General features: G+C 38.2%; 1 long non-coding RNA gene across 1 annotated transcript; it reads right to left on the bottom strand.

Moving 5' to 3' along the window:
- Positions 1-30098: 30098 nt before the first annotated feature.
- On the bottom strand, positions 30099-57071 carry LOC106628131 (uncharacterized). Its single transcript, XR_001331411.2, has 4 exons — positions 56910-57071; positions 46859-47014; positions 35348-35429; positions 30099-33428 (listed from the first exon to the last, which is right to left on the bottom strand). It is a non-coding gene; the product is annotated as an uncharacterized LOC106628131 (long non-coding RNA).
- Between the last annotated feature and the right edge of the window lie 15018 nt (positions 57072-72089).

Consider the following 72089-nt stretch of genomic DNA (forward strand, 5'->3'; position numbering starts at 1 on the left):
ACATTTGTTTCTGTTAAATAAACTCACTGCATTTACAGCTGGTCAATTATGTTTCTCTTGAAGCCTAAAGGTTCTCAGTACATAATTAAAGGCAAGGTGTGACAATTGACTCCAAATACATGAAAAGCTGACACACAAAGGAAAGGAGCAATTTGTTGTCTGTATCATCAGTGGATGAGGCTGAAAAATAATGGACTTAATTTACAGCAAAGTTAGGTGTTAGGAAGCAAATTCCAGTGCTAAGGATAGAGAGAACTAGGAAGATAATGGCATGGGAGATTGTAAAGACTCCATCTCTGGAGGTTTTTAGAACAAACATCAGACAGATGGATATAAGCATAGTTCAGTTTGCCTTAGAGCTGGGATTTAGAAGAGATGTCCTCTTGAGGTCTTTTTCATGTCTGTGATTCTATTATTTAAAGTCTGCTTCAAAGACTAATAGTACTTAATGTGTGTCAAATGGAATTACATTTCATTCAAATAGTTGTGAAATATTCAAATGAAACGTAAATTTTATTAAAACCTGGAAGGTGAAGTAAGTGCCCTAAATTCATCTCTCGAGTAGCTCTTTGACCTCATGTTTTTCCTTTTGGCTTATTCCTGCTATAGTGCTCAAGGAAGCTGTAACCTGATAACAAATACTTGGATAGCTGGCAATAATTCAAACTCATCCAGCTGTGTTCATGCTTGACCTGCCTTTTTTTAAGCAGCTTCATCTCATTTTTTACCAGTCATTAAGCTTATTGACTGGTGTTTAGAGACCAGTAAGTGACAAGCTTAAAGACAGTAAATCACACAGAAAGTCTGTGTACAGCTAAGATGTGTTGCTTGTTTATGGTAGCACACTTTTCTGTAACCCCTGGCCCCATCTCTGAACAGAGCATGTACTGATACCCACCATATTGCATCTGAAAGCTGGAATCTGAATAGATTGTGCCAAGTAATGATATATTAGGAAACAGGACATTTCCTAAATGAAGATTCACTGCTACTTGTTTACTGGTCCCAAGTCAGACATAATCCATTTCCTCCAGTTTCCACTTTCCAGGCAGTAAAATGCATTTCCTCCAGTTTCAGCTGTAGCAGTCATGAGTGACTTGTAAGCTGAAGTCAACAACAGGGGGGCAAGCTTCTTCACCATTAGACAATACTGTAATCAATAGGAATCATTTGCCCTCTTAAAAATAAGGAGACTTTTCTAAGGAAAAAAAAAAAAAAAGAAAAAAAAGATCTGTCCATAGAAAATTGCATAAGCTCTTTCCAGGTCAGTTAAGCACAGGGGGTTCTTCACCTTGTACTAGAACATAAAGAAGGTTTTCTCTGTCTAGATTTTCTATTCCATAGATAACCTCCTTTTTAGCTAATGCAGATTTATTTAATTTTAACTTTTAATACATTTCAGTGAAACAGACTGTCGCCAAAGAAAGAGTAATAAGACAACTCTTAAAAGTCTAAATACAAAAGAATTTTCAACTTGCTAATCAGGAAAAATAATCACCTAGGTTTAAAAGTGATAAATCCTGTCAAATTGAAATCACATGTTTACTATAACACGTCATACTATAGAATATTCAGAACTTCAGTATTATTGATTCTGTTTTTGTGAACAGCACAGACATCCATTAGCAGCAGTGAACTTGCAGTTCTGTGCATTATTATGAGTGAATTCATACCAGAAGAAAATCAGGAAATTCACAATAAAGGCCAGCATAACTTACACTATGAGTGGTGTTAAAGATGCCAGCCCATACACATCTAACTATAAACTTTGCAGAAGAAATGGGAGCATTCCAACTTCAGTTAAACTATTCAGAGATGTCAAGATTCAGAGCATTTTATTAACTCAAATAAGAAAAGTAGTTTAAGACAAAGTGGAATATCAGATTCAAAGAAAATATTGAAAGAAACATATTAGATGAGACATACCAGAAAGTCCCATTTTTTCAGCTGTACTATGTATCGTAGGAAAAATATATTATCAAAATACTGTGGAGAAAATAACAATTTGGAGAATAATTCAGTGCATAAGGACTTCTGGATTCTGTTTAACATTCTTCAAAAAAAGTCTGTACAGTTATTCAACTAGGGTTTGATTAAGATTAAAAAAACCCTGAAAGTTACCTTTTTTTAACTTTTAAAGAAGTTTGGCCACTTCTCTAGTCTAGAGTACCTCCTGTCTTAGTAGACACAAAACAATGCTTCCAGAGGGAAGTGCATTCCTCTTCTTAAATTCCTTTCTTAGGCACCACTAAAGAATGATTTGTCCCATCTTAGTTCTTTCCATGGTCCACTGAGGAAATCTAGAAAATTAACTTAACAAAGTTACCTATATACTACTAAAGGACAGCTTTCTCTAAAAGTCTTTCCATAGATACAGCCTTGTGAGATTCCACATCTACAGCATTGTAATTGTTTTGCAAGTAGTTAATAAATAATAATTAAGCTAAACCTCTGAAGTAAAAGACTGTAGCAGTCTTCTGGACTCAAGTTTATGACTGTCTTATTGCAGTGGGGTTTATTTATTTCGCTGGTACAGCTTTGCAAAGGCAATATGCAAACTAAGAGGCATGCTATGATGATCAAACATGACAGAAATTATGAACCTAAGTTAGTTCTACAGAAGTACAAAGAATTAAAGATATTAGAAAACAGGAGAATATAATCTCGTCTGGATGATACCATGGTACTGATTCTTGTGGTAGGGAGCCCTTCCTTGCTGAAGGACTTGCAACACCATGTGTACAGTAATATTTTTATTTGCTTTCAGAAATAACTGGAGACAAAATAATGTGGTATTGAGTTTCTCTGTATTAAAAGTCTGTAAAAATCTACTCTTTATTTGAAGTCTGTAAGAGCAACCCCATATGTGCCTTCATTTTGTGCTACATTTGTCCTTTCTGTTTTGCAGTGTACAAAGTCACCACTGGAACCCAGTGACAGACCTTGATTAACAGTGCTTAATCTATTTCCACAGAAAAATGGACCGAAGAAAGTATTCAAAAACAAGATAATAAAATGTTATCATTTCTTCAGTCTCATTTTATTAAATATGCTATCTTATGTGCAAAGTAACTCTATCCAGTTGGCATCTTCATGATGAGACAGAATGCATAAGGAAAAATTGGTTTCAAAACGTATGTTTACATATTCTATCTGCAATGGTAATCTTACTGACAGACATTTGTCACTGATCATTCTGTTGTGGTACAGTATAATTTGTACTCCTTTTCTCTTTGTTACTGGAAGTTAAATGGTAAAACAGATAACTGTAGAAAAGCTTGTAACACTTTTTTTTTTTTTTTAGCTACCATTCTCTAAGTCAGCTCCAAATGCAGGAATACCTCCCAATATCCATGAAGCCCTTTGTGACTGTTTTTTTTTGTTTTCTAGCACAAGAACAAAAATATTCAATTAATTCAAAAGGGGGCAAATTTCATACTCCTAAAAACATTCACTCTATAACAAGCCTTTAATTTTTCACCAGTGTCACAGAATGTTGTTGAAGGTTAAAGCTGAGCAAGTTTTAGATGGTAGTTAGATATTTATATGCCTAGCAGGTAAAGAAAAATCTAGTCTCAGAATATTTACTAACAATAATAGAATTTTTGAAAGGGAGATCAAAATTCACATTTCAGGACTTAAGGAAATCACAGACTTAGGGAATAGGTATGAGCCATTTAATGAAGCATTTTTCCCATGGTTTGCATCACACATCTTCCTGTGAGAAACTTTTTGCTAGCCCTCAAAGTCTGAATGATGGACCTAGACAACCTGTTTTAGCAAGAAGATTCCTGTGTTCTTATGTAAAACCCTGAGAAAGTGTCAATAATGGTCTCTGCTGTTCTCTACACTTGTGCATACTATGTTTATTCCTAGAAAGATGAAAGATGTGTTGGAGTAAAGAAAGAGCATTGGAAGTCTATAGCTAAATTGGTCAGAATGCAAAGGAGAAAAACAGTTCATGGGATAACTTACAACAAACCCAAAAGTCACATCCTATTTTCACTCACAATAGATAAGAAAACTCCTTGTTATCTCTGGTGGGTTGACCTTGTCTAGCTACCAAAGGCTCACCAAGTTTCTCAACTGGACTGTGGACTGGGGAGTAGAAAATAAAAGACTTACGGGATGAAGTAAGGATAAGGAGATCACTGTAATGGGCAAAACAGACTTGGACAAATTAATTTAGTTTATCAACAATTAGCAGTGAAGTAGGATAAGGAGGAATAAGACCAAATCTAAACGCACTTTCCCCTCCCATCCATCTCCTTTCTGGGCTCAGCTTCACTCAGATTTCTGTACTTCCTTTCCCCAAGCAGTGCAGATGAATGGCAAATGGGGGCTGTGGTTAGTTCATTACAGGTAGTCTGTGCTGCTTCTTCCTCCTTGCACTCTCCCCTACTGCAGTGTGGGGTCCCTGCTACAGGAAAGTCCTCCAGAGTAAGTCCTTCCCATGAGTTGTAGTTCTTTACAGACTGTTCCAGTGTGTGTCCCTTCCACAGGGTGCAGTATTTCAGGAATAAACTGCATCAGCACAGGTGCCCTATGGGGTCACAAATCCTGATGGCAAGCCTGCTTCAGAGGGGCTTTTTCTCTCCATGGACCACAGGTCCTGTCAGAAGCCTACTCCAGTGTGGGTTTCTCATGGGGTCCTCCACAGACTGCAGGTGGATCTCTGCTCCACCAGGGATCTCCATAGGCTGCAGGGGCACAGCTGCCTCACCATGGCCTGCACCACCGGCTGCTGGGGAATCTCTGTGCTGACCTTGGTGTCTGCAGGATTATTTCTCTTATATGTTCTCCAGCCTCTCTCTGGTTGCTGTTCTGAAGCAGTTTTTCCCCAGTTCTTATCTGTGTTATCCCAGAGGTGCTGCCACTGCTGCTGACGGGCTCAGCCTTGGCCAGTGTGCTTCGTCCTTCTTGGAGACAGTTGGCATTGGCTCTTTGTACATGGGAAAAACTTCTGGCAGCTTCTCCCACAAGTCACCCCTGTAGCCACCCTGCTACCAAAACCTTGCCACATAAAGCCAGATACTCCAGGATCTTTTAATATCCATAACCTTTATCTATTAAAACCATGTTATCATACAGCCTACATAACTGACACCATCTCAACTGCCACACATTGCCTGTTACACAAAGATTTAAAGGCTGCTTTTGATACATTTTAATCCTGATATGCTGTAAAAAACTTTCCAACATACTTTTTCTTCATCTGTGTAATATTAATTTAGGACTAACATAACACCATTCATTTAATTTAACTCCATGTACATACTCTATGTATGAAGAACTACATACTCCATGCATATGTATATATATATATATATCTTTGTTTCCATGTGATTTCATATATTATATATTATTAACTTGTATAATATATGCATTAAATATAGAATGCTTACTATATGTATTTTGTATTGTTCAATTTGTTATATAAAATATAATCAGAGTTTGGTGAGACAACTGGGAAGCTAATCTGTAGACATAGATCTGGAATGCCATCTGAAGCATTTGGTTCAGTATTCTCCAAATATTGAACCAGTTTTAATTGTGTATGTGTGGAATTTCTTCAGGATGTAACCAAAAGGCAGTGCATTAGTTGACTAGAAAATAAGCCTAGTGGCAATAGACAATCTATCTGTCTTCTTGAGCTGTACTCTCGATTTGAGCATTCTTCCAAGCTCTCTATTCATTTTTTTTCTTTGATTTTTTATAAGCTTATACAAGACAGATATTCTCCCTTTTCTCTCCCCACATATTTTTAAAATTCTCTAATTCCTTTTACTTCCTTAATTTCTCTATTTTAAAATTAGTTTATTTTCTTTGGTATCAATGCAAAATATGGTCTAAACTTGATCTTCAGTCGCTTCAGTTGTGTGCTTCATCACTGGCCTTCACATTCCCTTTTATCTTTTCTGCCCTGTTAAAATACTTTGTGGTTTTGGTTTCTATAGATCTCAAGGTGTTATAAAAAGTGAAGAGGCCTTGTTAGCCTATTTACAGAACTAAGGTAGGGTAAACCTAACATAGGTAAGTAAGGCCAGTATCTTGCTAAAGGCCAAATGGCAAAATAATAGTAGAAATTAGATTAGATTAGATTAGATTAGATTAGATTAGATTAGATTAGATTGTAATATCATAAAACTGGATTAGGTACCTGGGTAGATAATCCCAGATTAAAATTTTCTATCAGATGTTCATGTCAAATTAAATACATCCTTTTCTACTCTAAGGTAGCAAGTTATGAAAGCATTTCTCATTGAGATACAGTGGTATTATACTCAGAGAAGCAGGGAGTATTCTTGTGTTCAAGGCTAAAAATATTTTCCTTTCAAGATGCTGCCATGGAACACAATCAGGATCAAAACTCACTGTTGAGATCAGTAATAGAAAAGAGAGTACTTTCTTACAGTCAGAAGGACTTTTTTCTTCACTGCAATTGCAGTTGAGATAGGTGAACCAGTTCTGGCCTTCAGATATATTAAATTATGTTCAATTGATGGTGAAATCCAGTTTCCAGCTAATACTCCATTTAGCAGATGGCTTAAAGTGCACCTTAATCTGCATCGTGCCCCAAGTTTGACATTATTTGTGTAGGGCATTGCAGGTTGATAGTATTTTTTTTTCTACTGACAGGCACAGTTCTCTTCTCCATTAAAGCTTATGGATATTTATAACTCAAAGTGTTCTTGTAGTGGCTGGTAATATAGAACACTTCTCTGCAGTCTACTGTTTGACAGTTTCTACTTACTGAGATCTAACTGATGAGAACATCCATAGCTCTTTTGGTTACTAGATAGTTGTGCCAAGGTGATCCCAATTCCTGAACTGAAGGAAGCAAAGACACAAAAAGCTATTTTCTTAGCCAAATTCATGTCAGAGTCTTTCTAGCAGTAATATACACCACTTTATTGAGATAAATAGCAAATCAACTTTAAGTTCTTCAACACTTCTTCCTCTTTCTTCAAAATAAATGTAGACCTCCAACATCCCAGACTACAACACTTCCTGCATAGATATAAATCAAAGTACATTTTCTTCATGCTGAAGAACATGGAAACAGTATAAAACTCTAGTGCATTAAGAAGCAGGAAATTAGAATCAGAACAAGGGAATCATTGGAAGGATCTTTAAATTATACTAAAAGCAGGAGTATCATATCCTAAAATCCTTTATGAGAAGAGAATCCACAACTCCTCTGTGTAATCTCAGTGCTGTGCTAAACTACCATTTTCCAACGTTCCAGTGCTGAAAAATGTATCCATAATACCTTGCTTGAACCTCCCAACCCATAGTTTGTTACCTGTCAGCAAGTCCAGGTATAGAATGAATCATAGAATGGTTTGGGTTGCAAAAGATCTTAATGGTCAACTAATTCCAACCCCCCTGCTGTGGTCAGGGATGCCATCCTCTAGACCAGGTTGCTCAGGGACCCATCTGACCTGGCTTCAAGCACTGCCAGGAATGGGGCATCTACAAGTTCTCTGGGCAACTTGTTCCAATGCCTCACCACCTTCTGGGGAAAGAATTTCTTCCTAACATCTAATTTAAACCTGGCCTCTCTTAGTTTAAATCCATTACCCCTTGGCCTGTCACTATCTGCCCATATGAAAAGTCCTCCCTCCCTTCTTTCTTATAAACCCTCTTAAGGTACTGGGGGGCCACAGTAAGATCTCCCCAAAGTTCTCTTCTCTTCTACACATTGAAGAACAACTGCAGCTCTCTCAGCCTGGCTTCGTAAGAGAGATGTCCTTTCTGACAGACCCTTTCCATCTCCTCCACGTCAGCCCTGAATAGGAGGACCAAAAGCTGGATGCAATAGCTGAGATGTGGGAGCATGCAGTAGAAGTGAATAATAAGTTCCTTTGATCCTTTCTAGGATTCTCCTAACTTAACTCAGTATGTAGTTTGACTCCTATGTGAGAACACGCTGGGGCCTTAGATTCAGCCATGGATTTACTACACTTGCACAGCCACTTGGTCATCTTATAGCTGTATTGAATTATTCTGCTCTGGAAACAACTTTGAACTTCTCATGTATGAGCTGCATGGGCATCCTTTTGGCCCAGTTGTCCAGCATCTTAAGATCAATTGAAGCATTAATAGTTATTGTGTGAACCAAATTTAATATCTTCTATAGATTTACTGAGAATTCTTGTCTCATCATTGAGGTTGTTGACAAAGATACCAAACAGTTGTGGAGCCATTGTCACCCCACTAGGTCTTGTGCTCATTACCAGGTTCACTGGTCTTCACATGTCCGATTCCTACCCTCTGTACACAGAAGTCCAGCCAATATTAAGCCTATCTAAAAGTGCATTCGAACAACCCATTCTTTAACTTACAGCTTAGAGTGCTCTGAGAGATTTCCAAAGCTTCAGCAAAATTAAGGTGTGTTACATCCACTATTATGCCTTCACTCACATGGCTAGTTATTTTATTGCTGAAGACAATTGAGATAATAAGCATGATTAGACCTTAGGAAACCTTTGTTACTTACTTGCCATTCAATGTTTAACCCCAGACAGCAACTAAGCACCATGCAGTTGTTCACTCACTCTGCCCAGTGCAGGATGGAGAAGAGAATAAGAAGAGTAAAAATGAGAAAACCTGTGGGTTGAGATGAAGACAGTTTAATAACAATAAAAACAACACCGGTAATAGTAAGGAAAAGGAAAAAATGACAAAGAGAGAAAATAAAACCCAAGAAAGACAAGTCATGCAAGTGAAAATTGTTGCTCACCACGAACTGATCATTGCCTAGTCAGTCCCTGAGCAGGGGGCCCCTTATTAACCTCTCCCCCATCTTTATTTGCTGAACATGACACCATATGGTGTGGGATGTCCATTTGGTCAGTTGCAATCAGCTGTCCTGGCCATGTCTACTCTCAGCTTCTTGTGTACCCCCAGCTTCCTTACTGGTGGGGTGGGGAGAGCCAAAGAAAATACCTTGATGCTGTGCAAACGCTGCTCAGCCGTAACAAAAACATCCCTGTGTTATCAACACTGTTTTGGTCACAAATCCGAAACACAGCCCCAGACCAGCTACTCTGAAAAAAACCCAAACAAGCTCTGAGCCACAGCCAGCACAACTGTTTAGAAAAATCCTCTAAGAATCTGTTTCTAGGGACTGAGATGAATCTGAATAGCCTGTAACTCCCAGATGGTTCTTCTTACCATATATAATGCTTGGCATAATATTTTCATTTTTTTTTCATTTGTCAGGAACTTTTCCAGATTGCTCCAATTTCTTTGGCCACAGGTAAGTAGCAGCTCTACAGTCACCTCAGCTGGGTGCTTCAGCAGTTTCAGATGAATCTCATCCAGGTCCAGGGATTTTAGTACATCAGGATCCTTCAAGTAGCCCCTAGCCTGAAACGATTCTACTCTTGACTGCTCTTCTTCCCAGGCTTGACTGGCTTGATGCAGTGATCTGGTCTCAGGCTTTTCCTATAGGGATTGAAGTAGGGAGGTGGGGAAGATATCAAGTACTTTAGCTCTATCTATGTCATCCATCACTGGTCTGTCTCCTCCCTTTTGACAACGGTGCCACATTTCCTCTGAACTTTTTGCTCTGAACCTTTTTCTGTGAGCAAACTGACAGAATTTCTTCTTGTTACTCCTCATGTAACTATGCAATTTTAACTTCAGCTGAGCTTTGGCCTTTCATTTTTCCTCTGAGTAATGTTTCTCTCTCACGTCTATCCTTGTTTGCAATTTCTTGTATGCTCTCTAGGTTAGCTAGCATCAATTTGATAATCATTAAAAATCAATGGTTTCACATGTTATTATGTTGCTTTTTTATGCATTAGTTTTGTGCAGCCAGTGTTTGGTCAGTTTGTGTTCTCACAGCATATTTAATAAATAATAGGGGATTAACATTTATATATGTATGTACATATATATATTTATATATATTTATAAAGACAGACAGATGAAAACTCACTTGGTAAAGCTGACCAAGAGCCTACACCAAACCTGTGGCAGCAAGTCAAATTTTAAAGGCAGTCAAAATGCATACATTCATTCTCATCAGGAAGAAACCGATTTCTAATATTTTAGGTAGTTATTTTCAAATCAAAACATATTTATTGTGTCCCCAGGACTGTGAGTCCCCCAAAACCTCTATCTGTGGGAACCCACTGTTCAGAGTTGCATGGTTATCCAACAGCCATCATTTATGTTTCACATGCACATTACAGATATATGAACTTTATCTATATCTATATATATAACTGTATAGCTATATATATATATATATATATAAAACTATATAACTATACCTATGTTCTAGGTATTTTCTCTTGATTGTGGTTCCTGCATGCCTCTCTCCAGCTGAGCAACTTGTTTAGGTCTTTCTAGTTTTTTCATGACCCCTTACTTAAAAAATAGCACACAAAGAAGACACTTCACCTAAGGATCCCTGAACCCTGTAAATAGAAAACTCCAGTTTCATTCTATCTGCAACACTGTTCTTAGATTTTCTTACTATATCAAATAAGCTTTATTTTTTCTTTGTTTTATTTTACATTTTTTTTAATGTTTTTGTTTTTTGGGGTTTTTTTGTGAACATTTGTTTAAATATTTAATTTTCTTATGCTTTAGAAAAATGCATTTTCTATTTTAAAGTGACATATCATGTCTGGAAGATAATCTATCACTCACTATTTAAGAGTCTAAAGTTTGAAGATTGAAATGGATAGAAAATTCTTCAGTTACCCTGAGTTTTTTTCCATTTATTAGACTCTTATCTATAATATTTGTGACAACTAGATATACATTTTTTGTCTCTTCCCTTCAGTTAAAGACCAAAGTTAGGGAAGAATGAGAGAGTATTTTCCACATGTAACTTAAAGTAGCTCTGCCCCCTAAAATCATAGACTTCTTAAGGTTGTCTAAGGTCATTTAATGCAATTAAACTCCATATATTTATTATGTTTACATTTAATTTGTATTTGTAATTATGTAATAATTTGTAATATATAATTATATAGTAATTAACACATGAACAGGAAAAAAATGAAATTTTATTTTCCTTATGTATTTAAATACTAGCACAATAGGGAAAATAAAACCTGAGAAAAGGTGTTTTCTCCAGTTTATATCTGTGTCCCTCATTCACTGGGCATTTTAGCAAATTATCCCATTGCTTCTTTCCACTTCCCCGGGGAAGATGGAAGACACACTTATGAAGTCTCTGATGACATCTGTAGAACTACAATTCTTGGAAAGTTAGAAGAAGGTCAGACTGAAATGCCACAGGGCCATTACCTAAAAGATGGCAAACATAATGCTAAAATATGCAAGATCCCATTCTTGCATATTGTATGCATTTATATCTACATGCTTTTCTCCAGTATTATAAACACTATTTTAAAGCTTTTTTTTTTTTTCCACAGGTATGATGGAATGTTAATTATGTAGAATCTGTGAGGTTTTGTAATATTTTTAAGGCCTTAACTGTCTTTTAGATGCTTGAGAATTTAATAAAAAGAAATGTAAATCCTATAGTCTTACGGTAAAAAGAAAGACCAAGAATATACCTTTCCTGCTGACTTTAAAATACAAAAATGATATTTTTTTTAAATTTTGCTTTTGCACTGTCATTGTGATGTGATAGGTGCCAGAGTTGATGAACAGATGTTAATTACTGGTGTATGTCTCAGCAAAACTAAATGAAAATCAATGTTAATGTGTCTTCACGTAAACTTTTAATAATGTGAGGGGAGAGGGAGAGGGAGAAGGAGAAGGAGAAGGAGAAGGAGAAGGAGAAGGAGAAGGAGAAGGAGAAGGAGAAGGAGAAGGAGAAGGAGAAGGAGAAGGAGAAGGAGAAGGAGAAGGAGAAGGAGAAGGAGAAGGAGAAGGAGAAGGAAAATAATTTTCTCCTATCCTGTCTGTTTGTCAGTGGAAAATGCAGGATCACTTAGGACTACACCAGCAGATGAGAATTCCAGACATGAATCACTCAAACTCCAACTTACATGTTTTCTTTTACTTTCGTTTTGAAGGTTTAGGAATACAATTAACTTGTAAAAGTTAATGAATTTGTTTTGAAAAACTCACGTGGATGGACTACAACGCTAATGAAATATTTTAGAAAATAAAATAAGAACATGCTGATGCTGATTTTTCTCATATCACAAGCAATTTACAGAAAACACTGATCTTACCATGTCCATGGAACTTTACATTCCAGGTATTGAAGACCTGGCAATGTGAAAAGGAAAAGCAACACAGAAACGTTATCTCTTTGGAAAAAAGACCATTGAGGCATCAACTTGAAGTAGTTGAATACTGAGATCAGGCTGAAAAAGCAGCCTTTTGGAAGACTGAGGAGAGTGCATTTATTATTGTTGCAATTTTCATATATTGACAAAGGTACAGAGAAAATGAGGTCACAATAGACAAGAGGCACAAAACTGCTATTTCTTATGTATGAAAATGACTCTCAAAGGCCTTCTTAAACAAGAGTGGAAGATGGTGTACTTATTCATTGAGTATTGCTTTAGGATCCCAAGCTGGAAAAGACAAGTAACTGGGGAATCCACATAACCTTTCCAGAACAAGCTGGTGTTGCTCCCATGCATTTCACACTCCTCAAGAAAGAAGCCTAAGCTCAGTTAAACAGCCTTGGACTCCAGTGTCTTCAAAAAGAGATTCCTAAGGAGAGATATGGTGAAAGTCTTTAAGTTCTTGTTCACCTGCTCCATACAGCTCATGAAATAATCATCGTCTAGTTCTCATAACAAGGACCAGGAATAGACAATAAAAACACCAGCCAAAGCCTGTTGAGTAAACAGAAGATAATACCTTTCACTGAGAGCATATCTATGTTCTGGAAGTTATTTTTATAGTTTATTGTCTGTTGCATGCCAAAAATATCAAAGGGAAATCAGACCCATTTGGATGAAGGCTGCATAGAAGGCTGTTAAATGAAGAACTGTGTATGCAGTCTTAGCATCCCTGAGTTTTTCTCAGAAACTGGGGAAATGCTAGAAGAATGCTAGTAGAACTATATTTGCTCTCTTACAATGGATCCCTAAGCCTCCTTTACTGTCAAAAACCAAACAGATGAACCTTTGCTCTTACTCACTGCAGCTATTTTATATTAACTATCCTTTCTCTTTCTGCTTTTACCCTGCCTTTTGTGTACTTTTCTTTAGGGCATCAAGAGGAGGATGAAAATGCAGATCTCAGATCTCAGTGACTGCCGGCCATATTGCCTTTTGCATTTTTGAAATTTTTCCTGTTAGTTTTTATTGATAAACAGTTGTTATTAGATTGATTTGTTATGGTTCCTGCTTATGAAATTCAAATAACCACTTATTATTTGAAATTTTAGATTTGTTTCTGGATATTTTGAGAGGAAATATTATGTCACAAATAGCAAAATTAGAACTACTTTTTTTTGTCTTATAGTAATATGGCCATTCAGTTTGGCATTGGAATTACTGTCCACATATTGGACTTTTCATTTTTGAAGGTGAGTATCTGTTATTTCTTGGAAAAGTGAAAATAACAATTTTCACAATAGACAATTACTGTCCAAATCTCACATATTTATACTGAGGTGCTTGAAATATTTATGCCCATTGTGTTTAGTTGAAAAGTATTGAAATAAATTATTGTCAAAATGTGCTTGGATAAACTTTTGAGAACTGAATATCATCATCTTTGGACTACTTCTGGCCTGGTAGAAGGAGGAAGACATGCTATTGATAAATGCAACAATTTTACAAATGCTTTTCAAAGAATTTTTTTAAATATTCATAATATTTTATTGCACCAAATTTTGATTAAAAATATGGGACTTTTTTCATAATTATATGAGGCTTATTCTGCCAAGTTATTTATGCATTTCTAGTTCTCAAGAACCCTTATTGAGCTACAGTCAACATTACAGAGGAAAGTTTAACAATTCATCTTTAATGCTGGTGCTAAAAACACTTTTTAGAACGTACTTAATTTACTTAATTTTAAACGTGTGCAGTTCATGAAACTTCATCTGGCAAATTTTGAATCTTTTCTTCTCAGAAAGATGTTTTGAAGGGAAACCACAGACATATTTAAACAGGAAGACTTGAAGGAGGAAAAAGGAGGTTATTGTGTCTGTTATACAATATAGTCTCTCTTTCAAAAAATCTGGGTCCAAATGTATCTCTAAATAATGCTTATTCAGTGTTTAGTAGATTTCAAATCACTGTGTGAAAGGGATCAAAATTGTTATCAGCTAAAAGATAAGGAAGTGATTTGGCCAAAATTATGCCCAGAATAGTATACATATGTCCTAAATTTAGTCAAGTTGCTAAATGACACCAACTTTCTGAATTATCTCATAACTGTAAGTAATTTCCTAATTCTCTCTCAGTTGAATTGCAATGCCTTTAAACCCAGACCATAGTACTTTCTTGATTTTAAGGGCAGGGATTAGCAGTCTACAATGTGTCCATGATTTCTTATCAAGCAGTAATATTCATGATTGTTTTGGTTAAAAATATAAAATACAGGTGGCTGATAAATCTGAGGGTTAACTGTGGCTTATAGGCCCAGAGGGTTTGGAAATCTTTTGTGTGTGAGTTTTTACATAAATGCATATGACTGAATATATATCTATATCTATATCTATATCTATGTCTATATCTATATATATCTATATGTGCATGTACATAAATATACAGATGTACACAGTCATATAACACAGTAATACAAACAATGACTAATATCTGTAAAGTTGCAAACCTTGACTGAAAATATCAGTATAAGTCAAAAGGATTATTAAAAAGTTGGAAAATATGACGGAAGGTTATTTTTAATATAAATATGTTATTTTAATATAAAACTGTCGGATTGCTAAAATCTTGTTTCAGGTTTCTATAACAAATCTATCATTGTGATAGATTTTTGTGATAACTCTTGAGAATTTCTGGCATTCTTGAAACTATTCTTTTAAACTTCTTTTGAGATTGCTGAGACACTATTAACTGTAGTCTCCTTTTAGGATTACTTAGAGACATCTTCTATTCCTCTTTATAATAAGAATTCCAAAGGATAGTCAGTCTTCTACCAGGAATTCCAATCCCAGTTTCCCTAATCTGAAGACACTACTGTCTTTTGAGATCACTTTTAAAACAATGGCACCCTGAGGCAATAGGCCATAAGCAATAGTGTCTGCAATTAGTGTCACATTCAATCCAGACCAGGAGTATAATGCGTTTTGTTTTTACAGAAACCTTATTGGCTATGTAACTCAATTTTGTTATGATGTTTTAAGAATTCCCAAGTCATATACCCTGAAAAGGTCTGTATACTCATTAAAGAATGGACCTTGTAGTATCTTAAGGAATTTGAACAGAAATTGAATTTATGTTTAAAGACATTTGCCAGAGAAATTTATCCTTTTTAAAAAATAAAATTTGGTGGTGAAAAAAGAGAGTAGCATTTCAGTGGAATAAAGCAGTGACTCAAGAGATGTTAGTGTGTTCAGATGGCAGTACAGGTTAATTTCTACTACTGATAGGTTATTTTACCTATCAGTTATTTAACTACTGTGTAAGCTGAAGTTTTCTGTCAGGATCCTACTCTGTGAACATCTGTGAAGAAATTCTCTTTTCCACATGAGATGTTTCTGCCCTTCTAGTTCTCATGTGCTCTCATGTAAGATGAACTCTCCCTTCTCAAGACTCTACCAGACCCAAGATGCAGCACCCAAAGTCATACTTGGTATGCAAAGCTAAATGAAGGCATGCTGCTCTGCATATGCAGAGTGGGTGTTTGGGTTTGAGCCCCACTTTGCTTGCTGTCAAGCTTATGTATTCTTACAATTGACTTTCACAGTCAAATAATCTGGATATATAAATAGTACGTTTTAGTATGCCACCTCTTGGGAAAACATTACCAGGACAAGAATTTAAGTACTGAGAACCAAAAATTAGCAGTAGAGAGACAGTGCACAAGTTTTAAAAGCATTTTTTGGGTGTATTTGAGTCCTTAAGTTATCTTATGGTCTCACAGAGCAAAGTCAGACAATTTAGATCAAATATTTTCAATGATGGATTAATTAACCCGTGTCATTATTTTGAGTTGAAATATATTATTAAGCACTCAACAATAGAGGAATCTCCCATATCTGAGCTCCCAGCTCTGCTGTGGTAACTGACTGTGATTCTAGTCCATGGTTTAAGAGACATAATTGAACTTACACTGAAATGAATAAAAAAAATCTTACCATGTGTGGACATGATTTTCTGAGCCTGAGAGAGTTTTCAGCCTGTCAGTGGCTGGTCTTTATGTGGGAGAAAGTTTCTTGAGAGCATGTTTCTCTCAAGGACTGTTTTTTGTAAATAAGTTTTTGGTTCTCAAAACAATGTGTGCAGATGTCTTGAGTGTTTTCTTTTGTTCCGCCAATGGGACCAGAGAGGTGTTGCTCCCTTTACCAATCATGTCAAACCTGTATAGGAACACCTTATAAAAGGGGCTGAAAACCCCAAAATAAAGCCTTCTGCTTTCTTTGGATGAAACTTCAGCTGCTATATTTAAATCCACGCTCCTATTTCGTGTCCACTAGCAACAATCATGGTGTATACACAGTTGAACAACTTACCTGGAAGGTCCCCTTCAATTATTGAAAGGCAACAGTAAGGTCTTCCTAGAGCCTTTCCCTTCTCCAGGCTGAGCAATCTAACTCTCAGCCTATGTTCACAGGATCTATAGCTTTCTGATAATTTTTTGTGGCGTCTCCTGGACTTGTTCCAAGAGATCCTTGGCTTTCCTGTGCTGAGGACCTCAGAACTGAATGCATACCTCCAACTGGGGTATCAACACAGTGAAGTAGAGGAGGAGAGTCACCTCCCTGAACCTGCCAGTCATGCTGCTTTTTAAGCAGTCCAGGATACCAGTCTGCAAGTGCACATTGCCAGCTCACATCCAGCCTTGCATCCACCAGCACTTCCAACAGAGCTGCTGTGGATCTGTTCATCCCACAGCCTGGACTGATAACCAGGATTGCCCTGACCCAGGTGCAGCACCTCGCATTTGGCCTTACTGAACATGATGAAATTCCCATGGGCCACTTCTCGAGCTTGTCCAGGTCCCTCTGAATGGTGTCCCATTCAGATGGTCCAGCCCACCACTCAGCTTGGTGTCACCTTCAAACATGATGAGGGTGCACTCAATCCCTTTGTCTATGCCACTTCTGAATGTACAAAACAGTATTAGTCTCACTACAGACCCCTAAAGGACACCACTTTTCACTGATGTCCATTTGGACATTGAGCTGTTGACCCCTACCCATGTTGTATGTGACCATCCAACAGATTCCTCATCCACTGGATAGCCCATATCTCTCCCATTTCGAGAGAGGGATATTGTGGTGTACCCTGTTAAAGGCCTTATATAGTCCAAATGAAATATTTTAAATTGTGCAAAGAAAAAAAGTATGGTAAATGCCAAAGATCTCAGTAGAGATTACACTTTTTTATTTTTACTTATTAGGAAACATTTTCTTTTCCCTTCCCTTCCCTTCCCTTCCCTTCCCTTCCCTTCCCTTCCCTTCCCTTCCCTTCCCTTCCCTTCCCTTCCCTTCCCTTCCCTTCCCTTCCCTTCCCTTCCCTTCCCTTCCCTTCCCTTCCCTTCCCTTCCCTTCCCTTCCCTTCCCTTCCCTTCCCTTCCCTTCCCTTCCCTTCCCTTCCCTTCCCTTCCCTTCCCTTTCCTTCCCTTCCCTTCCCTTCCCTTCCCTTCCCTTCCCTTCCCTTCCCTTCCCCTCCCTTCCCTTCCCTTCCTTCCTTCCCTTCCCTTCCCTTCCCTTCCCTTCCCTTCCCTTCCCTTCCCTTCCCTTCCCTTCCCTTCCCTTCCCTTCCCTTCCCTTCCCTTCCCTTCCCTTCCCTTCCCTTCCCTTCCCTTCCCTTCCCTTCCCTTCCCTTCCCTTCCCTTCCCTTCCCTTCCCTTCCCTTCCCTTCCCTTCCCTTCCCATTGATATTTCTTCTTATTTCTAGGTGCTTAGACCACATTTTAAGGTTCTTTAAAATCAGAAGTGGAAATGCAATTGGAGTACTTCTGTCTGACAAGCAATATATTAATTCATTCATTTGGTGTTTTTGAGGGTGCTTTAGTCCCAAGAATATGTGCAAGAACTAGTTACTGCATAAAAGTACTGTGAAATGAGCTGCTGCATTTAGATGTCATTTATTGTGTTCCAATGCTGAGAAAATGTGTTTATTTTGAGGAATCCACCAATTGTGACCACTCTTGATAAAGTTAACAATAAACAGATGTCCATGGACTAGTACTGCTTCAGAAAAATGTTAGCTATATCTTTCTAAGAGACTTTAAAAATGACATTAGCAGAGATGATGAAGGTAAGTCACTGTTGAAGTAAGAAATTAGCTTCCTTAAATAGATTTTCATGATTCTTAGTCTAGTATTTATTCCTATAAAAGGGTGTTGTTACTTGTAATTTCCCATTGGAGACAAGAAAAGAATGAAAAGAAAAGGATGAACTTCAAGAGATAATACAAGCAACTTAGGTTTTACATGTTTTGGCTTTTTTTTTGACTGGACTCGAGGAGAAAAAAAGTAATGTATCATAGCCTCAAGGGAAACCAAACCAGCTGTCAGCTTTAAGGAAACATTGGTTAAATTATATAAAGCTTTCGTTAGACCTCAATGGCAAAGAAGCCCCAACGCGCTTTTGCATACACAGATTCTATTACAAATCATCTCTGCACACTTATTTATGTACAAAGTGGACCCATCTCATGGGTCATATACATGGTCTTACCTCAACTGCTAAGTTAAAAAGACCCTTACTCTCTCAGCTCCTACCAAGTAATGCTACCCTCCATCAATTTCTTTATTTTTCTATGCTTTTTCTGTTGTCCTTCCTCACCAATACTGTTCTTCTACTTTAGCACCTTTTTGCACACTGTGAACAGTCTACACTTCTGTGCTTGCAATCACTTCTTATTCCACTTTTTCATTCCCCCTAAGCAAATCTCATTGCAATCAATGAGCAAAACCCCAAGGTGATATAAACCAGATACATTCTAAAAATAAATAAAATAAATCCAGATCATCTGCATCCTCAGTTTCTCAAGCACTTATCCATGCAAAGTGCCCAATAGAGGTGTCTGCTTTCAAAGTGAAAAGCTAATCTCTGTTTGCATGCTGTAAAGGATTAGGTCTGATACATGTTCAGCCTTGCCTCAAGCATGTTTCTTCTCTTTCTTACTTACAGATATCGGTCCACCCTAGGTGAGCCAAAAAACATGAAATGATGCAGTGCAGAACAGAGAGGTTTGACATTCTGTTTGTCTTCAATTGGACCAAGTCTTATACTCTGTCCTGGGTAGCCACAGGCTAAGCTACAGGCTAAGATTTTATCCAGGCCAAGTGCCTGTTCTGCTTTCAGAGAGACTTCTCACATGCAGTCACAGCTTTCTTTTGGTCATATCTTTCAAGTCATATGGACTGCACGCAGTATCTGAACCTGCCAGGGAGAGTAAGGCTTTAGAGCCCATCAGGCCAGCCCATCTCGACATAGTCTGACCAGCAGGTGAGGGAGGGGATTCTGCCCCTCTGCTTCTCTTTGGTGAGACCGCACCTTGAGTGCTGTGTCCAACTCTGGGGTCCCCAGCACAGGAAGGACATGGGTATGTTGGAGTGAGTCCGGAGGAGGTCATTGAGTTGTTCAGAGGGAATTGAGCACCTCTCCTTTGGAGAAAGGCTGAGAAAGTTGAGTTATTCAGCCTGGAGAGGAGAAGGTTTTGGGGTAACCCAATTGCACCCTTCCAGTACCCAGAGAGAGCCTACAAGAAGAATGGAGAGAAAGTATTTACAAGGGTGCATAGTGACAGGGCAAGGGGGAATGGTTTCAAACTGAAAGAGAGTAGGTTTAAATTAGTTATTAGGAAGAAATTATTTGCTGTGAGAGTGGTGAGGCACTGAAACAGTTTTTCTAGAGAAGCTGTGAATGCCCCATTCCTGGAAGTACTTAAGACCAGATTTTATTTGGCCCTGAACAACCTGGTCCAATGGAAAGTGTGTCTCTGCCCATGGCAGGGGAGAAGGAACTAGATGATCCTTTGGTCCCTTCCAGCCCAGGCCATTCTATGATTCTATGAGCCTATGATAGGTTGCTTCAGTATGCCACAAAATATCCTTTGCAAATCATTCTGAGACATATCTTAGACAATGGATTTCATTTTATAAATCTACCATTTGTTCCCTTTGCCAAAGAAATTCCTTCAAGCAATGCATAATCTGTGATCAATGAAGAAAGTAATTAATCAAGAGATGCTGTTTGAATTTCAGTAAGTAAATAGGCCATTTTCCTGCTAGGCTTTCTCAATTGCTGAATATTTCCTCTTCATGCTGTAACAAGCATGTGTTCAGTACTTCTCCCAGCAGTGTGAAAACCACTAGTTGATATTTCTGACACTTTTCTTTTCTGTATGTCCATTTGAACAATTCATTGTGTAGAGTGTACATAATTTCTCTTTGAGCATCAAAAAGGTTTATTCTCAGGCCGCTTTCTAAACTATTGTTTTTGGGACCCTAATGAAGTTTAATGCCAGGGGAGCTAGAGTAGAAATAGGGTTTCAAATAATCTGTTTCAATTAGTCTCACAACACCCAGAAATAAAACTGCCCGCCTTTTTTTTGTTATCAAGATTGCACAATGATATAAGTCAGCAACTGAGTCAGAAAAGAGCTATCTCACAAAGAAGAGCAGCACATTAATCATGTTGACAGTGAGAGCTGTGCTTCATAGATAGCAGCTCTATGCTTACTGCCATTACAATGGATACTCATCATTTTAGATACAGCTTGCATCCTTGTCTAAGGGGGCAGGTGTTCATGGACAAGTATCCTAAGCCAGAATGCAGTCCAAAACTTTTGAAAGAGGATCATCCAGGCCCAAAAAGCACCCTTTGAAAGCAGAACAGGTATTCATCCAGGGACTTCTTTTTGTAACCAAGAAACCGGATCTTCCACAATTTTTCCAAAGATTTCATATTCACTTTTCTAAATCAACAGCAAAACAATTTATTCCACTTTTATTTTACAGATTTCTGCATTATCCCATACATGAGCTATATCCAAAATCTGTAATTACCCAGGCTCTGTAAGGGCAGAAACATACTGCCATCTGCAAGGCACTGTCAAATGTCTCAGTTTGGGATTTTATAGAACTATTAGTGTTTCAGGCCACACAGGGCACTTCTGTAGTGAAAGCAGAATCTTTCTCTGTACAGGGCTGCAGGAACCAGCCACTGTTTTGCTTTGTGCTAATGCAATGGGCTGGTATTTAGAACGACTTACTGAATGTGATAAGGATTACAGACGCATCAACGAGATGTTTCTGCACACACCAAGGTGATCCAGTATAGCCTCCTTCACACAGTCAAGTCCCATTTCCTCACCTGCCTAAAAGGCAGACTGAGATTTGCCTGTCCATGAGGAATATAAAAATACAGTCTCTTGCACACAAGGCTCTCAAAACCAAAAAATTCTAGGATTTTTATCTGACACTGTTTTGGAGTAGGGATAGTTAGGTACACACAATCAAGAAGCCTTTCATTTCTACCAGCACCAGCCTGTGGATTTTGTGCAGCTGACTGTCTGTAGGCTTCATCTCATCCTCAGCTGTCCTCATGTCTCCTCAGTGAGCGTGCCCTCATCCCACACAGGATATGAATTGTTACAGCTCACAGCCACGTAACCATGACTCTCTAACCTGAGCAATTTCCTCTGCAGGCCATCAGCCCGGTAGGCCAAGCAGATGGCTGTTAGCCTTCATCCGCTGGGAGGGAGGGCTGTTCTCCACAGCCTGCAAGGGATATGGTGCTTCCAGCTCAAGCCTCCTAAACCTTGCTAACTGGAATATATTCCATTTGTTCAAGGAGACAGAGTTTGTCCTCTGGTTGTTTCATCCTGGTGGCTCTGTACAAATCAGGTGTCCTAGTAGGTGCTGGTGAAGATCCATTTGTCTCAGAAGCAGCTCTGCTATTTCACTAATAATATTCCAAATAAAATCCAGTCAAATATTTTTTAAAAAATTCCTGAAGCAATTTTTTCAAAAGTTGCTTTCAAAATATAGCAAAATTATAAGTAATCAACCTACCACCCTCCTTTTAAACAATTGAATACCTTAATTGTTACCTATTGTAACAATTAGTTTTAGTTCCCTATGTAATAAATATACATGTTCTCTCTGCATCACATATAATATGCTGTGGATCTTCCTGCTTCTTCATATTAAACTATGCCTCAGTTTGTTTTTGTTTTTTTTTTAAATTTGCTTTTTTCCCAAATTTTTTAAAAACTGTTTCTTTGGAGATCCCCTAAATTGAAATTTCACTGGAAGTTATGCAAGATATTTTTTTAGCTTACGTATTGCTAATCTTATTCTTAGTTTGGTTGACATGCAGTTTGATCTTCAATCGTTAATGGAAGGTGGATTCTGATACTTGGTGAATACTTTGCACCAGGCCTCCTGCTTTAATGCATGCACACAAAGTGTTGGATTGAGCCAGATATGTCTGTGTTTAAACCCATGGTTAGGCTGCTAAAGAAAAGTGACTTAAGAAAAGTTCTTGTCCAAGAACTAAATGGTAGGCACCTAGACTTACACATTAGAATGGGTCATGTTGTGTTTATTTTGGAGAAAATGTCAGTAAAAAAAGAAATGTTTAGAAAATACATGGCTTGAGGAAAAACAAAGATCTGAGTTTTAAAAAATCAGCAATTTGACAAAGGTTCAGACTTGAAGGAAAGCAGTCAATAGTTCCATCAGGTGTTTAATTCTGGTTCACAAAATCATAATTCAGATATTTGTGAAAATTGTGTCAATCACAAAATTTTTTTTCTAGCAGTATATATATAAAAATAATGAGAAACAAAACAAAAAAAAAAAAAAGATTGTATTTTTTAAGGGACTCCAAAAAGTTTCCATAGGATCTGTCCCATTATAAATTGATTATATTTGAATTTTCATTAGGCGTATCATAGACATTTTGTTTAGCCAGATTAAATTTCTGAGCAATCTGCAAGGCAGTTAGGAGCAGCTATTAAAACGACCACATAAAACAAACAAGAAATACTTCTCTTGTTTGAAGTACACATGTTACAAATGAAGGTACACCTCTTTTATGAGTACTTCCAGTTATACAGAGCAAAATCCCTGATGATTTCAGGAAAGCTCATATGGTCTGCTTGATTTTTTTTATCCTATTTTGCAGCTTGAAAAAACAGTTATCAAATGTTAACTATTAATTTTGTCTCCATCTTTTTATTTATAAAAGCATTCTGTATACAGATTAATTTTACTTGTTCTATGTTTACTATTGTTTGCTAATAGACAAAAAATTGCAAAAGCTTTAGGACTGATGCATAACACAGTTTAGTCCCATATTTGTAAAAAGAAATAAGCCAAATACAACTTGATAGAATTAAATTCCAGCTATTGTTTGTGAAAGTCTCTGCAGTGCCCTTTCAGCAACTTCACATTCAAGAAGCTATTTCTCTTTCTTCAGCAATCAAAAAATACCTCTGCCACAAAGTTTTACTCAGTTGAGGGCAAGGCTGCTTTCTGCAGTGATGTCAACAAATAAGTGCTGTTCTTCAAATGCTGACCTTTGTGAAGCACATTATTAGAACTAATACATTCTCTTACAGAGACTGTAGAGAGAGCAGGAAAGGAGCTTCTCTTGACTAGAGGAGATACCATTGCTCTTCACCCAAAGATTCCAAACTTTGTGACAGTGCTAGTTTTCCATATTTAGAACTGCTCTGCGCTAGCCTTGTTTGCCATGCCTGGGTAGGCGGATCTGCACTAAGGAGCAGGTTTTTTCCCATTCCCAGATGAGCTGAGTAGCACAGCTGGTTGAAGACAGTTAATTGCTCTTCATGATGATTAGAATGTTGTTAAGGTTTTCTCAGAGGAAGAGAAAAGAACATGCATGTGGTTTGAAAGGTCATGGTGGAAACAAGATATAGCAGGCACGAGATAGAGTTATATTGACAAGTGTTTATCATAAGAAAACACACTTGGCATTAAAACCTTCTAGCTCTTCCAGCTGATTACAATGTAATATAGTTTCATAAAATAAGACTATGATTATGTGTCCCTTTGTAAAATCACTTTTTTTTCTCCTCTGCAGAAGATTGCCATTTTTGTGGTTCAAAAGCAATGCAAATATGCTAGAAAGGTCTTAAAAAACAACCAGTTTGTTACCCTCATTAATTTGCTTCTCAAAGTGAATTAATATATTTTCTAAACTATCTTTTATATACACATAGAAACCACATACATGTTATATTTATTTTTATTTTATCGTACACAGTCATTAGTAAGTCTTACACTACTAATTTAGCTATGGATTATGCTTTACAAAACGGACGTGTTTGAAGTGCCTGAACCAATGTTGAGAGCTGGGCTTCATTCTATTCCCGCTTCAATATCCAGGCACAGTGGTCCATCCAGTACAAGAACTGGAAAATTGCACTCATGATCTGATGGATATATGCTGATCAGTGGAGTTTAACTCCAGAACACATGCTGTAGAAACAAATAATGGCAGTGAGGAGTAAGATATTGATATGATTATCCCATATACAGTAAAAGGGTGACTTCTGTAAATAGGCAGTCTCTTTATTCCATTTCACCATCCTACACACTAAAAAAGGCTGGTGGCTCTGTCCTTGACAGATGTTTATGTTGTATCACATCTGCTTTTTCTCCAGGATACCATGGAATCCAGCAAAATAACACACAGTCTTTCATCCTGGCCAACAAATTCCAGTAAACATAAAGGAAATTCAAGGTCATCCTTTCAAGCATGCTTGTTCAGTCACACTTTTTTTAATTGCTCTTGATTCTCTTTGTCTCCAGATACAAGTGTTTACTGAGCAGGTTTATCTACTTTGTCCTGAAGGTTTCCCTTAGGCTGGCCAGGTTTTCTTACTCAGCACTAACATTTCTAAGTTATGTCACTCCTGTATTCCTGCAAGCTTTTACAGAAATAATTTTGATGAATCCATACAACATACTATGAGCAGAAAAAGAAACACCTTTGTATATTATTTCTAATCTTCACAGTCTTTAATGTCTCATGACTAACACTTCAAGAAAACACACCTGTTTTCTGTGACTACTTATGGTGTTAACACCACTGAAAAAACCAGGCCAATTGTACTCAAAGGATGAAAATTAGAGTTAGTGCATGACTTTTATGTCACCTTGATATGAGAGATGAATATCTAAAAAATATAGAAATGTCATCTTTCTGGGTCTTCTTTGAGACTTTACCACATTTTCTTGGTTTTGGGAGGTTTCTTTAATTTTTTTTTTAAAGAAATTTTTTTTTTCAAGACAATAGTTGTAGTTCAGAAAAAGCATTTACAAAAAACTAACTTCTATTGCTGCCAGCTATTCCAAATGCACATTCCATTTGGACTGTGGTTTTAGTGAAGTTTTACTAAAAAAAATAGTCTTCCAGTTCCTTTGCCATACATGTATTTAAAGACCTGGAGGTGTTAGGACTAAAAATGCTGTCTGAGAAAACCCACAGGAAAATTACTGACGATAAATCAATTAAAAAATCCTAATGATAATAGTTCAAAGTGTGATGTTCAAAATACAATCATTTGCATTGAAAAAAATCCCAAACCAATAGTGTATAACCTATGTCTTAAATAAATTACTAATTATGTTGGTTTAGCTGTTAAACTGAAAAATGAATGTTGAGAGAAGGGTAAGTTGCTCAACTTTAACCAATTTAAAAACACAGAACCAATATTTTTGTCATCAAAACAAAAAATACTTTCCCATAAAAAAATTTCCATAGCCTCAAAAACATTTGATTTGATGACCTTGCAATAATAACAGAAAAGTTAGACAAAAATCAAGATATGATTCATGGAACTTTTCATGGTGTATATAAACACTGGCATCCTTGTCCCGCCTTCTGATTCTGCCTCAGGTTATGTTACCATGGATGGGGGGGGGGCGGGGGAAGGGGTTCATCCAATGTTTCAGAAAATCAGAATTTAATCTGGTTTGGGTCAGATTTTTCTTCCATACCTTTTCTCTACACTGTTAAACTGACTTAATACAACTCGGCCTTCAAGTTATGAGTCTTTTTCCTTGTAGCTGTATGTTGAAGAAATTATGCTGTTAGTTCTAAAAACACTGAGTTCAACAGGTCAAATTCATCTCGAGGGTGACTTTGACTTCAGTGAGAATGCCACAGGGAGACACTGGCTCAGCGTGTCTCCCATGTTTACTAATCACAGGAGCAGCAGCCGTCCTCCATTTGAGCAGGGCAGCACAAAACTTTCGTTACAAAATAACAAAGCGCAGCTAACTTAACTTTGAATTTAGTTATGGCTTCATTAAAATTTTGCAAAGTTTCTGACTGAGCATGAATTTTTATAGTGGATGCTTTATAGATTCAGCTGAGTTTCAGTGTGCATTTTAATCCTAGACTCACAGTGAAATACAAAGAAATGCAAATGGCAAACAAACTTCAATATAAATGCCAACAAGAAAAATGCTTGAAATTTTTCAGTTCTAATGCTGCTAACACTGACCTCATCTTATATAATTGTGATTTTTAACCAGATTCTGCTTTTCTTCCTCCCTGGGTGGAGAAGGAAATGTTGGCTATCTGAATGAATATCTGTAGGTTAGGAATGTAGATTCTTATATAATTAAAAGCTTTTGGTGAATACTAAGCACACTAAAGCTAGGAATCAACTCCTGTCATGATGGCCTGAAAGGTGTCCCTAGAGATACCTCTCTCCTGTACAGTATCTGCATTGTCAGATACTGTAGAGTGCACTGGAGTTGCAGCCTACAGTATATTGTGTAGTCCTGGTCCCCACATATACCCCGTTTGCATCCAAAGTTGGACACAGATCTGCATACACTGTACTGTACACCTGTGTTTTCTTGGGATGTGTGAGGAACCACAAAGGCAGGAGCTCTGTGCCTGTATTGGGACTCCTTACCTCAAGGAGTTTAGTGCCTGAGATCAGCTCTGTAATGCGCACTGCAGTGCTGCATCTTGGAATCAAGAAAAAGCTAGCTCAGTCTTCAGGAAGTAAAGGGCATCAAGGCACCTAAACACATTGCTGTGTGGATAATTCATACTGTGTACAGCACAACTCAAGGAGCATGAGGATGATGGGAAACAGCACTTGACATATCAACAGACCTCAAAGCACTCTGTACATCACACCATGAAGACTCTGCCTTGCCTCTGAAAGATTTTTGTATTCTCAGAGAGGCTATTTGACTCCACTAAAGTAATTACATAGTCTGGCTTTTAGTAAACTAGCATAGAACATTCTTCATAATACATACTACATACAGAGGTATGTATTTACACACACATATATGTGTGTGTGCACATATAGTACCAGTATCTCAAAAAACTCTTTTGCAGATGAAGCATACAAAAGTTATTTTACATTTTATCAGATCTCTTTTGTACTTCTGAGGCTCTGTCTGAAGACATTGTATCATTGCCCAAGATTCTCTGACTTTCTAAAGTGTAGTAATATGCAGGCACAAATCTTGCTACTAACACAGGACCACATGTACAGATTTTCTAACCTGCTTCACCTCAACGCAGTATCAAAAACATCTCACAGATATTAAAGACACATATTGGTTGCAATCATTGTAGTAGTCTGGAACCATTCTGTGTCTAGGATGGTTACTGCATCTATCCTTTCCTTTTTGCTGGGGTCTGTATATGTATGCAGATCCCTTGGTAAGGAATCAATAGGAGGTTTGAAGATGCTGCTTGCTACAGGGAAGAGTGTCCTGTGGGACTTCTTCAGCACAGCACTCACTTTCCTGTTTTAAAGGAATAGGCATGGAGCAGGTTTCAGTTGGTTTAGTGCACATTCAGTTGTGTTTGTATATGCCGTGATCTTATTCTCTAGAGGAAAAAGCAAGGCTAACTTTGTTTCAAACACTGTGCCTTCTGAATTTTCTTTCTTGACCCTAAAGCCAAACCATAGGCCTCAAGAGATCTGTATCAGTGAACTGTACATGTTGTGCATCCCCCTTGGCAGGGATATGTAACTCTGGAGGGGGCTGACTCAACCAAAACGGAAATAGCCTAAATGCTTGATTTAAAGAAAATACAGAATTAACCCCAGCAGCAGGGCATTTGAGAGCACTTTCATGATTGCAAAAGGCTGTACTACTTGATAAAAGGTATGTAGTTGATAGTGCAGTGCCTACATCTTATTTTATTTTCAGGAAGCCAGTTCAAACACTCCACTGGTGTAAAACCTGGCCAATATTTGGCACGGAACACTTCTTTAAAATTGGAAATTATAGTAAACAGCCAGCAGTTTCATTTCTTGCTTTGAGTGTTATGAGAAGGGCAGCACATATTAGATATTGCTGTTCAGTGCCAGAACTGTAACATCATAACTGGCCCCAAGAAGTGCTAGAGCCCCTGTGGGGACTGGGGGATGTCACTGGCCACAGACCGTGTGTGGAAGTTCCTCGGATACTGTGACAATTGCACACAGCTACATAATTCAGACATTTGCTGAAGGTCTCAAGCACATGGTTGTCGTTGTTCCTGTAGTCAGTATGAGGGCATATTGTAATAACCATCTGCTAAATTCATGCAGGATTCCCAAACTGGCTTTTCAGAGCAGCCTCCAGCCATTCCCTTTACCACCTCTCTCCTGAGATGGTCCAACGGGCACCATACCTCTACTGTGCTGGCACCAGTGCCTGTCTGGAGTCCTCCCTCATATCTCCCTTTGGGTGCTCTCCCAGCTCAATCCCAAAGATAACGAAGTTCAGCCATGCATCCTGGGTGCCTGATAGGCATTTATCATAGATTTATATAGTCAGAGAGTCACGTAGGTTGGAAAACACCTCTAAGATCACCAGGTTCAACCATTAATCCAGTGCCACTATGTTCACCACAAAACTATGTCCTCATGAACACTTCCAGGGACAGTGATTCCCTGGGCAGCTTCTTCCAATGCCTGACCACTTAGCATGTATTAATTACCACTTTTAGTATATCTGACTATTCCAGCTTACACTAGCAGCTACAGATTTGCAGAGTAATTTTGGACTTGTAAATGCTGCATGTGTCCTACAAATAAAATGGTATAGTTTTGAGTTTATTGTATGTTTTTCATGGAAAAAAATAAACCATAGCATTACGCTAGTGATGAGGTTGGAAGGGATTGGCTGGTCTTCCCTTTCACACTGATATGTGCTACACTATTGTAATATCATAGAGTAGATGGCCCACCTGTGGTTTTTGTAGAGTGAGACCACTGAGTTCCTCATGTTCCTACAGAAAATTGAGAGGCTACTATGACCCAGAGGCAGTCCTGTACTCCTAACTCAGAAAAGTGATTTCCCAGGGAGACCAGCATAATGCATTGGCCACAGTTCTACCATCACAATAACCAGTATAAATACATAATAATGCAAAAGAGAATCTTGGATTTACTCCAAACTGTAGTAACAATTTCAAAGATTTTTATATGCATCCAAACAAAGCCACCATTCAAAGGTGATATTTTAAATCAATTTCCAGAACATCTGGTTGATTTTAAACCTTTCCATTATTTTCAACTTTTCCATTATTTTTTCTCCTTTTGAGTTGAACACTTGTTTCAAGTGTTGCTTGACTCAGTAAAATAAGTCCGATGTATATAGTATAATCAGTGCTAAGGTTGTCAGAGCATATCTCAGGAGTTCATGGCCAACAACAGTCCTGATATGAATCAGTGACAAAGAACAGTATATGTAGTACACAGGGAGCTCCAGAAACACAAAACCCCTAGATTGCATACACAGGAGCTGAAAGCCAGAGCATATTGACAACTCTACTATTGCAAGTTCCATGTACAAATTCAACTCAACTGTGAATTTTAAGTGCACTGTAATTACAAATTTTGGTTAAAACACTTAACATTTATCAGGTTAGAGAAAAGAATACAGGGACACAATTGTTTTTAACCAGATATTTTTTACTTGTTATCCTGAACATGTAACTGTTAATTTCAGTGAAAATGAACTAGGTACAAAATAAAAAATATTTGAATATCTATGCTATCCATGAAAAAGAAGAGATGGTTCTGCTTCAACCAGAATTGTGACCAACAATCTACAAACCAGAATCAAAACTTCTCCATTGCAAGTGCATCTTCATACAGCTTCAGAAACTTCACCTCAAAACACAAATAGAGTAAAAGCCTTTAAAAAGCCTGTCTCACGGAGGTAAGGGGACAGAGGAGATACATGAATGATGGAACAGTGGAGACACATGCAAAAGGTAGACATGATGCTATTCCTCTCTTAGACTCTGAAAATCACAGGTTTTCATAAAGTTGAACTCCAATCTAAATTATTTTAATACACTTTCTGGTGAAATTTTGCTGGATTTATATAAATGAGCAAAAGTAGTCCACATGTGCTTATGTCCTGTTCAAGTAATAAATGGAGAAATGAATATATGTCTGAGCACATACAGAGTTGTACAAAGATTCTCAGCAACACAGCTGTCACAGTTGTGTCCAGTATACTGGAGAGCAGTTACATTTTACTGCACTTTGCCTTGCACTTAAATAATGTAAGTTAGGTTCTCTAGTCTTCAAACAAATTACCAGAAAATGACTGACTGGTGTTTGATCACATTTTATTTCCTGTTTATTTAGAGGGACTATCATTACAGAAATGAAAATAACATTATAAACCTTCAATAAAAATAAACATAAAAATAAAAATGAAAAACATCAGTGCAAGGAATGGAAAGCCTTGATAATTGCAACATGAACTTTCTCTATATGAATCCCTTTACTGCCCAGACTTTGTGAAAACAGCCTTATGGTAATACAAGAGTGGCATATATTTATCATGTACTAGAAATTTAGAGGGTAAAATAGATCTGTTTGTTTCAGTCAAACAATATAAATTGTATTGAACAACACTAGTACACAGTTATGTGTATACACCTGACACACAGGCAGATCAGCACTGCCTATTGCTAAATAACTTCATTGTCAGAAATCATGGAATTTCTCATAGCAATAAAATATAATTGTCCTCTCTGGTTGTGCAATTACTTCATCACATTCAAGAAGTATACAAAAATTAGCAACAACAGAAGATGTCTAGATGATTTATTTATAAAGTAGAAGGGCTTTTAACCACTTTTAAGCGAAAGGTTTCTTTTAAACAAATATACATGAAATTAGTCTAGTTTATGGTAGGTTTCCCCCAGTACTGTAGAACACTCAGATAAGACAGTGTGTTCAAAAGCCACCTAATGGAAGTGAAGTCAGCAATTCTTATCCCCTAGTACACAGAGTAGATTCTGACCAAGCTTCAAACAGGTTGTTTCATTTTCTGAAGTCCATGGGACTGATTCATATGCTTTTTCTGAAAGTTGTAAATATGGCAGAATGGAAGAGCCAATGCTACTCATTCATCCTTTACTGCCAAGCCTCAAAGCCTTCTCTTTTTTGCTCCAGTTTTTGGAGTTCCTGTGACTCTTGTTTTTTTGCAGTGACACAGTCACAGTGAGAGGCATGGAGGAAAGCCCTCAATTCCTCTGCCTGTGCTGCAGGCTGCTGTGGATAGGGCAGGGAACTGGGTTTCAGACATTTTAGCTCAATGACATTAGACTCCAAAGGAGTTTTCCACCTCCTGGACAGATGTTCCAGCCACTGAACTGCAATATGAGAAACAGGGATTGTGTTCTCCTCTTATCTAAAAATAAAGGTAACTGAGGGCACTCTGAATCGCTCCTCAAAGGCAAAGCTCCCATAAAAATAGCACAGTGTAGCTGATTTGAGGTACAAAATGAGGACATGCACCAACCTATAGGCAGCCTAACCTGAGCACTGGAAAAGGGATCAAAGTGCCTATCATGAAGTATTGCAAATCCTTTGCTGGTCATAGGGGTCAGCCTACAGTGACACTTGACACGCTAGTCAGAGTGATGTGGCTGGAGAGGAGTGCTAACTTGGGTAGCACAAATCAACACAGTGCCTTCCCCATTTCTGCCTCCCAGCCCTATTGAAGTTTGTTTTTCATATTCAGTGCATTAGACCATGAAGCAGAACAACAAAAATCATCTCATGCCAGTTGTGTACGCCACACTCTTACGCCAATAAAACTCCATTATTGTTAATGCAAGCTTTCACATTAATGATTTGGCTTGCAGGGTTTACTGTAGTGCTACAACCTAAAATATTTTGATGAAGATTTACTTGATGCTTCTACAACCGCACTGTATATTTTGCTCTCTCACATTTCCACATGGAGCCACTAAAACTATGCTGTATGTCCCATACAGAGAGTGGGTAAGCAAACGAGTTTTAAAAGCTTGTTCCTTCTTAAGGCCAGGTCCATGAGTGACCTTCTTGCACTTCAGTTCCACGGAGATCACACACTGCAGCTCCTGCTTTAGATCAAACCTGAAGAACTGGGGAGTCAAGCTTACCTGCTCTGCAAATAGAAAATACTTCTATTAAGTGTAACTACTCTTGGTCAGAAAACTTCCCTTGTCATTTTCCATTTTTAGATGTCTTTGCTTACCACATAAAGGGTTCATTTTCCCTCTCCAGTAGTCTATATGACTGAAAAAAGTGTATTTGCTACAGGGCATTAGGAAATATATTCCCAGATTGCTAAGAATTCATTTTTGTTTGCTTGGAATAAAAGGACAAGAACAAAAACAGCTAGATTAAAAAGAAAAGCATTGCTACAAAGCAGAAAACACATATAGTGATTTTTTCTTCAGTAGAATATATACCTTCAGCAGGAGGCCTGATGGGATTGGTTTAGGCAACAGCCTCAACTAGTTTCCCTCTTTGGAACTTTTATCTTAATGGGGCTGCAGTCTTCTTAATATCATACAGTGAACTTTGCCTTTCAGTGCTGCGTACTTTTGGTAGAAAGGGACAAGATTTAAAATCGTACCTGGTAAAGTCACAGTATGAAGATAATTTCTTTGAGACATTCTCTTTTTAAGGAAAATATAAAGCCCCAGAAAACATTTTGGTGGTCCATTGTATCAGATAGCATTATTTGGACTGTTCCAGTCATTGTTTTTTCACAAAACTGGGAATCTCTCACATCATTCAGTTCTAGAATGGAAAAGATAAAGAGCTGCTGCTGCTTCTGTGCAGCTATCCTGGGAACTGCAGGAGCCTGGCTGGGTCTACAAACTGTGGGAAATATTCAATTTGTGCAATGGCTCTGTTTGCAGGCAGGGGATGTGTCTTGGTTTAGGGACGAGATATCATGTGGAGGAGACTCTTCATCTCATTCAGTCTCTAGATTGCTTCAGTTAGCAACATGCGGACCTCCCCACTTCAGCCTTTGTGGTATAACCATGTCCATGTGCATAGTAGCTTCTTGTCTGCCTGTAAGATGAGACAATTTTAATGTAACAGAAGAAGTACTACTCCATAAAATAACTTCCATTCTCTATGGCTGCATCGTACACTTCTGTTTGCCACAGGCACAAAACAACCTAAAGGTTGGCAGCTGTTCTTACTAAAAGAAAAAACATTTTTTTAATTTATATTTTGGTACATTTTTAGAGATAAACTTTCATATTAGTTATAATTTTATTCTCTTACTTTAATATCAAACTTTATTAAAAATATAAACAAGGGTTTAGGAAAATATTGGAGGTGAAATCACAGAGCTTATAGTAGTTTAATGAGGTAGCAGTAAAATGCATCTTTTAGTAAGGAGATCAGAAGGGTAAATTTTTACCCAATGTTTTCCAACATGAAATGTCTACAAACAGTATTAATTTAAGTTAGTAAAATATTTTATTTCCCAAAATAGTGTCTTGAGCAGTAACTGTAAAATTAATTGCAAACATCTCATCTGTTGTAAGTGCTACAATTACTCCATTCACTAAGATTTTTTTATAGCACCCCTGGCCCATTACTGCTCTATTGCAGTTTTCTAAACTTGATTTAGAAAAATAAGGAAGAAAATTTACTGCAGAAAATATTAAGATAGCTAATTTAAGAAACAGAACAGCTTTTCATTAGCAGTCATATGACTGGTATTCATGACTTACTGGTAATTATATCAGAGATAATACATTGCAGTTAGAAAATTTTCTAATTGGCTTTAATAAGAAGGAATAGACAAAGCAGATGAAAAGAACTGAAAAGAATGCTATTGGTATCATTAACTAAAATGAACAAGAGCCTCCTAACTATATCTGCTCAGTTATCTTTAGCATCTCCAATCGTAAGAACGCAAATCAATTAAAAGTGCCCCAAGTTTGAGTACCTATTACTCACAGCTAACAGTACATTTCAGTGTCTTGTGCCCTGTCAGAGAGGAGGTGCACAAAAAAACTGGAAGGAAACATGGCTAGGAAGACAGATTCCATTGTAAAGAATGTCATGCCTAGTATATTCACTGGGGAGAATTTGCTAGGAGTCACCAATTGGTCTTGGTGGACAGATTGGGCATTGATTAGTGAGGTGGTGCGAAATTGTGTGGTGCATCACTTGTTTCTCCTGGCTCTCTCTCTGTCTCTCCCCCACCCTCTTTCACTGTATTATTATTATTATTTATTATTATTATTATTATTGCTATTATCATTATGGTTACTTTTTAAATTTACTTCCTGTGTGGAACAGTTCTTAACTTACATGTTTTACCTTTTTTTTGATTTGTCTCCCCACCCTACAGAATGAGGGTGGAGGGAAGTGGCAGAGTGAGTGAGGAGGCAGCTGTGTGGTGCTCAGTTACTGGCTTTGGTTAAACCATGACAACGAACAGCAATTGCAGTCACCTTAAATCTTGTGGTCAGTACCTTGTACCATGTAGGCATTGAGTGCATTGAGTTCCTGAGCAGGCCAGAGGTTTGTGGTAGATCTGCTTAAGCTTCTCATAGCGACCTCTTTAAAACATTTTTTTCTTAGAACAGTAGGATCACTGTGTTTAATGACAAAACTCTCCAACTGACAAAGTGTAAACAGAACAAAACAGAAAGATTTCTGCACAATTCTTTCCCTGGACCGCAGTGTCCTCACTTATGTCTCTCTCTGCAAAGCCAAGTGTGTGGCATTTACCCTTGCACAACCCTCCCTGCAGTTCCTGGATCCCTGCTGTGGCTCTTTGATTCTGCACCCTGCTGCCTCTGCCACCCTTCCTCTCCAAACAGGTTCATTTTATTCCCACTCCTCCCCGAGCTCCAGAAAAACCATGTGACAGCTTCTTCTGGGAGGACTGCAACATAAATTTAAACAGAGGAGACAGCTGTGGTCACACCTGGCCATACCACTCATTTCACTTAATTTAAATTCACCTTTCCAAACCTGCAGGAGGAATCCACCAGGCTGTACATGAGGCTTGGGTGGTTGAAACCCTCCCACTGTAGCTGTGTGGATCTGTGAAAGAGAACGCACAGGGAAAGAGGACACAGAAGTAAAACAGGCATATATAAGATCTCATAATAAAAGATGTAGAATTCCCACATTCTGGTCCCTGTGGTAGTATTGTTTTTGTTTTAATTCAGTGTGGATATGGCAGACAAGACAATGCTTGCTGCACTTCATGCTCCTGGTTTGCAGGCTCTCTTCCCTCATGAGAAATGACCATGGCAGGTGAGACTTTCCGAAAAGCTTGGGAGCTGACTCCTGCCCTTGGAGCAATTCTCCTGTTAAAGCTGCATCAAGGAGCTGGCAGTCTGTGGCTCCATCAGAGAGGATGCTGGCAGTGACAGGAGCAGACAGGCAAGTCACAGGATTGAAGGAAAAAAAGCTTTCTATGGAGCAGAGAAGCTGTTGGGAAGGTTGATGTGCCCCTGAAAGAGTCTGTATTTCATTCAGAGGCATTCAGCATTGAGTTAAGAGCTGCCAAAGTGCCAAAAAAAATTCCTTGTGGTCTTTCAAGCATTCTAAGTCATCTTATAATTTTGCCTGAAGACTTTCTTATCTGTAAAAATGCCTTCTGCACCCATGTGCTAGAAAAGTGCCTGAAACCTTGTGGATAAGTTGCTTCCAGGCAGCTTTGACTGTCCTGCTGGTAAGTCAATTCCAGCCCTTTGTAATAAAACCTTAGGCACAAGGCTCTCTCTGCAGCATCTTCTGTTATTATTTCTCTATTAATTATAGTTTTTACCTATATATTGTAGATGCTTGAACCAGCTTGACTATTTAATGTCTCTCAGGAGTATTCCATAAAATTTTCTATATTTCACTTTTGGGACTTGGAGGTATATCAACTTTTATAAGTTATAAACAAAGGGACAAAGAGGTGAGGTGATCCTACAGGAAAGCTGGAAGAGTGGAGACATCCCACCTTTAGGTACAACCCTACACTTCATTAATGTTGGTTCTGCAAACCAAATTAATGGGAAAACCTTGCCTGGAAAATTATTCTCCCTCTAATTAATTCCTCTCCCAAGAAATGTTACTAAGGATTTGCTTCAGTTATGAATTTAGAGGACAGTGATTCTATTTGGTTTTGCATTTCTCACAGATGAATGCAGTCTTCCAAATCCCCAATCCTAACTTTCAAGACTTTCTGTTGGTCATCTTGTCCTTCTCCCACTGCCACAGGAGAGATAACAGTAGCTAGTAGTGGACCTGTATACTGGGCTTAATAACCTTAAAGATTTGAGCACTTGGCCTGCTTGGTTATTTTCCACTCCCTCGCTCTCCAGCTCCACCCCTTTTAACCCTTAACTTCCACTCTGATAGAGAAGTCACTGCTGTTCTGGGAAACTTGGGCAGGAGGTTCTGTGGGTTCCTGCTGCTTGCAGTGACCCTTCCGGACTATCACAGGTAAAAGTCCCTGAGCATCTCCTAGTTTCCATCTCCATGCATCTCTCTGACTACCAGCACCCTTTCCCATCTCCTTTCCTGGTCTTCTTTCTTCTCTTCAAAACCACTTTTTCTCTTTAGAAATCCTTGTGTTTCAGCCTCCTTTTTTTTACAGGCATCCCAAGCCCAGGGTTCTCCCTGTCTAGTTTATATGCAGAAACATGATCATTATTCTAGTTGTTGGTCCCAACATGTTTCTTTGGTAACCGGAGGGGCTCGAGATATTTCACTGCATTTTAGTCCAAGTTTTAGGAAAATTTAGAGCCAACTTGTATTAGTTGCAGTTAGGAAAGTGGCAGGCTTCAGCTTGAATCCTCAGAATGACAATTTTGGACTTTTGCTGAAACATACACACAGCCAGTTATCTGGTACATATTACCCTTCACAACTGAAGATATTTTTCACCCAAGACACCTACATATATTCATTCACCCTTTTTCAATGAGAGGGTTCTCCAGCATGAATTAATCGGGTTTGTGCAGTTAGGTCTGCCATGTCACACAATAGTGAAAAGGCTCCTGCTTTCTAACCCAGTCCTTCTTCCACACTTCTGCTAAACTCCTATTTCTTTAAAACACAATTCAAAGGATTATGCTTGCTGCATTCCATTTCCTCTCTTCTTCCCATTTAATTTGCTAGTTCAAAATAGATTGCTATAAAATTATACTACTTGTATGTTTTGTAATGATCTCTTCTCAGGTAATGAAAAGTAGGGGTAAGCTCTGTCAAGTGAGTCATAAGATAATGCCAGGCAATTCTCTGCCTAACACAATTGCTCAATCCAAGTGCAGATATGGATCAAACTACTATACAGATTCTTTCCCTAATAGCTCTGAAAAGAGACATTTAGATTTCATTTCTGACCCTCCCAGGTTCTTAACTCTATTAGAAAAAGACTGTTAATCAGATGCCTCTTCAGTAGAACAGGAGGGGTGCTTAAGTGATTTATTGTGTCTTTTAGGAGAAAGGATGTACTTTAGAGGCTTACAATTTTTAAAAAGGGTCATTTAAGATTTGCAATAAATGTAAGTATTATTTAGAGTGGTGATAATTCTCTTGAATTTCATCTAAATGCAATCACCAGTTTATTGAGTGCTGAATGTCTAAGATGTAAGCTGGTAAACAGGTAATTAAATGCCTAACTGCATGGACACAAGAAGCTAAAAAATGAGCTAAAGGCATTTTGTTATATAAAGTACCTGTAAGAATGGGTAGCTCTTCCATTTTCTTTTAAGATTCTGGATAATATTACTTCACCTTTGCTTGCTTTCTTCAGTTTCAGAATTCAAGATCAGTTGTTGTTTGAATCTTATTACAATAGAAGACAGTGAGAGTTGTTAGCTAGGGAAGCTGCATAGCCTGAAACATCCCTTGTAGTATACCTAACCACAAAACAATGGGGTGGAAATTTGCATACATTTTCATATATTTGAATAAATATATGGATAAACTATTACAAACACAGATTTTAGTTTAAACTGTGTTGCAACAGAACTAGAGTTTATCATAATTCTTCTCTTATTTCAGGTTTTCTTCATTAACCATTGCCTAGAATAGATTTAAAATAGTAATAGAAATAACTCCTAAAAGAAAAAAGGAAGCAATGCTTCTCCATATTGTTCACTCATATCTCATAGTGGGTTCTTCAGATTTTCCTAAGTATGAATTTTGCTTTTGTGAATAACCATATGGCTGTGCCTACAGTAGAAAATTTTCACCTGACATGGTAAATATAGATACGAAATTTTCCCCCATATTTCTGTTCCATAGTGCAGAAAAATTAGGGTACAGGTAGGACTGGGGAATATTTTTCTGGCTGGTTTTAAACTTCTCATCTTCAGCCTCATGGCTCTAGATTTTGAGTTCATCCCTAGAACATCCAGAATCTTAGAATGACATCTGGGGGTGGCAGCTTGGTATTTGGCATCTTTGAACATTGGGACCTCAAGAAAAATCACTAGAGGATTGATCAAAAATAGGTCAATAGCTCCTGCTTAAAACCAAACAGTAATCAGCTGGTGGAGACTTTCTAGGCAGAAGAGTCTGATAAGTTCAAACATTCATGCTATGTGCCTTTCTTATCCCAGACTATTGAATTATAGTTTAATTTTTTTTAGGAAAAGTCTTTAAAGGCTACTTCACTTTTTAAAATAAATACGTTTCTACTTCAATCTCAAATTTTCAGGCCTCAAAGACATTGAAACTGGAGAGTTTCTGTTTGCCCCATATCTGACATGGGTTCTCCTCATTTTATACAACTCATTTCTGTGCAGAACCCACAGTCCTTCCTTTAATTAAAACCCATGCCTTTTGAAAATCTAAAAGTGCATTGGATGACACAGAGCTTCTTCTTATATCCCAAGAAAATGATGATCCCCATTTGTGAATTTTTGCAGGAAAATAACAGAAAAATCTCTATGTATACATGATAAACTGTTCTACTTATTAAGTGATAAATTCAGCAATGAGACTGAACATAACTTGCACAGCTGTCCTCACATTTATCTTTGAAGACAAGACTCTGAAGAGCAATGACATCAGAGTAATCATAGATTGCTTCAGACAAATAATGCACAGACTATTTCACTTCATAGCAATAGTGTTGAACATACCCATATTTACACTGAAACCTCAGGAGACTGCAACAATCTTCACTGAATCCAATGGTTATTTTCTCCATTAATATGTCTTGTTTAACTGTTGCATTATAACCGTATTTGGGTCACAGCAGCACATAATAAATGCTCAGATCCTGTAAAACCTATTGACTTTACCATGCAGAGAGTCATGGAGCCTGAGGAGGCTCCTATTTGTGTTAAATGCCAGCAAGACTGTCCTTAGGGTTGGCCTAAGACCAAGACAAAACTAATTTCTGTATAGAAGCTTACGGTTATCCCTTAGGCCACCTTCTAAGAGGATCTTTCTGCAGTATGGGCCCAGACTGCTATAGAAAAGAGCTTTAGGTAACAGACTTTTGTTGTGGCTGCCATAATGAAGAAAAATATATGAAATCCTGCTCTATTAATTCCAATACCTTGTGTAATTTTATTGAGAATGTGATATTCCTAATTAATTGAGGTGATTTTTTTAGAGATGGTTCTTCAACATCCTGAAAATGTTTACATAACATGTAATAAAATTATTAATATAGTTTTCATATGGAGATTATTTTCCTTAGTATTTTAACAAGCTCATTAACATGAAAACTAGTATCTGTCAGAGGTAATGTTTGAGGTCCAGCATCCCAACCATTAATTCCAGGAAACTCAACCCACTGGAAAATCCAAAGTACTTTTGGGAATAACGTGTGGAACCGCTTCAAGTTTGTACACAGCAGGGCACAATGGGGGCTTGAGCCTGATGGGCACTTCAGCACAGTAGGAGTATCCATACTTCAGCAGTTGAAATTAAAGCAAGTAGTATGAAAACTGTGTCTGTGATAGACCAATAGATACACACCAGGTTTGGCACACTAGTTAAGCCAAATAACATGAACTCTGCTGCATCTCAGTTATCAATGGGTTTTTTATGCATCCTTTGAAGAATAACTTTGAAGAAATTGTAGCTATCAAACCAACACTGTGTCTTTTCTTCAATTATACCAATATTTGGGCCATATTTTTGTTTATTATATGACCACTTAAACTTCTCATTGTGAAGGAATTGTAATATGGGTGGTCATCAGAGTACTCCTGAAAGGCACTGGTATTTGCCAGAATCAGGTCCTTAGTGTTGAAAGTTCATGTAAGTGTGAAAGCTGTAAATAGACAAAAAATTCAGTCACATGATATGCGTGACACATATACTAAACCATTTTCAAAGGCAATTTACATTCTCGTGTCTCCTTTCCCAGGCTGCATTATTAAAAAAGGAAATAGGAAAGAGACACCTAGAATTAGTTCTTTCACAGATGAAAATACAAAGTTAATTGTGTCATGTAGGGACATATGCAGGGATAGAAAGGCACCATGAGTTTAACAGCATACAAAAGAAATGCAAGGATTTCTGCTTAGCTCAGGAAGCCTGGAGAGGACAAACAGACTGCAGTAGTATATGGGACCCTACTGTAAGCACCAGTACTTGCCACTTTAAAGCCAGAGGAAAAATCTGCATTGCCTTCAGTGCAAAAAAAAAATAAATAAAAAAAATTACAGTTTAAAACACATCTTCACTGAAAAGTAGGTGCAAAACCTTACATTCAGATGGTGTGGAGACAGACTGCAGCACAGACACTTCTGCCATAAAAATTCATACCTAATTTTTTGTCATGACTGGCAGTCACAGACTAAGAGGCATCACCCAGCAAGGACCATGCAAAAATTATTCCACCTGCTTTTTAAAAGCACAAAGGGCCCAAGAACCAATGTGACAGACTTTTAGGCTTGGGTTTGCTCTTTTTTCTGTGAGAAACTAACTCCACATATATACATATACATACATATACTTAAATAGAATAAAATTGCAATTTATTCATTTTTGTACTTGTCAGCTAATTGGTTTTCCTACATTTAAATATCTGATCTTCCCTGACTGCCATATCACACCAACAGAGAACTTCACTATTTATTATAATTTCAGCATGTTTCTTTCTTTACTGAATATAAATGTTACTTTTTCTGGACTTTCTAGGATGCTTACACAACCACATATAAATGAACATGTACACTTGCTCTTAGTTGTGTCTGTGACTTTAAAACATCCAAGAGGGAATATTTGAAGCTGGTTTTCCTAGTTTCCTCTCTTATCCTTGCAACTATTATGTTGTTATTGTGTCTGGGTTACAACTCCACAGCTCTGCCAACTATTTTGATGGTTCTTCCTCTTGGAGCTCATGTGACATCACAAATATCAATGGATGGAATTGATGCATTCATCCAGGCACCTCTGAAACAGTCAGAGTTTGGGGGGGACATAAGAAGATGTTCATCATCCTCTCTGCAGCTACAGGTAAGCATTTGTGGAATGAATGCAGACAGAAGCAAGACAACATTTCCCTTTCCAGCAACCCAATTGAAAAACCGGACATACCAGAAAAAAAACAGAATGGAAAGGGTACAAGTTGTCTGAATCAGTCTCCTCGATTATTAAACTTCTACCACAAATACTGTTCATCACTTCTATCATTCCAGAAAAAAAAAAACCTACCACAACCTGTTATAAATTACTTAGAAGCTGTTTTGTGAACTTTTAAGCCCCCCCTGTCACAAGGGCAGCAACCTCTGAGGAGGCTAGCAGAAAAATAGGAGCAGAAATCTTGTCAGCTGTCTGACTTTAATCCACTGATGCTTTAGAGTTAAAACCCTAACATGTAATTTTCCTTGCAAACAAACATTCAATATATAGTCAGCTCTCCATTATCCCTGGCAGATTATCCAGTTTGCTGATAAACAGTGCCACAATTGCAGACATCCATACTGGCTCTGTGCAGGCTAGCCCAGGTCTGGCAGAGCTTATTAGCTTAAGCTCTGCAAAAATACTTCTGTACAGCTTCCAGAGTCAGCTTTGGGTGCCTCCACACTGTGTTGCTGGAACCAGAGTGCTGGGGAGTGCAATGCAGGCATCCAAATGGGTCCACAGGAAGCCGGCTCACGTCCAGCAAGGCTTCAGATTTTGCCAGCCCTGCATTAACACCAGCTCATACAGGGGTTAAAAACACAGATAGCTTTCTGTAACTCACCCTTTTCCTGCTTGTTCCCATTAATTCATTAGCATAGTTATTGTGAGTTCAGCCTTAGGCCACAAGAAAGCTCCCAGAAGACTTTAGCCTTAGCCAGGGAATGCACTGAGCAACATCTAATTAACCCCAACCAAAAGCAGGTCCTGGGGACTGCGGCAAGGAGGGAGAGCCAGGGCCATGTTGCCAAGTAACTGTAGGAAGAGTCCTGGAGCCAGTTCAGTGCCTTGTTCCCCTGTGTTCTTGTATTTCAAGGAGAGCCCCAGAACTCCCTCTTTAGGAAATTTTAAATACAAACAAATACAGTGTTCATGGTGTCCTTATCCAGTAGAGTAGATGATCAGATTTAATCAGACCCAGTTTACAGGGAGATATGCACTGGAATATGACCAAAGTTAATAAATTACAAAATGCTATGGTATAATTCAGGATGGGAAATATTACAGAAACATGACACACTGCTATTATCAATCCCCGTGCCCTCTCAGGTTTTTCTCTGTTTGCTGAGATACCCCAAAAGCATGCTAATTATTGCACAGATGCGGGATATATTTTTTTTTTTCCACTAAATTATATTGACATTATCAGCTCAATTTATTTATTCATCCAAATGTCTCCCAGCTGCAGAGAGATTTGTCTTTTTATTACTCACCTATGCCAGACTAGACTGGTGGCTAAGGGGTGAAAGGTCCCACATTAGATAACTGATCCCTTGAGCCAGCCAGTCCTTCTGACCAAGCACTCTCTAATGCATATTTTGTACCACACATAATAAACACACTTTCCAAGGTGACACAGCCACAATTTTTTAAAAAAAGAAAGTAAATAGAAAGTAGTTGATGTTCTTAACCATAGTAACCTGTTTGTCTAACACAGCAAGTTTAATTTCTGGGGTCACATCTCTCCTTCATTTCTAAAATACAGGAAAGTATGCCAGGTAAATGAAAATGAGAAGAAACATGCAAGCTTCTTTCAATTTATAGGTGCATATACAGATACCCTTATATGTATCTGTGTATGCACACAAACATTTACACACAGTCTTGAAGTGGAAATATTAGCATTTTCAGGAAGATTTTTGTTAAGTGATTTATGATAATTGCTTAGTAAAAAATGATTTTACCAAACCTGGTAAAATAAAAACAAAGTTATTTGTTCCAGGGTGGTCCCTCTCAGTCAAAATGCTTTGGTTTACTGAGCAGAAATGTTTCATTTGAATCATACTGATGTCAAGTTGCACCTGCTCATTACCTCGTGGGAGTCCCACTGGAACTGTGATGCAGATGCTACCTAACTCCATAATTTCTCATGGACTTCCTGAGCTGGCTGTGGTGCTATGTGTCTTCCCCTATGGGCAACTCATGTAGGAAACTGAATCTCATGGTTTGCAAGGCTGGTGGTAAATATACTATGGCAAATTAGCCCTTCCTGTAAGGCAGGGTGAAATACAACAAGCAAAGTACAATGCCCATAAAGCTTTCCTTTGGAAACTGAAGAGTTACTATGCATCAAACATTTCAACTTGATTCAGTACACCGAGATGAAGTATTTCAACATGGAATTGCAAAAATAGTTAATTTCAATTAAAGTACTACAGAAAGTATTGTGTTAGGTACAAACTGATTGTTTCAACTTTCTGACTCGCAATAAATTTAGGTATTTTGACTACAGAGGAGAAAAACAGGTTAGAAATTCCCGAGTTATTAGATATATCAAATAATCTGATTCCAACTCAGATATAACTCAGCTTGTATTAAAAAAATTTCGCTCCACATACATGGGTTCTGATCTTTACCATAAGACATTTCCTCCACCCATATTCTCACACTCCCCATGTACCAAGCAGCAAAACCGAGGTCAGGACAGAAGAAGAGGGCATACCAATTTCCTCTCGCACACAGCTTGATATCTAGAGGGAAACTCGGCAGGACATAAAGCTTACATGCATAGAGCCAGCAAATCTGCATTTCCTTATGCGTAGTAACCAAAAGAACCTTATGGCCAACTGCAGCTCATTGGAATTCAGAGATATATCCTCCCATACAGCCAGAAGGGTAGAGCAGCAAGTTTAACACCAAGACTGAGACTGCAGAGCAAAGCTGCCCAGCCAACAGGACTGCCCTGTCCTCACAGGCACTGGTGAGCTGGCAGCATGAGGAAGCTTTGTGCGAGAAAGGGGAGGCTGGTTCTCTAGGGCACATTATGATTTCAAAACAATAAAATGGCAAAGGCTTTGCAAATATATGAGGAAGGGCAATAGTACATAGAAGTATAATTTTAATTAGAAGTAAGGAATTTGGGGAGGTCTAATAGTAATTTGGGAGAAACACAAGACACAAAAGGACATAGAGAAGAATTTAGGGTAGAAAGCACTGACATACACAGTATTAACTTTTTCAGGCATTTCCCTTCAGGTCAGCCAGGTTCTGATGCCACAAAGAGCATATGGCCTTGGGCAATAAATATCTGTTTTTTCCCAGCCTCATGCTTTTTGCATTTCCCAAATTCTCACTAGGCAGTGCAATTGCACATGTACTTCCTAGTCTAGGAAGGATCAGGAAATAAATATAATTACTCTTATGAAGACTCCTCTTCATAAAACATCTTCTGGCTGTTGGGGTGGATAATATGGCCCTAATTACTTAAATAAGTCACCATTGTATAATTTAAAATTGAGACCTAGATACAATTGATTGTTTTGACTGTTTACTCTGGAAGTAAATGCACCTAAGAGTAGCACACACTTTCCAGTTTGCCTACGGCAGTAAAATTCCCTCAAGCCAGCCCTGTCAGGAGTGGTGCTGACATGCATTAATGGTGCAGTTACGAGTAGATAATATAATGCAATTAACAGATCTCATCACTAGTCCTTAAGTGAGTGCACCACATTGCAAAATTTTGATATGCATCTCGTAATTGGTGCAACATCCATTCAGCCCACAGTACCAGATATTCTGATTTAATTTTACATAGTCTGATCTGGTTTATACTGCCCCATGATTTTCTAACAATTGCAAACCAAGACCTGACTGACCTCTTGCCCTAAGACATGTAACACCCACAGTGAAAACCGTACCTACTGGTCTCACGTAACTAAGCCTTATGGCCAAAATCTCTGGAGGGGAAGGATAACTGTACTCCCTCTGTTGGTGGAAAAGGAAAAACGATGCTTAAAACACCCTAATTCACAAAGACTACCTTTCTGTAAATGTTTTTTGCTGCAAAACTTTCAATAAAGTGGATTTAGGGAGACAAAAGGGAGCTGTAAAAAGAAAATGGAATTATTATAATATATTTAATAAAGCTATTATTTATTACTACCAAATTTTGGAAATTGTTTTTGCCTTTCTTTCTGTGAAGGTCTTGCTTTGAGGCCTAATACATTATGAAGGGCTCTGCTATGTCACAGGGAAGCTAAGGAGAAAAAAGGAAAGAAACTCCAGCCTTATTAAAGTGGCATCATCAAAATTTGTCTAGATAGTGATGTTACCTATGTAAGATCAGGCAAACTATTCATTTTGGGCAGGACAGATCTGCAATCTGTCCATGCTGGGACCAAGGGATCTGGTTAGATAAGACAGAAAATTGCTGAGGATGACCAGATTGCTGTCATCCTCCATACCTTGTGAGCTACATTACAGGCCTGAAAAACCAGGCTTTTGGTGTTTCTGAGGGAAGTACTGTTTCTGGGGTGGCAGCTGATGCTGTGAGAGAGCAGCATGCTAGGCCCCTGTGCTGCCCAACTAACTGGTAGCAATAGGAGCAGAAAATTGACCTCCAGCTTCATCTCTCACCTCCCCTTACCTGCAGCATATCTTTCTTTCCATTGTTATCTCCTGGTGTGAATCTTAGCCGCATTACAGCCACATTATAATCATGGATTCTGCATGTTTCATCTGCACCAGGGCTGCAGTAGATGTATAGTTGGAACTTGGCCTGCACTTAGGTGATGGGTTGTAGAGGGTATGGCAAAGATATGTGTTCATGACAAGTTGTTGCTGATGGCATCTCCCTTGCTAACGACCCATAACTTCAGGTCCTGTCCTTCACAGAGCTTTCACTAAGAAATCTTGTTTGGGGCTTGAATTCCTCCTGGACATGGGCTTTACTCATCAGAATTATAGAAAGAAGCCAAGCCAGGAGGCCAGGGTCCTGTTCACATTGCCTCCTGCATGCACTGATATATGACACAATATTCCTTTCTATTTTAGTTTATTTGCTTAATTAGAAGTGAAGAAAAACTTGCCTCTGTTGTAACAGCATGTTCTTCTCCTTAGTAGGTACAGCTTTTACTACTTATGACAGCTGCAATCTTTACCTGCTCTCCTGTCATTTCACTATGTTCTCAGCTGGGATGGTTACTTGATACCTCATTCCATTGCTTCTGCATCATCTGAATTCTCAGGGTGAAGGTTTTCAAAACAAATTAATTTGCATGATTCCCCTTTATGTCAACTGCATATCATCCCCATCTCTGCAAACAAACAAAAAGGAGAATGTATTATTCCTCTAGCCAGTTGAACTAAATAACCACCATCTTTCCAAAGAAGTAGCTCCCCTTACCTTTTATTTTAAATGCTTAAAATACATTATTAAATCATTTAAATGCATTATCTATACAAGTTAAACAGATGGGCTAAACATATTTTAAAATCACTGATTAAGTTTATGATCTACTGCATTTGAGAAATAACCATCTAAAGTAAGGGTTGATTCTGTCAACAAGTGAATTAAACCAAATCATAGACACCTTTTCTATCTGCACATCCATAACAACCGTGAATGGCATTGCCAAATGGATAGAGAGGACCAGACTCAGGACCACAAATAGCCTTTGTGCTGAATGATAAAACACAATATATCCCTCTCTGACTCTGATGGGTGAAAAAATACGTGCAGGGTGATAAGGGCCAGGAATAAATAACAGTAGAGTGCACTGTTGAAAAAGAATAGTCAGCTGCCTTGATGTTTAAAAAAGAAAGAAGAAAAAAAAAACCTTAATACAACAATTATCATTAAGAATGATTTTTCCACCACCTAACTGACAAGTAAATTATCACGTCTGTACCAGCATGTTGAGTTACTGCTTCACCTTCACCAGTAAACAAAGAGTGGGGAAAATTGCTTCCAGTGACAATTTTTTTTCCAAGGAGCCAATCTGTTTGTGCTTTCTTCTCTTTTTCTTTCTCTACATGTTTTGTTGTTGAAAAAAAATCAGATATAATTAAAGTGGTAGCATAAAGCCAGGAGAGCTTTTGATAGAAATCAGGGAAATTGTGTCTCATTTACTGTTATCCCTTCAGTTATCTCCCTCCATCAGTGCTTTACTCCTATAGGCTTCCCTAAAAATATTAAAAGGTTAATTAATATTTAATAAAATAAAAGCCTTTATCTACTTTATTGAATGTTGAAGAGGTATTAATGAGCAAATGGATACTGTGTCAGGTCACAAATATATGGACCCTATGGATCCATCTAAATTCAGCTCTATTTCCCTTTGTTACTTCCTGGCATTTCAAAAGAAAGAAACGTTAAATCTTTTTTCCTCTTTACTACTCTTTTATGAAACAGATATCTGGAGAAATTAATTTTTAAAAAGGAAGGACAGTATTCTTACTGCAGCTTTATCAGAAGACTACAATAATTAGGTATCACAAATAAACATACTAACATAGAGGAGGCTCATAGTAAAATTTTAAAAAGCTCCTAAGATGCTGAAAACATCAGCCTGGTGAATCACATCCCAACAGGGCCTGTTTTTCATCAATGGGATCCTGATGTAACCAGCTTGTATATAAACATTCATGGGACAAATGCCTAAAGGTAGATGAGATGGATCCCAGCACAAGTATCCATAATTCTGCTTCCTTCTACATCCAGAGGTGTCTCAGCCTTCATGGAGAAAAACAACTCCTGTGTGCTTTCAGACAAGGAGGATCCAGAAACAACTAACTTGTGGCTCTTCCCTAAGAGGCTCCATCCAGCAGGTTTTGTTGAAGCCCTCCCAGCAACATCTCAACCCACAGCCCCTGCTAGACTATTACAGTGTAACAGGAGTGTACATTACAGTGTAATACAGGAGTCCAACACCACCAAGTGTTCCAACACCACCAAGTGATCCAACACTGCTTCCCCAGCCTTGGCAGGTCCCTCGGGTGCCCTCAACCAAACCCTGTGGGAGCCAGCTGGCTGTTTGCTGCTTGAGTACTGCAGACCTCAGCCCAGGACACCAGGCTGAAATGCCAGCAGCCTAAAAGCTCATGAAGGAGCCAAGGAGCTGACACACCTCTCCAGCAGAAGCTCCTGGTGGCAAACCACTGGTTGTGCAAACCTCTGGGGTGGCTTCAGGGAGATTCACAGACCTGAGTCAGGCTGCTCAGTGGTGAGGATGCACACCCATATTGCAAGAGTTCTGGGCCTGTTTCTCTTTATTTAAATTATTTTTTCTCATTTGGTAATCTATTTCAAGGTGAAGATAGTCTCACCCTATCCTATAAAAGCTATTTCATTGTACAAAACCCAGAATTCAAGGTGAGCGGTCAGGAAGAGAGGCTGCACATTACTCTCTAGATCTTCTCCGTGGGAAAGAGAGGAGTGCCAGCCCCTTGCTGTTGAAGCTATATATTCCTTTTATGTGAAAAAGCCATTAGACTGAAATCCAAAATTCATGATAGGAATATGTCTCTCTCTTTCTTCTTAGCTGACTATAAAAGCAGAGTATATGGCAAAGGAGTTAACAGTAAATGCAGATGCTGATTGTAATGCATGAGAAAGGAAGAAGTTTTTTGCTATTAAAAGGAAAGGTTTATTATCAGTTTATATTGAATAAGATATTGCCTTCTTATTTATACAACTATAACCCCACCTGCCTTGGATTAGATTTGATGCACTGACAGACTGTCCTCCCAGTTCTACAGATGCCAGGGAGCAATTTCTGTCAGCACATTCCTGTGACCTTCTGTACTGGCACAGGAGGTTTTTCCCTCCTTTCTCCCTGCATTTTGCAGCATCTTTCCTCCAGGTAACCCTAAGAAAAGCACAGAGTGTCATCTGAAGCCAGAGCTGAAAAGCATCCTCTTAAAAATACAGTGAAGCACACAGGCTGCTGCAGATGCAGGACACTGTCAGCGCTGAATGCTGGCTTTAGCTTCATTTTCAAAGAGCAGTCATGCAGTAAAACTCAAGCTAAAAATTTTTGATCTTTTATAACATCTCACATTATTTAGGTTTCCATATGAAAGTTTAAGCAACCCACAATTTTGCTTAGTGAATACAGCAAGCTTTGGGGATCATTTTCAAAAACACCTCATTTGCATCAATTCAGCTGATCTCTTCCTTGTTGGTGAAGATGAAAGTGTGCTTCTATCTTATGTTTCCCTCTACTCAGACAATGAGGCACTCTTTCCTTTCAAAAATGCAAAAGAACTAGATCAGCAAACTTGTTCTCCCCTTTTCCAGTGTTTCTTTGACTGCATAATTGAAATGCAGGAAAAAATGCATTAAAGCAAGAGGCACAGATGTTTACATCACAGGTACCTCAAATAACTTAAAAGTATCCTAACTGTGTATAGCCTGTGAATATATTTCATGCCTCAGTCACTGAGAATTAGCATTGAAAGTCATCACAGTGAACACAGGGAACTGGATGAATTTCAATCTACTGCAGAAACCAGCCACTTATGTTGTTTGATGTCATCTGCAGTCACATCACTGCAGACATCTTTTGCAAGACTAGTAAAAGAAACGTTGTCATTTTTGACATGGCTGCCTGTCCCTCTTCACTGCTCGAGTGACAGCATTCATAGTGCTCTTCCCATTGCTCCGTGTACATAACAAACCCAGGTGCAGAGATGAGTCTCCCAGGCTTTCCTTTGAAGAATGTCAGATCAGCTCTGCTTCTTTTAAAACCGCTCCCTTGGACCAGCTGACATTTCTGCAAGCCACACAACACTGAGGAGTCAAGATTTCAGGCAGCTGATACCACTTTAGGGACACACAAGCTGTAATCTAAATGCAAGCTACAAAGCAAAAATTAACAATACATGCAACTGAATGTCACTGGGATAGGAAAACACACTGCACCATTAAGAGAATTAAGGAAAAAACAGGTATCAAATGGGTGAAATCATTTACATTGAGCCCTGCACTTATTGGCCTCTTCACATGTCACAGAGCATCAATATTGTGTTAATGAACTGCCTTGTGAAAAGCTCTACCAAAGAGCAAAACGGGATTTGTGATAATGTAAAGGAGAGAGATCAGTCTACCTAATTTTAAGCACTTGTTTCAGGCTCCCAAACAGGAGCCTTGTCACCTTGGGCTCTTTCTGTGGTGAGTGAAGTGTCGGAGAAACATCTTCAGGGAATGCTTCTGGCCTCTTGAGCTGTGAATTGGCTTCTAGTGGTGCATCTCACTCTTCATTTCTCAAGAACAAAATGAAAAGCCTTAATTTAGGAATCTCTGACCTTCTCCTTCAAGTCCTCCTCATCCTCCCCTCAAAGGCCTAAAGCTCCATTATCCTTCAAAAACCTGAGAGCAGCACTTGAATGCTGGGATGAAGTTTCCTGCCTAGGAACAAAATTGAGGTAACTGCTGTGGTGAGGGAGATGCTCAGGGAGCTACAGTTTTGTTCAGAAAAGAACAAAGAACTTGCCCCAATTATCCAAAGTTGTATGTCTGCTAAATTGGGCTAGAAATGAGTTTGGAAATCTCAGCTCATGTGATAGATTGGTAGTAATGCTTCTTGCAGTGAAAAATAGAAATATTTAAGGCTTTCCCTGGAACTACATTTCTCACACTAGCCTTGTAGAGAAGCAAGAGCTGAAGAAAACCCATATGTGTCAGTATATTTCAGAATCTCATGGGCATCTGGGTAGAAAAAACTTTTGAAGAGATCAGCTCAAAAAGCACTTTTTGTCTGTGCATTCATGGCTATCTTTCCAGAAACCAGCCTCTCAATGAAATTTAAAGTAGTTTTTTTTGTCTTCAGGGTTACTGTTGGTTTACAATTTAGAGGTTCTGACTAAATTAACGAAATCATTGCATCGAGAAATGTCCTCGTGTATACACAGCCATGTACAACCAAAATCAAGTTATTTATCTCCCACACCAATGCTGTACAGATTAAACGTTGCATGTAAAAACTTGCAAAAGTACATTTACATTAAAAAATATAGACATATTCAACACTTGAGCAAACAAACAGAAATGGAGAAATGAGTGGAGGAAATAAAGGTAAAAAATGAAATTTAATTCAGCCTTTTATTTCATCCTAAATGGAAATCACTGCAGCAATGCTGCACAACAGAATTGGTAGATCTTTTTTAAAAAGTCAAATAAGCTTGAGGATACACTGTTCTTGATCGTGACTAATGGTGAGAGGTTAGACTGGCTTTAGCTGAGGCTTTACTTGGCTGGCTTTAGTTGAGGCTGCCTTATGCTTTGCAAAAAATATTTTCCCATGGGCTATATAAAAGTATATTAGATATAAATGCTATAAATATAAAAATATAAACAATATAAATAATATAAATATAAATTATATTTCTATTGTGTTATAATATAATAATATAATATATTATAATATATTTTATAAATTATATTTATATTTATATTTATATTTATATTTATATTTAAATTTAAATTTATATTATTTTTAAATTTTAAATAATAAAATATAAATACTGGGCAATATAAAAGATCAATAGGATGGAGAAACGAATATGGTGTTATTGTTGTCTCTTAATTTGATGGATTTGTGATTCAGAAAACCTGACACAGGAGGAGGATTCCCATCTCACTTGAAGATCATCTGCATATCCTGCTGAGAATTTAAAGCAGAGAAGAAATTGAAGCAGAACAAGGGGTACGGGATTTCATCAGTCTGTTGTTATTCACAGCTACATCAGCTGCTACAATTTAAAAAAGCAACTCATTTTTTAAACTCAGATAAAGTTTCTGCTTGCTTTCAGTGACTGGAGATCCTTAGAAAGTTACTTTTAAACTCTGTAAAGTCACAATATTCATACCTGGGGAAAAGGTGGGTTTGGTCTGCTGGAGAATCTGCAAAGTAAGGGTTCAGCAATGGTCCTGAAGGTTTAGTATCAATTGCCTGTGAGCATCCATGTGCCAGTAGAGCACCTGTACTCATGTAATGTGCCAGGGACATGCAAGGATGAGGTGGACATGCACCCAGATACAGCCCAGTGAAAGGCTCCCAGCAGCAGCTCTGCCAGGGCCTGGGGACACACTCAATATATGTATTTATTTTTTTGTGCATATGTATGCAAGCTTCAGTACCTGGGCTGAACTTTCCAGCTCCCATCTGCTGTGCACAGTGTGAAATGTCTCACTGTGCAGGAGCCAGAACAGCCATGCATGCTGCAGAAATCCCACTCGCTATATTTCCAGAGGCACAGCTTGTGCTGACCCTGGGAACGGAGGCAATTTGCATTCACACACAGAATCAGAGGTTTAGCTGCTGCCTTCCTCTCCATTTGACCCATTGTTTTTCTTCAGCTCAGCTGACATACACTCTGCAATATGCTTCTAATGGCAGAGAGTACATTAAAATTCAGGGGATTCTCTACATCCTGTGCATTTTTCATTACATCTATTGATATTATGTATTAGAAGACTAATGATTTGAAGCCTTTAAGATCAGGAAATGATGCCTCTAATGATAAATGTTTGAGCTCAGGAGTCTGCAGCATAACTTCCTTGTCTGTGTATACATTTCCTAAAAGCCTGGCTGAGTAGTGTGTTGGCCAGTGCAGTAACTGCTTGAGCCCACACCTTTGTCTCTTTGTGGTACCCAATGTTCATCACAGAAGGGCACTGACTGCTTAGAAAACAAACCAGGACAGGTATTTGAGTCAAAGTATGTGTCTGGTGATGGGAGCAGCTTCATTCTGTGTGTAAGTGTAAAAAAGAAGTTTTATCTAAATTTCCTCTGCTCTGCTAGATGCTCTGAATTTTGTATCACACAATAGCTTAAATCCACTCTGCCAGTAGACAAAGAGGAGAAGGCTATTAAAAACAGATGATTGATCTAAAGGTGCATTATATTAGTTCATGCTTCATGTGTACAAGACATTGTATGGTTGGGGCCTCCAGATTTTTAACAGAAAAGCTTAAAACTTCAGGGCTGTCTGCCTTTTCACACTTTAAGACAAAATATGTTCAGCTCACTCTGACCTGCCTTATTGTTTTGCTGGTAACTTGATTTCCTGAGTTTCTCCTCATGCTGTGAAAAGGATTTTTTAAGAGGAGTACAAACATGAATCTTCAACATCCAAATACTAAATCCCTTCTTCAAGGGAGTCATAAGAAAACATATTTATGTAAATTTATGTTTCAAATGCCAGTGAAATATTAGGCAGACTAAAAGACCTTTATTTTTAACAGTGTTTCAGCCACACATGTCTTGCTTTCACTGGCAAATGTCTTGCTGTGTAAGGTTTCATTACCAAACTCATTTCTATAATCCATTTACTGGTCTGGATTTTTTTCTCTGTAGGCTTATTTACTGTATACAAACACAATGATGTAAGGCTTGCCTTAGGGAACTGAACTAACATCATTACTTAGCAATTTACACTTTTTATTAAGGATTTTTTTAAAAAACTGCTATTTTAAAAAGAGCAGTTCTGAATCCTTTCATTATTAAAGGGCTCCTCATGTGAATATGTGCTCCCAGATATAAAGTAACTATCCTCCAAAATCATAAACACGTCATAAACATGCTTAATTTTATACATTTTGGGTGACTCCATTCAATTCACAGAGTAATAGGGCTCACAAGTTGCAATTCAGCAGAGTACCCAGACATATGCCTAAAGCCACCTTTGTTCAGCAAAATCTTTCTGCAGGGGGATTTTCAGTAATATACTCAAGGATATATTTAATTTTAAGCACATGATTAAGTGGTTTTTTGAGCTGGGGCGACCATTTCTTGAATGAAGCATATCAATAAACCTGTGCAGTATGGTCTGTTACTTCATAGGAAAGACAGTCAAACATGTATTTCCAAATACATACAATGCAAAAATTAAATCAGTAGAGTAAACCCCTGTTTTGCAAGATTTTCAGAATCACTGTTGATTAAAAGCAATATATTAGATGGCAGATGCCCCTTTCTCAGTCAAGATCTCACAGGAATGCACTACACCCACAATGGGAAGACAGATATTTGAGAAACAGATCTCGGATTATATACTAATAATTGAGGTATAATCTGTTTTGGCAACATTTATTCAATTAACTATTTAAAGATGCAGTATGTTCTCCAAGATTCATAGAATCTTAGAATCTCAAAGGCTGGAAAATACCTCCAGGATCACTGAGATCAACCATTAATGCAGCACCACCACATTCCCCACTACACCATCCCAAGCACCACGTCCATTCACCTTTTGAACACTTCCAGGTACAATGATCCCACCACTTTCCTGGGAAGCTTGTTCCTGTTCCTGACAACATTTTCCTTTTTCTAATCTAATTGATACCTGCTCTGGTGCAACTTGAGAACATTTTCTCTTGTCCTGTCCCTTGTTACAACCTCCTTTCAGGTATTTGTAGAGAATGACAGATTCCATGGCCCTAACATTTCTCCTGTTCTAATAAATAAGACATTTGACAACAGGAATCAAGACAACCTTCTGTGGTTACTGAGAATATTTTGTTTTGTCTCTAAATCTTAATCAGTAGTAAAATGTAGTAGCAATTGCATCCTCCCATACCTTCTAGAATCAGAAATTAGACTATTGCATACACAATTGCATAGAGTAGTTATAATCTTGTTTTCAATCCCTTTTCCTTCTGACTACAGTCCAGCAACCCAAGTGTCTGCCTCAGGAAAGGCAGTCCTATTCCTTGTATAGTCACGTGGATAAAAAAGAATTTGGCAGAACAGAAGGGTTTTATATACAGTGTTGAAGGATGTCCATTCCTCCCGGAAAAAACTACTGATTGACTAAGACAAACTAAAAATGAAAGAAAAATAAACTTGAAGCAATAGTCTTAGAAAAAAAATAGTCTTAGAAGAGCAATAGTATTAGAAAAAAGCCCTCAGCACCAGTCTCAAAATTACATATCTTGCCACCTTAGTATGAAGACTTCATAATTTCAGGTGAGCTGCATATCTTATATTATGACTTTACCACAAGAGATTTACAGGCCACCCCAAACCCATGTTAAGAAGCCACTTTACTACAGTGTTATGCATTCTTTATTAATATTACAGACAGTTCTGAGAGTTTCATCTGGAAAGATGGACAGAGATGAGGGAATTATGAAAAAAAAGAATGACACAAAATTGATTAAATGGTCAAAACACTAATAAGTGGAGAACACTGAATATAGGCAACTCTATTATTCAAAAGACAAGAAGGTGAAGAACGTAAAAAACAAGCACAGAGACTCTTAATGCCTTACAAACTAGCAACATAATTAAAATAAGATAAAATGGAAGAAAGACATTCTGTAGTTTAGCTAGAAAGAAACATCCCTTACTGCTAAGACCTATTAATATCTTTTCCTGGAGAAAAGTGGCAGAAGCCCTAGCACCAATTTAATACTAACTGGAGAAAAACGGAGAGCACTCTGCAGAGGTGCAGCACTCCCCACGGTGGTGTGCTGGATGATGAAAGAGATTCGCCTGACACGCAGCGCTACAGCTTTAATGAATCTTCATTTTCTGAGCCTTCCCCCTTAAAAATGACAATATGCAAGTTATATAAAACATTACAGGCTCTCTTGACTGCTCTAAACTATACTGATGTTCAGGCAGATGTTTTTCACCTGATCCAGATATTTTTTTTCTATTTTTTTTCTCCTTTTGCAGCCCTGCTTTTCCTTGCAGGGTGGTGAATGGGAGCCAGGAGTACACTTGTGAGAGAGCAGCTGTTTTGAACTGGAGCAGGCACACCTCTGCCAGGGTAATACAAAGAGCAGTTAGAGAGCCACTGACAGTTCAAAGTGTCTTGCTTTCATTATGCTGCACCTGCCATCAACCTCCGTACATCTGTTAAATTCCCTTCAGAGGAATGTTGTTTTTATGAGAAAAAATGAATAGCTCCCTTTTACTAGATGAAAACCTGTAGATGTATGAAGTTAAGACAATTATTAATATTAAACTAACATCTACCATTTAATAGCAGCTTCTCTTGAGACTAAAGAAGTGACATGAAATACTATTGTTGCAGAAAGAGAGACTTGCAGCTTACAATAAAAGCAATTCTCTGCTTGCATGTGCAAAGCCACGTGTGACAAACTGTGGCAGCTTTCATAGGTTTAACGAGTCTCTTTGGAGTTCCTCTCTCTGGTTAGTCACAAGCAAAGCAAGGGAAAAGCCGCATGCAAATACATACCTCATGTGAGTAGCTCCACACCAAACAGCAGGAAGCATAATGAGCAAAGAGATGGGTTTTCCTGTGATCTCTTTTCATTGCTTCATACATGACTGGAAAAAAAACCCGAACAAAACAGGCCAGGAAACAAAAAACAGTCCAAGCTGTTTTGGTTGTACCCGAACTCCAGAGTGCAGGGTGTGATACACAATGGCATGTGTCAAAATCTGCTTTTTATCCCTGGTCACTACTAAGAACAAGTGTTCCCAATTTGTTCTCACTATACAGGAAGCAAAATAAGAATTTAGTGTTCCCCTAAAACTTCCTGCTGCATGTTTGCTTCTCTAAACTCATCCCCTGACAACACTGCATTGACAATAAGAGGATGTGACCGTGTTCCCTTTCCCATCAGGGCTGTAAAGAAACTGATTTAGCTGTTCTATGGTGTTTGTCTTTGCAGCATTGACTAGAAATGTCGTGTCTGAAGTTCACTGGGATATAAGCTGGCTGTTTTCCTTCTGAAGATATACCCAATAGTAGGGAGGCATGGCATTGTGTTGGAATATAATGAGGGCTTTTAATACCCACAAAAAATATTAGTCACAGAATGATAAAATCTTGGAATGGTTTAGATTGGAAGGGACCTTACAGATAATCTTATTCTACCTCCTGCCATGGTCAGGGAACCTTCCACTAGACCAAGTTGCTCAAAGTCCCATCCATCCTGGTCTTCAGCTTCTCCAGGGATAAGGCATCCATAACTTCCCTGGGCAAACTGTTCAGTGCCTTACCACACAGTAAAGGATTGCCTCCTGACATCTAATCTCAGTCTCTTTTCATTCAGTTTAAAAACAGCCCACCTTGTTGTATTACTATCTTCTGGAGTAAAACATCTCTCTCCTTTTTTTTAAGCCCCCTTAGGTACTGGAAGGTCACAATGAGGTCTCCCCAGAGCCTTCTCTTCTCCAGGATCAACAACTCTAACTCTCAGCCTGTCTTCATAGGAAAGGTGAAAACAACCCTCTGATCCTCTTCAGTACACTAAGCCCTCACAGCCCTCACAGTACACTAAGATCACACTTGAGCTTCTGTGAGTTTCTTAAAACCCTGACAGCTAAAGCATGTCAGAGTAATGGTTAGAAAAGCTTTCTTCATGGTTTTTGGTTTCTATATTACCAAGGTAGAGATTCTGAGCTCATGTTTGGAAAATACAATTACTCTCTCATGCTTTCTTTATGCAGTTAGGCACTGTGTGGGTAGAGATGTAAACTGTACTGAACTTAAGGTCCCAGGAGTATCAGTCAGCTTTACAGATCACTTATCGATGAAAACGATTATAGTTTCTTCCATGATCAACCCAAAGTGATGATCAAAAACACAAAGTTAAATCTAAAAGTTCTTGTGTGAAGGAATGATCTCCCTCAAGAAGTGGCAGTTATCACATTTTGGGTGCTACCTATCTAAATAACTGTTGTTATTTGTCAGCAGCAGCTATCTTTCTTTCAAGAGTTGTTTCTCAAAATGAAGTTGCCTCAAATTGCCTATTTACTACATTCTTGTTCAGTTTCACTTTCCAGTCTTTGTCCTTTATTTGTGCTATTTTCAGCCTTATTATCTTCTCTTTCATTTCAAAGACCATTGAATAATTGCTTTCTCCATTGCTGTCCTGTTTTCCAAGCCACAGGAAAGAGATATCATTCTTGTTCTCAACTGTGTCAATAAAGTGTGCTGGACTGTACTTACTAAAACAGGTTCAATAAAATAATTACAAATAGCACCAGAATACTGAGTTCCCATTGAAAGCTTTTCTCCTGTGTGGTAAAGTGAAGTCCCAACTTGCCTGCGAGACCAATAACTACATATTCATAGCAGCCTGCTCACAGGAAATCTATAAAGGATCTATCACCTCAAATTAAGACAGGTTTAGCAGCATAGACTCCTGCATCCATAAAACTCTGAACAGTTTGGGACCTGCTCAGTTCTTCATATTCTCTGTGGAGATGATTAAAATCCACTGTTAAAACTAGAACATGAGCAACTCCAGGCCCAGCAGTAGGAATCTCCCAGATTTTTTTGTTGTTGGTTTATTTTTTTTTTCTATTTTTCTTTCTTTTTTTGTTAACAAGAAATAATTTTCAGGTAATTAGTACATTCCTTAAAGATGTTGTAAGTAAAGGCCACTGAGAACTGTAAAGATAATGTTGCCTTCATAAGGAAATAACCTTTTGATAACAGTCCAGCAAGTGTGTCTTTCTATGCACTGGTCATCCTACCACCTCAAAGCATGTTAACTATTGACAAATCTCCACTGAAAAGGACAGAAGAAGAAGGTTCTCAATTATTGTTAAGCTCCCTCATGACTAATAAAATTAATTTTCCATCAGTTAGAAAAGACTGACTGAATTATTTTTCTTGCCCATCATCCACAAAAAAGAACCAGCAAAATGTCAACTGGAATGAGAAATAGTGTGGGGAAGAGCTACTCATTAAACCCCAGACACAGGAGAATTTTGACTACAGCTTAAAGAGACACCAGAACTTATAGAAAACCACCTGGAAACCACAGAATTGTTTGCTTAACTTTGTGCTTGATTCTGCAGGTGCTTTATTTGCAGGTTATTCATTAATCATCAGCTACTTTTCAACTTTTCAATATCCAATGTGCATAATCAGTAAGTTCTTTCCCCAGCTACCTCCTTTCTCTTTTTTTTTTTTTTTGGGGGGGATACCTGTAGTGTACCACATTCCTCAAATCTTATTATGAGGCACCTCTACTTATTCAGTATAAGACATTGCTCACAGACATAAGTAAATCCAACTTCAGTGGACTCCTGGATTACCCCTGAGCAATAATTGTCACTAACTGCTTCAAGACTCGCAGTGGTGTGGGGGTAACGAGCTTTTAAAACAACTGCAGGAATTCACTTACAGTGGCACTGCTATCAGTGCCCAGAAATCTTAATCATTCTGAATGTAAGCTCAAAGAGAACAGCCAGGCTCAAGAGCTGACCGAATACCAGCATCTTTTCATAATATGTTATTGACTATTGAACAAGAAATGCTACCACATTTAGTGGTACCTCTTACTGACCTGCTTTCCTTGGTAGTAAAGGGTAACTATAGCTGTCTTTTCACTCCAGGGTGAAAAATTCACATTGTTATGAGATTCTGTAAAAGTATGCAAGTGGCTATGGTGAAAAAAGGGTGCTAGCTGTCTGATTAGGTGTGTCATCATAGCACAGGAACTTTTAAATAAACCTTGCTGCAAGGTTATCTATTAGAATCTAGCATTACTAAGATCATTGAAAATAAAGCATTCATTTATTCACCACTGCAATCAAATAAACACCTACTCATCAAATCAAATTCTTAAATGATAAATTCTTCTGTGGGTAAACTGAAGAGAAAATAAAGATAACTGGTTTATTTCATGTTTAGCTCCTAATTTCTAGCACTCTAATTAAGACTTATTCTGGTCTTGCCTACTTGGACAAAGAGCTGTAACTTTTTTAAACAGAGATCAAAGCTTGATGGTAGAATTACTGAATAAACTGCAGTTGTCACATTTAGAAAGGTGAGCCAAAGGACATGTGTCTGAGGTGGCAAGCTTTCTGCTCTGAGTATCATGGCTGCAGGGAAAAAATATAGAATGGGTTACAGTAGCAGCCTTGCTTCATTTTAAAAGTGGGACCAGTGAAATTTCGGGTTAGTGGCAGTTCACTCCTATCTTCATGAGGCAATACTTTGGCTAGACTGCAGTGCACTTTGTGATCTAACAATGAATACTTAAACAGAAAATATGCCCCTGTAATAAGCCCCCACAGTAAAAAAATTAATATTAATGCAGTGAAAAAATTGTTCTTCCTTTTGAACCCAGTGAGGACTGCAAAGACAGTGATTATTAAAGAATTCAGCTGGTTTCAAAATTGACCTTAACCTGGAAAAAGCTAAGCAGAAGCAGAGGGAAAACTGATTAAAAATTCAATGCAGCATTTCATGGCCTTGGTAACCTGGGACTGGGGTACTCAAGAGCTACTGACAGCTTGCATTTCAAAGCTGATTTGTAAAGTTGCCAACAGGTCAGTAATCAGTAACTTTACAGAGCGTGCAGCTGACACAGAAAGCCAAAAAGGAACAACAAAAGACATAATTGGATCTTAGGACCCAAAAGATGCCATGAATGCATTCATTTTTGGCACTATGTATGCTGCATGTTGCTACAAGATATGGTTATAATGAAGGTGATTTGCATATTTTTCATGAAGTTTGGATGCACTGAATTATAAAAATAACCCCCTAACATGAAACTATTTCACTGGTGCTTGGAAATCTTATTTGAAACATTGACAGAACCACAGAAGTATTTAGTGATGAAAACAAAAAGGAAAAAAAGTCTGTTAGGTCATCACAGGCATCTGCCTTCAAATGCTGAATTATTTTCTTCAGCTTTTTTAAAAGTTATTCATATTTACCAAAAGAAAGAAGCAATAAAGAAAACCACTAAAGTAACTACAGACTACTTAAAATTTCACAGCACTTAAGTCTCTAGACTCCAATGGGAAAGTTCTTACCCAGCTGCTTCTGGTTTTGGAGAGTTACAGGATCTTAAAAGGCCTATGCATATTGTTTAAGGGCCTACTGGTTAAAATTCCTTTCCTTTAATGCCCCCTTGTCCTTCTTCTCCCTGCTTGTTATCAACCCTGAGGATTGGCTATCACATTCCGTATGCGGAGTTTTCCATGTCAGTGACCACATGCAAAGCTGCGTGCCCTGTCACAAGGCTCTGGGTCTGTCCCCTCGTAGTGTTCTTCTTCAGCATGGGAACTGCAACTTCTATCATCTTCCTGCTTCGCTTGGTACCATCCCAGATTTGCAGACACAAAGCTCCTGGAAACACTGGCAAAGAGCCACAGCTGTCAGACACAGGCTGGACATGCACAGGCGTCAGGCAAGGGCTGTTGGAGTGGGCAGAGCCAGCTCTGGTAAATGCTGCTCTGCTCCCAGTCCTCAATCACAGCAGCCAGTGTACAATTAGCAGCTGGGTTCACACAAGGCTTGAGGCTTCTCACCTCCTTCTCCCTCACAGGGCAGGTGGCTGGGGCCCTCTGTTTCCTGCTGATGTGTAGGGACTGAACCTACAAGTGAGACACCATGTGAGTCTGCCCTGTGGTCTGTCTTTGTGCGCTGGGCTTGGACAGCCCTGAGCCTCCGCACAGCCGGGGTCTGCGCAGCCTGGGGAACTACACTGTCAACGTGTGACTTGGGCTGCCGATGTCATACCCAGCCTTGCAGTGCCACCAGAAACAAGTCAGTCCCTGTGGACGCCTCTAACCAACCCAGGGACAAAAGTCATGCCTTGAGAAGGCAAAACATGGAGAAGAATTTGCAGCACATTGCACACACAAAAGCGGGTCACACTAAAATAGCTGAATTCCTATGACGTTTATAACAGAGCTGGATGTTAAAAGTTTCCTGTTGTCATGGCTGTAGCACTCTTGGCAAATCTTTCCATTTTTCTCCATGGAAATTCTTGTAACTCCTGTGCTTGGTCTTTCTGACAATCTGTTTGTGACCATCTACCTCCCTGTCTATACATATAGCCATCAAGTATTTCTGCTAGAATGCTATAGCTGTATATTTGCTGTATTCACTTCAAAGAAAAAAAGTATAAAAAATAAGAGAAATCTATTCCTCCGTTAATTTATCATTATTTTGCTCTTTTCAATACACTAATGATAAATATAGGCCAGTTTGAGGATTGAGTAATTTATTTTTAGGGGATTTTTAAAAGTTCTTATTTCCCACAAGTTCCCTGTAGGAATTAAACTGTGAGTATCAAAATTTGAATATGCAATCAATCCAAGGATTTGTGGATCCTCATTTATTAGAACAGCTGACTTATTTACTGTGGCTTCAGACCAAGTAATGGTCAGCTTTAGGTTTTGGCTCTTGAAGGAGATTTCTCTTGTGCTTCTAGGAAAAAAAAAATCTTAAGTAAGTTGGTTGCTATTGGATAAAAATTGATTCTGCCTTTTGAATTAAAAGATGTAAATGGCAACAGACAACAACATAAATGAAGCAATGAGTTTTCTGGATATGCACCCTGGGTTCAGTTTCTGCTTGTTTGCTCTTGCCAGGGATGTTGCAGCAGAGATGCAAGGCTTGTGAAAGGTGCCAAATGCCCAAGATCACCCCCAGTGAGATGAACACAGGTTTCCTCTACACTCTTTTTTAGAAGTGTTAGTACAGCAGAAGGAATGGGAAGGAAATGGCAAGCCAAGGAATGGCAAGGCATGGCAAGGCAGTAGGGGGAGTCTACATAGTCTTCCGTGGTTGTTGCAAACTGAGTGGTATCAGGGCTTGATGTGATTCTAGCAACATGAAGTGTCACAAAATGGATGTAAGTAATACAGCTCTGTCATTACAATGCCAGACTCACTCTTCTGTCCCCACCAACTTATTCTGAATGCAAATTTATTCATACCGAGCTCTTGTGAAGCAAGAATGTGATTTATTTTTGAATATGCAAGTGCCAAACTTTAGAGATGGAAGAGATATTTCACAAAATATGGTCAGAGGATATAGCTATAATTAGTGAGAGAAAATAAGAAACCAAAATAAATTTTTTATTGGTGAAATCTTCCGATCTATCAGTAGGAACCTTGTACTTCCATAAGACTAATCCATAGGACTAGGCATTGAAAATATTGCTATTTCTGGAGCAGTTGGCTAATGAAACTGGTGCATACACTGAACTAAAGGCACTTAAATCCTTTCAAGCCTGGTTTTAATTGAACAGGACGTAGAACCAGTTTGGATCTAGGGCAAATAATTTCTCACTCTAGACATATCCTTCCAGGTCAGAGGGCAATTTGTTGACAGGAAAGAAATAGGAGGTCTGATAGCAACTTGCTGCCTACACTGCTGCCAGGTGTGACACTTAATTTGCAGTGACTTTTTAGCCCTTCCTACCAGCATTTGGAAGGAAAGCATGCTGTGATGTGCAGGCATGCATGGCTAACTCAGCCACCTAGGGGATGTGAATACCTTGTCAGGTGCACAGGGAAAGAGGCAGGCCTCCACAAGGGCCATCCTTGCTTGCCCTGAAACACTTGTTCTCATAATTTATGAAGCTGGTGGCCTGTCTCCCCCATTTTAAAAACTGTTAGTAATGCATTCATTCACTAATGTGTTCACACACAAACAAGATTTTGCGAACACACGGGAAAAAGTCAGAGCTTGCAAACCCTCCTTTGTTTCAAACACTAATTGAGGTTGCTAAGAGACAATAATGTTGATATCTATTGCATCATTTCCAAACCCAGGCACTCAGAGGAATTAATAGGTGTGGGTACTACACATCTCATACTTACACATAATAAAATCCTAACATACAATTCCTATCAAACAGAAAAAAAAAAATACACTGAAACTCCTCCCCGACTTTGACCCTAAAATAATATTATAAGCCTGATTTTTCAGGAGTACTTAGTTCTTGCAGCTCTGTAATACTTCAAAATTAAACCATAACTGGTGCTTCAGAAAACAACCCTAGCTTTGTTCTCTACCAGAAATGAATGCCCTTCTTTGAAAGAGAATGTGAGGTTGATTTATGTGCACATTAATGTCATATATTGGTCAAACACTTAGTCATATATAATTTTACTATTATTTGATATTCTGGTTGCTCATTAAGATATATGATTCCAAAGAAGTATCAGTTATCAGATTTTAGCAAAATAACACATAACAAATTGACTGTGAGATATTTCTTAATTAAATGCATCCCTTAAAAGAAGCAGTGTGGGAGGGATTGATTTTGCCTAATTTTTAGCCATCTGAAAGTTGAGTGCTTTGCCTAAGCTAGTCACTTGCACTCCTCTAGAGCAATGGAGAGACTGCAGTAGAGAGCAATTCATCCGGTCTATCTCAGACACCTATCTTAAAACGGGATGAATTGCCATTTGGAGGAACCTATCTTTCTCCATTTACTAAAAGGGGAACCTGAACAAATAGCTTAGATGAAACCCTTAACTTTAAATGACTAAATGTAGTGAAGATGAATTCTACTCTAGATCAATATAGTACAAATAATACATAAAAGCCACAATGCACAGGTCAAAGTTAAGGCCATTGTGATGAAATATATATTTTCTTGTTCTTGGCAAGAAAAATGTAGGAATTTTGTATGCCAGGAAACATCAAGATTTGCAAGGTCCCTAAACTAATAATTTATTTTCTTCCATTTCTGAGTATCTATGCTGTTTTTCACTGAAGTTTTTTAATGTATTTTTTTTTTAAAAAAAGGGCCAAATGGGTTTTATATATATAGGTTCAGTTATGAATCCTAAACCCAGAATAACAGCACCTTTCGGATTACCTGTCACATACGCTAAATCCAGTTGCATTTTTGAAGGCATGGTAGTGATGGTGCTACCCACATTCCCTTCCAAAACAGTCATTTAAAAAAAAAGAAAAAAAAGGAAAATTATTATTCTTCTATTGTAAGTAGACTAGAATGACTCTTTCCCCTCAGCTTCATTTTTGTGTATCTGTGTGTAAAAGAGGACATCTCCAACATTTGCTTGATGCTCTCTGGCTCACATGTTGAGATTCCTTCCCAGTTCTGACAGTCTCCTTCATGGGACCCCCTTCCCACGGGATTGTCTTTCTGGGGTCCATAACCCTTCTGGTCACCTCCTCCTCTTCCACATCTTTATGGTGAACAACAAAGAAAGGATGCAGCTTTTCAAATACCAAGGAATAAATGGAGCAATAACTGGAGGACCATAAGATATTTATTGCTGCTTGCAGTGGATATCAGTCAAACTGCTCAGAGAAGCAGATTCTACAGGACCATGAAAAAGTGCCAGTTATTTTATTGGTTCCCAAAAGTTTAAATTACAGAATCTGTAAATCTCCAATGAATTGAATCAACTTCCTTTTATTTTTTAAAAATTTAGAGTATTTATTTGTACTGTGTCCAGGCTTTGCCTAAGATAATTTCTTTCCAGTTTCTGGTTCAGTGCTGTGTTTTGGATTCAGTATGAGAATAATGTTGATAACATGCTGATATTTTTTGTTTTTCCCAAGAAGTGTTTATCCTAAGTCAAGGACATTTTTGTGCCTCATGCTTAGACAGTGAGAAGGAAGACAAAAAACCTGGGAAGAGCACATCTTGGACAGGTGAGCTGAGCTGGCTAAAGAGGTATTCCACAAGATGGAACAGGATGCTCAATATATAAACCAAGGGAATTACCTGGAAGAGGGGCTGATTGGGTTTCAGAGACAGTGGTCTGCTCATGATCAGCCAGCAGATCATGAGCAATTGTATTGTGCATCACTGTTTTTCCTTGGATTTTATATTATTATTGTTGTTGTTGTTGTTATTTTGCTGTTTTGTTGTTGCTGCTGTTGTTATTTACTGCTACTACTACTACTGCTACTACTACTACTACTACTACTACTACTACTACTACTGCTACTAGTACTACTAAAAATAATGTTCTTTTACTTTGTTTCAATTATTAAACTGTTCTTATCTCAACCTGGAGGTTTTACCTTTGATTATCTCCCCCATTCCACCGTGCTGGGGGTGTGGGGTAGGGGTGGGTGAGTGTCTGCATGGTGCTCAGTTGACAGCTGCGATTAAACAATGACACGTTGCCAGATTAGCTGTTCAGAGGTAAAACAACAACCTTGAAATCTTAGTATCTTTTATTACTTTATTTTTTTTATTTTTTAAAATAATCTTTGGACGGGGCTGAGTTTTAAACCATTATCACTAGTTTTAGTGTCTCTTATGTAGTAGTTCACTCCATGTGGACTACTTACCAACCTTAAAAGTTTCACTCTGCTCACTGTAAATGTAACTTTGGGATAGAAACTACTGTTTGTTCAGCAAATACATCCATGTGTGTGTTTTAAGTAGACTAAATATACATAGACTGTAGGTAAATATAAATAGAGAGTATACATAATAAACCAAAATGGCCTTGACTACATCCTCTTCGGAAGGAGATTTGTTGTTAATTGAAATTCTGACCATCAAATAAGTTCACAAAAGCTGCTTGAAGAGGAACTTCTTCAAGAAAGATCCAGGGAAGACTCACAGCAGCAAGAGCAATACTTCTCAGTGTGGAAAATTGAAGGACAATGATACTAAAAAGGCAAACATAAACCAGTGAACTTAAGTATTTTTCTAAAGCTTTGGTTTTTTTCAGGTAAGTTTCCCAAAAGTAATTGATAGAAAGCCTGGTCAAGGCATATTAAGATCACATTCACTGAAGTCAGAAAACGCTTGTTGGACTACGTACTTCTGTTCTGTTATTACAGATGTTCAGAGGGGGTTTCAGCCCTTCATGTATAAATGACATTTGCTGGATGCAAAGGCAGAGGAGCAGACATGGAACTGGGAGGCACTTTGCAATCTCAGACAGGTTGGGCAATACCTCTTGTATAACTTAATGCCTTCAGAGGGAGACTTTTTGGTTCACACATTGAGCAGGGCAAGCATCACCATATTGTCCCAGTAATCTTAGAATAAAAGAATTACAGTTTTGTATTCTCACCACTAATATCATCACCTAACAAATAATTAATAACACGTATGTGGGCCAATGAAGAGAAAAGGAATGAGAATCTCTGTGAATTTTTAATCTGAAATCTAAGGAAAATTTAATCAATTACATTCAATGACCTTGAATATTTAAAATTACTTTCTGTTTGACATTTTTATATTTAGCATTTTTTAAAATGTCATTTTTGTACTGTATATATTTCCTTCTCCAAATTATCAGCAAATATTATAATAAAAAAATCTTGAATTGAATTGGCAAAGCTCCTTCCTGCTGGAGACACCACAGATTAATTTGTCCCACTATCCAATTCATCATATTGATTAAAAAATCCTGTTTAGGTCATCACTGGAAATAATTCTACTGTTCACATTTACAGCACATTAAATCCCTGTATCTCAGAGCCTTCGGAAACATTAAGGGACCTTCACATCTTAGGTATGAAATAGGAAGTAATATTCCCCATTTAAAAATAACAAAAGCATAAACTTTGTGATGTAAGTATGAACTTTGGTTACATACCTGGTGCTCCACTCAACACAGGAGATAACTAGATGAAATTCTCTGACCTGTTTTATGCAGAAAGATCAGACAAGATGATCTAATGGTCCCTGATGGCTTAAAAATCTATGGAACTGCCAAATTACTGCTGCAGGGCCACATAGTGACTGATGACTGAGAGCTACTGAATTGGACATATCAATAGGAAACAATTAAACAATTGCTATATTCCTCTCTATCAGAATAAATACCAAAAATACAGCAGGAAATGGTTTACTAGGAAAGAGTTCTCAGCTTGTTAGACTACTTTTTGATCATGATATACTGTTTCCAGGGAAATTGTTCTTAACAAGCAAGTCTACTGGTTGATTGGTAATATTAAAATTTTGCTAAATCCATTCCCTGATGGATTAAATTTTCAAATCCATCAATCCAAATGACTTTTCAAATTTAGTCAAAGAACAAATGCTCATGATGTAATGATGAAGGAAATAAATAATGAAGGAAATACCTGGATGCATAATCCCACAGTTCTATTTGCAAATGTAAGTGAAAAAAAGCTCTGTAGACCTCTCTGAGAGTAAAGTATCTTACACAATATGATGAGAAAGCATGGTCCCTAATGACCTGTCAGGCTTCTAACAAGGTCACCATGATGAAGAAAAGTACTGCATAATAAAAGAATTAAATAGTTAAGAAAATCTAACATTATATTTTCATTTTACTTTTGATATTTCTTTATGAGAACACAGTATTGATTGTTAAATGTACAGTATATTTCACAATAAAATTCTAACACAACTCAACTACTTTGATGAACTATACTGAGTCTAAGCGTTTAACTGTACAATCAGCTTGGAATTATTGTTGCTGTATTGCATCCCAGCCTCTTAAGAACTCACCAGAAAATTCACTTTATAATATTACACACATATATATTTAATACAGTTTGCCTTAGACAAATCTTTACAAATATTTTCCCATGGTATCAAAACTTTCATCAAAGAGAACAACAATAGAGGATATCATTACCTAATGCTCTGATGTACACATTATATCAATTCTGCTTTCAGATGGAATTTTGCATAGGCCAGTAAAACTTATTGATTTTCCTGTGACAGGTAGCCACATGTCTGTGATCTTCTGTTTGCTGTTGTCCAATACTTAGGTATAGTACCTTGGTATGCACTTACTGAAAATTTTGAGTGTAAAAATATCACCTCACCATTGTAGAACCAGTTTCTTGGAAAAAAATAAAACACTCAAACCACCTTGCAAAAAGCCCACTCAAGCCCAGTAGTGTTTGAAACCTATTCCTCTCTGAGGATGACATCGTACAATCCTTTGCAGAGGGCACGGATGTCATCTTGCTGTTGAAAAAGAGCTGCTGCAAAGAGACTGTAGCCTCTATTTGTCTGCTAAGTGATGGATTGCTATTCAAAACTGCCAGAACCCACTGCACCTCAGATTCCCAGCCTGCACTGAGGTGACATGGTCTATTGTCCTCCCTCCCCACACATTAAGGGTAGATTGCCCTTAGAAATAAAATATAGCTTCTGAAGTCACAGAAGGAAAAGTATTTTATTAGGTCCAGGGATTAGTTTTAGATCATGATTAGTTTTCTACAGTGTGCAGCAAGAGATACCACAATGAAGTTGCCATAATTTCTAGTTTTTTACATACAGCTGTGACAGAAATGGCAGAATTGTTCCAGAGCACAGAACAACTTTCCATGGAGAGGTGAAAGCCAGTGAAGCAAGCAAGGTTCTCTTATTTAGGACCGAGGCTCAGTAAATGATGCCAACATTTTGTAAGGTTTTCACTGGAGTACAGTCTGACCAGTACCAGAAGAACAGCCCTATTCTCAAGTCTGCCCTCACCTCACACGCCTGCAGCTGCTGTGCAGGACCTCTGTGAGAAACACCACCAGCCTTCCTGTTGTTCAAATCACAGGAAAGACTAGTTAGAGGGGTTTTATCAATATATTATTAGTAAATTTTCGCATATGACAATTATTATTAATTTTTCATTTAAAAATCTGTGAAATTTGATATGTAAGTAAAATGCTTTCCATCTCCCATTGTAAAGACCATGACCAGGCCAAACATGATCTCAGAAGATTTGTTGACAGATCCATTTAAAGTCTCTGGATGAAAGTGAGAGTAAACCAGTGAAGATGGATGCCACTCCTTGTTATTTGCAATAGAGCAGAAGACAGGATGCCATCAGGAAAGCTAATGGTCTGTTAGCTACTCTGTGAGGGCCAAGCAGGGGACAGGGAAATATGGACATGCCAGATACAGTGGGAGAAGTGGGGGGGAGGGGAAATGCATTCAGAAACAGGACAGCAAATTGAGTGAGACTAATGTAGGGACCAGGAGGGATGCAGAGGAGTGGCAGATGAGCATGAAGATGAGGACACAGAGTCAGAGTGCGGGCAAATGTGCTGCAACAGAACAGACAAAAATGCCAAGTAGGAATTTTAAAGAAGGAAGTATGGAGGTCAGGCAAATGCTGCTGCATCAGACCTATGTGAAACCATACAGAGAAAATTCAGGTAGCTGCTCCTGCAGCAGGGACAGAGAAATCTGAATCTAGTAGAGGCTCCTAGAGGTTCCTAGCAGATAGAGTCCCTCAGATAAGTGAGTTAGAGGTTGAATTTCTGGAAAGGTTTTTAAGAATAAACTTTTTAAACCTGAAAAATTACTAACAATTTTACATTGACATTAAAATTATTGACTATTTTGGTAGCTTACGTTTTAGAGATAAGCCATTGTTCTGAGAACTGAAATTGCCAGACTTTGTTTCACAGCTATCATTTCAGTGTATAAGCCAACATAAACCAACTAAGTAATTGCCACTGATGCCTTTCTAGAAAGAGCTCATTAAAGATGCATGCATTTACACAGGATAGTTGTGAATGAATGTAAGCTGGGTAGATTTTTGAGGTAACACAGTCTTCTTCATTCTGTTACATGAGAAAAACAACCTCTAGGATCCTTCTCTGGAGTTTCAGACATCCAAAGGTGTCAGTGTTGTACAGTCCAGTGGCTGTCAAGATTTATCTTTTAAAGGTTTTCCAGGGTTATAGTGCTACACTATTTTACAGTCCAGCAACTTCCAAGGTTTATCTTTCTGCAGAAGCCCATATAAAAGTTACAGGATCTTGGGCAGTTTTGATAGGAAGCATCCATAATCACTGAAAGATTGAAAACTATTTGAAGTTAGACACACTAATAAGCTTCATTACTTTCACAGCAGGTGTCACCTTTTACTTTGGAAATGCACCATGCCAGTGTCCCCCAAGAAGGAAGAAAAAACTTCTAGACTTATGAAGAGTGTTGAATAGAATTGTGGGCAGATGGTTTGAAAAAGGCTTTATTTTTCTGTGACTTTTTCAGCTGTGGTTCTCCCATTGAAAATAATAAAGTTTATGCTGAGGTTCTGTCTAACTAGCCAGACCTTTTATGCCAGAGAGGAAAGCCTTAAACACTCTATACTCCTGCTCTGTGGCATCATGAGTCAAGTAGAAACCTGGCTGAACATCACTGCATGTTACTCCGCAAAGGAGGGGAGAGAACAAACATGAAGAGATGGTTAAGCTTTGGTTCTATTTTTTTCTCTCTTTAGGCAGACCTTTTCCTACCCAAAAGGGAAATACTCTCAACTAAAAGCTGGTCTTGTGTAGGGTGATTGCTTAGCAGTGAGAAATCAGAAAAAAATTACAAGCCCAATCGGATACCTATTCTGCTGTTACAGTCTCAAAAGTACTTTCCTGTTCTTGGGACACAATCGTTACATTGTAGCAAAGACAAACTAGAACTGCTTTGTTAATAATTATTATCAAAGCCTCAGAAAAATTGGTTATCAGGTAATTTCATTTTTAGTATGTACAATGCATAGTCATTCTAAGATAGTCATTATGATAGTTTTGAGTTTTCCAGAATGCCTGTTTCCTAAATGTCTACAGAAAATGAAAATTACACAATATATACTTCATCTTACTGTATTTACATAGTCATTAATAAATGACTGCTTTTATTCAAATTTTAGAATGACTGAGCTTTATTCAGGATTTCTCACAGCCCATTAGTAAGAGTGTTATCCAATAGTTTCTGAGATG

Source organism: Pseudopodoces humilis, chromosome 3 (assembly GCF_049639895.1).
Source record: "Pseudopodoces humilis isolate 2021_Gansu_Grassland_sample_001 chromosome 3, ASM4963989v1, whole genome shotgun sequence".
Classification (NCBI taxonomy): domain Eukaryota; kingdom Metazoa; phylum Chordata; class Aves; order Passeriformes; family Paridae; genus Pseudopodoces; species Pseudopodoces humilis.